The sequence below is a fragment of the Euprymna scolopes genome, chromosome 31, assembly GCF_053919585.1.
Source record: "Euprymna scolopes isolate OS-2025 chromosome 31, ASM5391958v1, whole genome shotgun sequence".
Taxonomy (NCBI): domain Eukaryota; kingdom Metazoa; phylum Mollusca; class Cephalopoda; order Sepiida; family Sepiolidae; genus Euprymna; species Euprymna scolopes.
The window spans coordinates 90,067,488-90,139,576 of NC_136512.1; positions in this window are offsets into that span (position 1 = coordinate 90,067,488).

A 72,089-nucleotide genomic window follows, 5' to 3' on the forward strand; every position below is an offset into this window, starting at 1 on the left:
TGTTTGGGGTGAAAATGTAATAAAAAAACAAAAAAAAAAAAAACAAAAAAAAACTATAAGGTGAAAAACGTGTGGTGGTCCAATATATCTGCAGAGGTTCAATCTGCTTACAACCGATACCAAAGGAAGTTTTTGGCCCCAGAACCTGCTCCTTTTGTACCTTTACTGACGACGTCAAGATAAGCCAACTCTCATCGAAGATTCAGATAAAATCAGAGAGCGATGGAAAGAGCACTTTGCTGATATTTTTTCAACCCATCCCCCGATTCTTCCGTTCAGTCTTGAAAGACAAAGGATACCCCTTAGGGGCAGTAGCGCGTGTAATTGTGAGGCAAGGGTTGCGCAATCTCTAACCACACCTCTCCTGAATCGGCTTTGTTTGAGTTCAGAAAACCAGGACGACTGGAAACAATGCTGAGATAAGCAGAGAGCACATACAGCACCTGAAAGTCCCAAATGGTCACCCATTTAGTACTGACCAGGTTCAACGTTGCTTAACTTCGGTGATCCAACGGGAATCGGTGTGTCAACGTGATTATGCCATCAGTTGTTTATGAAAATGTCATCAATAACTTACCTCATCTTGACATTCTTCATCACATGTTGATGAGGTGGTCTTGGCTATCAAATCGATGAAGGCAGAGAAAGCACCATTCAGCATTCCTATTAAGCTGCTCAAACACAGGTAAGCAAGATTGTGGATAAATGGTATATAAATATATCTATATATCTATAAAAGTGAAAGTGTCTGTCTGTGTGTGTCTGTGTGTGTACATTTCCCTACGCAATAACTCTCTCAATTTTTAGTCTATAGACTCGAAATTTGAAATACCGGGTACTGAGATTTGGGAAAATCGATGTGACGGGTGTCAGCCAGAAATTTGGCTGTTAACGGGTCAAATTTCAACGATTTGACCTTTAAGAACTCTACCAAACTCCTCTGACAATTTTGGGTCTAGACACTTGAAATTTTAGATATAGGTTCCTTGAACCTGGATCTAATTTAATAAAGTGATTTGAGCCCGAAACTATAAATTTTAAGGGGTCATAATAGGGGTCAAATTAAAAAAAAATTTACTCTTTTTTTTTTTTTTGCTCAGCATACACCTCCAAACACCCGGGCAACGCCGGGCTGAAATGCTAGTATATCTATAAAAGTGAAAGTGTCTGTCTGTCCGTGTGTGTCTGTGTGTGTACATTTCCCTACGCAATAACTCTCTCAATTTTTAGTCTACAGACTCGAAATTTGATATACAGGGTACTGACATTTGGAAAAATCGATGTGATCGGTTTTTGGCCAGAAATTAAGCGATTAAGGGGTCAAAGTTCAACGATTTGACATTTGAGAACTCTACGAAATTCCTCCAACAATTTTCGGTCTAAACACGTGAAATCTTAGATATAGATTCCTTGGACATGGATCTAACTTAATAACTTGATTTGAGCCCTAAACAATAAATTTTAAGGGGCCATAATAAGGGTCAAAGTTAAAAAAAACTTGACCGCTTTTTTTTTTTGCTCAACATACACCTCCAAATACCTGGGCAACGCCGGGCACCCATGCTTGTATATATACAAAGGTAAAGGAACAAAATCTGATTGTGATCACCACGATGGGATAACGTTTCTTAAATCAGCATGGAAGGTGCTGGCGAGAGTTTTGTTGGATAAGCTCATCGAAAATATTTGTTCGTTAATTATTCTCAAGAAGCAATGCGGATTCACTGAGGGTAGGGGCACTGTGGACCTTATATTTAAGGCAATTGCAAGAAAAATGTATTGGACAACATATGCCATTTTATTAAGTATTTTAACAAAGGCGTTTGATACCGTAAACGGAGACGCCTTGTGAGTAATTTTTGGGAGGATTGGATGTCTTCCTACTTTTGTCAAAGTTCTCTCTGATTCTCTCTCCTCTGATCTTGAGCGCGTGGTACAGTGGGGGAAGAGGTGGCTGGTTACTTTTAATGCATCTAAAACCAATCTCCTATCTTTATATCATCGCTCTGATTCCCATCTGGCATCAATTGAAATGGATGGCTCTCATCTTTGGGAGGCTCCATGTTTTGACAAGCTCCTGGGTTTGACCTTTACTCCTGATCTGAAAGGAAACATGTACATCAAGTCTGTTGCCAAGGTCGCTGGAAAAATGGTGGGATCCTTCTACCGTTCCAGAATATATCTCACTACTGACGTAATTCTCTATCTGTATAAAAGCCAAGTACGTCCAAAGATAGAGTACTGCTGCAACATCTGGGCAGGAGCTGCTAAAAACAACCTACCTGCCTTAACAGAATACAAAATAGACTTCGTGGCTTAGTAGGGGATGCCCTTTTCTCTTCCCTGTAACCTGTCTCCCACAGAAGAGACGTTGCGAGCCTGTCTTTGTTTTATCGTTATTTCCATGGCAAGTACTCGTCCGAACTCCAATCTCTGGCCCCCCTTGCCAATCTTTCACGATAAACGCCCGTCTAACTGAAACCACTGTCAGTAATTTCCCCCACTCTTTATCTGTGCCTAAATCAAAACGTAGATTCCATGAACAAAGCTTCTTTCTTAGAAGTACACGCCTAGGGAACTCTGTTCCGTTTGCCTGTTTCCCACCTGACCACAACTTGGATATCTTCAAGTCCAACATAAACAAATTTCTGATTAGCCTCCCCCTTAAGTAAGGCACTTTATCAAATCTCCAATACTAACGATTACTACAATACTATCCCATTGATTACTGTACACGCAATAACCCTTATCCCCGAGTGGCTTCTGGGCCTTGATAAGTGGTGACTTCCATGTAAAAAAAAAGATGTTTCAAGAACTCCACAGAAACATGACGGCTCGTGTTGCATTTAACGGGAAATTATCTGGGGAGTCAACTGCTAGCCTGAAAAGTCACCTTTGGGCCCACGGACGTGGTTTGGGTGTCATTGACGATTTACCCAGCAACTACGATTAGGGTGATGATGAACATTCAGATGGCTAGCGTCTGTTTAAGCGAAGGAATTGCCCTGTGTGAATGTATCTATCCATGTATCCATGTATCAATCTATTTAACTATCTACATCAGTATGTTTACATCTGTGTGCCAGCCTCTCTGTCGATAGGCATCCGCGTGATTCTGTATGTATATGCGTGTGTGCATGTGCGTACTTGGGCACGCACCCCGTATCTCTGTGAAGAAAAAAAAAAGCCGCTTTTCTCGTCGTCGGCGATAAGAACATTCGCTCAGACTTTTTTGCTGCAAAAAAGATAAACGAAAAAAATGTTACGTCATCAGACGTGATGCGTTCTCCATTCTCAGTTCGATGACGTCATACGGTCAGATAAGTTAGAAAAAAAAGTCGACCGAGGCGAAAACATTTGATTACGTTGAAGGACAAGGTTACGCGGCATCGGCATCGGCATCGGCATCGGCATCGGCATCGGCATCGGCGGCGGCGGCGGCGGCGGCGGCATCATCATCATCATCATCATCATCATCATCATCATCATCATCATCATCATCATCATCATCATCATCATCATCATCATCAACAACAACTCAATCAATCAAGTGTAGTCATCAACGAACAGATGCTCCGCCGTATCACGGTTTTTCAATGGGGTTAGAAGTGGTTAGTTTTTTAAGTCGAGATTAGAAACACCACGGCAGTCACAATTCTTTGGTTACTTTATTATCAGTGTCCTGAAAATTTGGAAAAATAATTATAATGCTTCAATATATAATTGTTTCAATTCGCATAGTCAGCTTCCTACAGAGCTCAATTCTTTCACGGCGCTTCTTCCTTGACGTAGCATGTGTTTAAAGGAAAAGAGAAAGAGAGGGAGAGAGAAAGGGGGTTGGAGGCGTTTTTTGTATAATTAACTAAACTTTGATAAGTTCACGCTTAGCAATTTATATATGATATATATATATGCACGTAGGTGACTTTTTAATCCAGCTTTAATCCAACATGAAAGTACACATATGTAAAAAAAAACTTTTCTTCTTGTAAAAATGATCGCATGATAATATTGTGAATCTTTGAAATGTCGTGTCAGGCCACTTTTAGATCTGCAGATTAGACCACAAATATGGCAACTTAGCTTTGCCGGATGTGCTGTAAAAGCCTCCTCATAAGACTGTTGTTCCTGTCTTTGATCACGTGATTTCGGATGATTTACAAAACCAGCTTTTGACAAAAATTATCTGCCACATACAGTGCACTTCAGGTTCTGTTGCAATTTCTCTGAAATATTTTCGTCCTGCTTTCTTAAAACACGTTTTAAGATAGCACCATCTACATGCTGCTCTTCTAAAAACTTACAACTTAATTTGATGGTTTTTCTTCACAGTGATCGATCTTTCACTTGGGTTTCCCAGACATTTACATCCATCTCAAGTATTTTCAAGTTGTTTTTCAGAGAATCCTTAAACCGTTTTCTTGGTTTATGTTGTGGTCTTTTACCCCCATCTATCTCGCCATAAAACAGTTGTTTAGGGAATCTTTTGTCCTTCATCCTATCTAAGTGTCCAGTCTAACTTTCATCTGATTTTGAATGATTTTCATCTCTATACTAATACTATCTGATCCTCCAAGAAATACAGTGTTAGTTGTAAGAGTCTTCCAGTTAATATTAAGTATTCTCCGATTACAAGTTTGACGTAACCTTTCCAATAACTTGAGATGCCTTCTCTATGTTGTCCAAGTCTCTAACCCATATAGCAGCATAGTGATGACACATGATTTGTAAACACTTAACTTTGTTTTTGATTTGATTCCCCGATTTGATCACACACACGTTTCTCCAGTTTATCAAAAGCAGAACTGGCTTTGGCTATTCTTCTATTTATCTCAGCATCAAGCGTACAGTCCTTACCCGACGTACTTCTCAGACATACAAAATTGTCCGTGACATTAAACTTCTTACCATCAACCAAAATGTTTCGTCCAACATTTCTATAGAAGGGGAATACATAACATGTTTTCTTGAGGCTGATGATAAGTCCACAAGCTTTACAAACATCTGATAACTTGTCCATAATCATCAGTGTGTCCGCTTCTAAATATGGGACAACGTCTGCATCATCTGCATCATCTGCATCATAAAAGTTCAAGAACAAGGTTCTGAAAAGTTTTCGACTTTGCGTAGAAACGTCTAAGGTTAAAAAGTTTACCTGGTGTGCGAAACCGAAACTTCATTCCAATATCGCAATTGCTAAAAGCACCAGCGAAACATAGAAAATAATATATCACCTTGTTTTACACCGTTTTCGACTGAAATTGGATCAGACAGAGATGCATTAAAGTTCACACGGGCTTTCATATTATGGTGTAACTGCTGTTACACCATAATAAAACTACTAGGACAGTCCAGTTTCCTAAGAATCTTCCAGAGTGCATTGCGATTAATGGAATCAAAAGCTTTTGTCAAATCGACAAAAACTTGATACATAGGCATTCGCTGCTGCATATATTTTTTCTATTAGCTGTCGCTCAAAGAATATCATGTCCATTGTTTCGCGACAGATCTAAAACCACATTGATTGTCTTGGATGATAGAGGGACAAATCCATTTCAGCAAACGATTCAAAAACATCTTTGCTGAAACCTTTCTCACTGCATCAATGCCTCTATAATCACCCCACTCAGATTTTGACCTCTTTCATTTATAAATTGGGTTCATTATTGCATCAATCCAATCTTGAGGGATAGCATTACCATGCCAAACAGCAAGGATGGGGTAATGGACTGCGTGAATAACGCTATCTTTGAAACAAATTTTTTTTTTTTAATTACATTTTCACCCCAAACAAGGCACATTGCCACTTTGATGTAGGGGGCTACTATCAGAGGCAGCAACTATTGGGGCACTATGTAGGGATTTGGGTAGCAAGATGTCGATTCACGTTGCACTTGAACTTCTGCATGTCAGTACAGTTAGGGAAGCAGGAACCTGGAATGGAATTCCAGAGTCTAGCGGTTCTGGGGAAGAAACTACTGGAGTAGAAAGATCTTTTACATCTAGGGATCGCTACTGTGTGAGGATGGGATTTAGCTGCCTGTCGGGTTTGTCGAGGGTGTTTACGTCGTGGAGGCACAAGTGTCTGCAGTTCGTCAGAGCATTTACCATTAAAATACTTGTAGAACAAGCAGAGGGATGCAACGTTTCATCGATGGGACAGAGGCTGAAGCTTAGATGCCAGTTCAGGGCCTATCAGATTTGCGACTCTTTTTTGAACCTTGTCTAGGAGCGAGAGACTAGTAGCAGATGCACCAGCCCAAATGTGACAACAATACTCCATACATGGGCGAATGGTGGCCTTATAGAGGTACAGGATACTTTCAGGTGTCAGTAGTGTTCTAGCACGGTAGAGAGAGCCTACCTGCAAATAGCAATAATTCAGCAGGTATCTCATCAAGTCCGGAAACTTTTCCCTTATTAATCTCTGTTAATGTTCTTTTAGTCTAATCAATGCTGGAATCAGTCATTATCTCGTCAACGACCTCCTTTTGAAGGAGACAATCAATAACTATGTTATTTACTTCAGATGGATTATCAAAAAGATCTCGAAAATGGTCTGTCCATCGTTCCATGATTCACTCTACATTGGTGAAAACGGCAGAACCATCTTTGGATTTCAGATGTACCAGTATGGAAGGCTGTGGCCCAAAAGCTTCTCTGAATTTGTAAAACATATCTTTTGAAGTTTTGCGGTCATAATCTGAATGTCTGCTAACATTTTGGCCCACCATTTGATTTTCATTCGAAGTGTCTGTAGAATCATTTTCATCAAACCAATCCCTATGTTTGGTTTTCTTAAAGTCAAGAATTTCAGCCCCTTTGTTGTATACTTGTGACTTGAATCGTTCCAAAGTTCTGTCCAATGAAATATTAATAAATGAATCTTGAGAGTTTCCTTATTTTGTAACTTGGAGCACTTTTACTTTATTGGTTCTGACCCTTTTTTCGTTATACACAACTTAAGTTTAGCACGAATAAGTTTGTGATCGGTGTCACAGTCTGCGCCCCGTATAACCCTTACAGAACAGATATCCTGATGATCACGCTTGTACATGATCAAGAATATGACCATGTTTTGATCTTGGGTATATTGAAGATACCTTCTGAATGGGTTTTTGTTGATAGGTGTTACATACTGCAAGATTATGCTCAGTGCACAACTGCAAAAGAAGGATCCCATTATCATTTGCCATATTTTACGAAAATACCCCAGGTGTTGTGATCACTTCCAACCCGAGCATTAAAGTCTCCAAGCAACAAAATCTTATCTGCTTTTCATAGAACTCTTTTATACAATTCATTAGATCTTGATAAAACCCCATTTGACCTCCTACTCACTAGTCAAAGAAGAGGCATATTCTGAGATAACTGACACGTAACGATCACAAGGTAAATATACACTCAGTAACATGATTCGATCACTAATTCTACAAGGTTGTTCTGAGATGCGATTTTTGTCCTGATAGCAAAAGCAACTCCTCCTTCCATTTTTACCCCCTTTTTATCTTCATCACTAAAACGGGTTTCAGATAGAGCAGCAATATCCACGTTGCATCTAACTAATTCTATGGCAACAATAGTTGATCTTCGCTCCGGAGTAACCGACTTTTTCGTCTCAAAAAGTGACTTTACGTTCCAGTTTAATTTTCTCGTTTTTTTTTGTTTTATTTTCCCCTGCAGAAAAAAACCGTCAGCCGCAGCTGAACCAGCTGAAAAATAGGAACAGACGATTTTAAGTCACCTTTTCTAGACCTCTTCCATGATCTGGGGAAGCAGCGCTGTTTCTTAAAAGGGCTGCTCAATCGCAAAAAGCCTCACCGAAACTAGTTTGTGTCCCTTAAAACTAACAGCGATGTCATAATAAGCTTTAAGCCGCATATCTGCATATTTGTGACATCATACTTCTAACTTGTTGGGTGTGTACACGTCGTCTCACCTTTATCGCCTCAGGACTTGTAAAGAAGATATATCTGTACAAAATGATCTCACAAAAGCGCTGACTTATCGAAAGATACTTTCAGACACAGAGGTCAAGCTACCATTAGCTGCCAGATGCTCGGCGGACGCATCAATGGATTTGGAAATAAAATTGTAATGTAACCTTTCATTTATGCTGATGTAATATATAATACTCTGACTGGGTGACATTCCTTCCGTTGCCAATCAAACACGATGTGTATGATCGCCAGAAAACGGCCAGAAGCATATGTTTTTTCCCTTTCAGAAAATAATGAAAATAAACTTGTCCAATTGAAGTAATCTTTCACGAAATAATGAAAAATATACTTTCGTTTTTTTGTTGCACCATCAGAATCAACACACATTTGCCAACGCAAAACAAGTCTATTTATACCAGTAACAATTTTGCCTTCTGGTTTCGATGACGTCGCTGAAGTCGTTTTTGATATAGTTGAGGTTTTTGAAGCATTATTTAAGCAGAAAGTTATCGAGATGCTTGAAAAAGTGGTAGTCCGAAAGTGAGGGATCTTGAGATTATGGCGGATGAGGTAGAGTTTCGTAGCCCAATTCCTTGAACTTCTATAGGGTCAGTTTAGCAACATGCGGCCAAGCATTGTTGTGGAGGAGATTTGGGCATATTAGTTGACTAATGCCGGGTGTTATTGTCGAGGATGCATTTCATCCATTTGTTGACAGTACTTCTCTGCCGTCATGGTTTCGCCTGCATTAAAAACTGTAATAGACAAGACCGGTTGCAAACCACCAAACAGTCAGCTTGTTTTGATGAAACTCTGGCTTCAAGACGTATCGTGGAGTTTCGTCGGCGTCTAACCACTGAGCTAAGCGTCGCCAGTTGTTGTAAAGAACACATTGTTCATTGCAAGTCACATCCCGTTTGAGAAACAGATCGATCTTGTTGAGTAAAAGAAGGGAAGATGACACTTCATAACAGCGTTTCTTTTAGTTGTTGTTCAATTCATGAGGCACCCATTTATCAAGATTTTTTTGTCTTTTCAATCTCTCTCAAGTCGTTGGAAATCATCATATAGATTACGTCTACGCCAGAAGCAAGTTTTTAAAGAGTTCTGCGTAGATTTGTTTCAAATAATGTACTTAATTGGTCGTTGTCAACATCCGATGGCCGACCACTACGCTCATCATCTTCAAGACTTCCGTCGTTGCCACGAAATTTCTTAAACCACCATTGTGTTGTGCGTTCAGTAGTGGTTCTTGGGCCAAACGCTTTGTTAATATCGAGAGTTGTTTCGGCAGCTTTTCGGCTTGGCTTGAATTGAAATAAGAAAACTGTGCGAATTTGTTTTTTTCTATCTTGTATTCAATGTTCTGAAAAGAAGACATAATTGTTTGAAAACGATTGTAATTTAAACGATTAGATAGAGCGTAACCCGCGCTTTAAAATGATATATAAAGTAAAGGTAATATAACGAACACTTGTTTAAAATACATCATTTGTAATCAAAATTAAAAATTCCGCAAAATCTTTCTTGTCAACCTAGTATTATACCATTATATATATATATATATATATATATATATATATATATATATATATATATATATATATATATATATATATATATACTAGCAGGGGGTACCCGGCGTTGCCCGGATGTTTGGAGGTGTGTGTGCTAAAAGAAAAGACGTTGGCCGGGTGTTTGGAGATGTAAAAGAAAAAAGTTTTAGTAGGAAAGTAGGATTGAACCCCGAAGCCTTGAGACGAAAGTGGAAACGAAAGGGAATAATGCCAGCCACCTAACCATCTCGGCCACGGGGGGGGGGAAGAGGAATTGATAAGCGTGTTAAGTTAAGAGTTATAAACTGAAATATACAGGTGCGAGTGCAAGCCAGTTATGTTTCCCCCGCTTTTCGCTTTTCGAAGACGCGTTGAGCTGGTAAAAGTCGGGCAAATTAAATAGAAAGGCGACCCCCTTTGTTAGTCATAGATATTATCATTTCGACGTGATATAAAAAGTTGTAAGAAAGAGCGACGCGCCCGAGAAGGCCTCGGATAAAAGCCTTTTGCAGACATAAATCAAAAGCGAACATACATACATACATACATACATACATACATACATACATACATACATACATATATACATACATACACACACATTTTGCCTTATATATATATAAATATATATATATATATATATATATATATAAATAAATAAATATATATATATATATTATATGCATCTCCGTATTATTTATCTGCCTTTTCTCTATCCCTCTTTCTATATTTTTTTACAATTGTCTTTTTTTCTCTCCTTCCTTTTTTCTCTTCTTTTCTTTCATTTTTAATGATCGCCATATTTTTTTAATGATCTCCATTATCAATTTTGGTTTCGGTTTTGATTCTTGCTGATGGCACTCAAATAATATATATATATATATATATATATATATATATATATATATATATATATATATATATATATGTGTGTGTGTGTGTGTGTGTGTGTGTGTGTGTGTGTGTGTGTGTGTGTATGTATATTACTTTTGAACTCATTTGGGTGCAAATCAATAAAGAATTTACTCTATAATAATGAATACGAAATCCGCATAAATTAAAATATTATATTTAAACGTATTTGATGGTCGCGCAATTGTGGGCGCCCCTGGTAGTATATTATATTATGATATATATTTTTTAATTTCTTATCAATCTACACATGTGTTTCGTCCATTTTCAGGATCATCAGTGTGGAGAGTAATTTGTCCGATTCGAACCTCAAACCAAAATCAACATTTTATCTTCTGTCTGAATTCCTAGAACCATGCAGCCCCCCCCAAAAAAAAACAGCGAAAGGAAGCGAATTAACATCTATTTATGTCTTTACAAGCAGATATACCTTAAAGGCCGTCATATTCAACAACGCGGTCGGCCAGAACTTTGCATTACGCATTCAGATTAGCAGCCTAATTATAAGTTCCATAAAGCGGCAATAAACACACGAATTGGGTTTTATTATAAGGTGAAAAGGGTATTCTTTCATATATCATTGTCATCAATTTTTTTTCTCTCGTAACGGCGAAAAAAGTTTACGGAGCAAATCAAAACAAACGAAGTACGGAATAGCCGGAAATGTCCTTTCGATCATCTTTTTTGCTAGATTTATCATAGTAAGTATCCATAGGCGGAAGCCCAAAGCTCACAGTTTAAGACTAGTTTGCAGTAACGATCTGACTTCAAACATAACGATTACTGTACACGCAATAACCCTTATCCCCGAGTGGCCTTCAGGCCTTGATAAGTGGTGACTTACATGTAAAAAAAAATTAAAAAACCATCTATCCAACTCTCTTTCTGAACTTTATCAATAATCTTCCAAATCACATTCTTAGATCATTCTGTAGACGTTTATGCAGACGACACTACCATCTATGGCAACACTTCAAATACCAGCGACGATCTGATCCTCTCTTCCCTTCTTATCCATTTATGCTTAAAAGTAAACGTGATTTCCATGAACAAAGTTACTTTGCTAAAACAAAACCACCTGACTGGTTTCCAGCTGATTATAACATGATCGTTTTCATGTCTGGCTGTCGTCGTAAATAATCAAACATTACCCAAGTTACATTATTTCCGATAATCATGGTGTTGCCTCACCGGCAAACTGACACTCATTAACTCTTATTCTCGAGTGGCCCTCGGGTCTTGATAAGTGATGACCCTCGCTGTAAAAAAAAAAAAAAGGTTCAGAGTAGAAACCAAAATCGCAACGGGAAGTCATTCATTCAGTCAAGTATGACTGATTATATTGGTCATGCGCGATTATTCGGTGCGCTGTTGAAAACCTGCTCTTCAAGGATGCAGCCAATTGTTTATTCACCTGCAACGCACCCAGCTTAGTTGATACCGCAGTTGGTTCATGTGATTGTGTAGGAAACCACATAGCTTACTCGGTAAGAGTTAAGTGTAATTTATAAGTCTTTTTACCTCGCTACTTGACGCCGGCGCAAGCCAGTATTTACTCGCTCCTGTGTTTTCGCGTTTACCTTCCTCTAGACGCACTCTGCTTCTCTCTCGTCTACGTGGAGTGTTTTTGTCTACATTTCTTGCGACGCAAGATGGCGCACACTTGCTAATTTTCATAGTTCTAATATTTTCGCTAATTTTCATAGTTCTAATATTTTCCCTAATGTTAGAACTATGAAAATTAGCGAAAATATTACATCTATAAAAATTAGCGAAAATATTAGAACTATAAAAATTAGCGAAAATATTAGAACTATAAAAATTAGCGAAAATATTAGAACTATGAAAATTAGCGAAAATATTAGAACTATGAAAATTAGCGAAAATATAGCTTAGTTGATACCGCAGTTGATACCGCAGTTGGTTCATGTGATTGTGTAGGAAACCACATAGCTTACTCGGTAAGAGTTAAGAAGGTCGAAACCGCACGGATGGGATTCACTAAGTGATTAAAAATATTGGTGTAGAACGCTGACTTGCACAGACAAACGAACTCTGCGATTTACGCTTGACGTACGAGCATTCCGCGACCTTTGTGACGTGGTAATGTGAAAATGAAGGCGTGATGAATGAAACCAGTGAAGTAAAACTGATTTTTACTCGACATCTACATCTTCGATACAAAATAGTAGATCCTTACGTTCGTTGGGATTGGGAGAAGCGATGCAACGGCCGGACTAAAAAGTGGACAGAACGGTTAAGCAACGAACGATTGTGGGTCCAACAATCTACGTTGTTTGCTGTTGAAACTGTGACTGGTTGGCGATGGTGTCTGCGTTGGCAATGGATCGTCACCTTCATATTCGACATTTGCCTATAATTTTCACTTCCGACATTTGCCTATAATTTTCACTTTCGACATTTGCCTATAATTTTCACTTCCGACATTTGCCTATAATTTTCATTTCTGACATTTGGTTATAATTTTCACTTCTGACATTTGCCTATAATTTTCACTTCCGACATTTGCCTATAATTTTCACTTCCAACATTTGCCTATAATTTTCATTTCTGACATTTGCCTATAATTTTCACTTCTGACATTTGCCTATAATTTTCACTTCCAACATTTGCCTATAATTTTCATTTCTGACATTTGCCTATAATTTTCACTTCTGACATTTGCCTATAATTTTCACTTTCGACATTTGCCTATAATTTTCACTTCCGACATTTGCCTATAATTTTCATTTCTGACATTTGGTTATAATTTTCACTTCTGACATTTGCCTATAATTTTCACTTCCAACATTTGCCTATAATTTTCACTTCCAACATTTGCCTATAATTTTCATTTCCAACATTTGCCTATAATTTTCACTTCCGACATTTGCCTTTAATTAATGAATGAAATGAGCCGAAAATACAAAACAAAATTCAATAAAACTCAAATATTGCTTTTCGGGGGAAATTATCTCCCTCAATATTTTCATTGAATAAATTGTTGTTTATTTAAGGTTTGTATGAGGAGTAAAATGGCCAACGAATATTTTTTTGGATGAATTCAAACTTATCTCACTTGTTGGAAAATTTGTTGTTCTTGGATTGAAACATAACAAAACTGGTTCCTTGTTTATTTAGGTGAGCCCCGAGTTTTGACGGTCAATATTTTCATTTCGAAAAAAGCAGAGGCGTCAGAATGTTTTTTTCCGCTCGTTTTAATCAGTTTTGCATTTCAATAAAAATATGAATCGCGCATAGGCCAAGCGCCAAGTAAAGTCGCATGAATAAGAATAAGAATATATATATATATATATATATATATATATATATATATATATATAATTTAAAGGAGATTAGAATAATAGTCTAAAGAGCTAAGTGTACTTTAATGTAATAGTGAAATTACTAGTTTAATTAAAATACAGGAAATGCTCGTTGTAATTTAGATATATAATAAGCTCGATAGTTAAATGTCCTAGAGCTAATTCAATATTAAGTAATGTGATTTATAATTTAAAATTTTTTAAAATTTTTAAAATTTAAAAATCAAAATTTAATTAAATTAAAAATCAGTTTCATAAGAAGGAACAACAACAAAGTCAATTATCTGTACGATCGTTTCGGAAATCCGTGCTTTTTATTTGTGGTATACATGAAGTCACGTAGAACAATTATACATAGTTTTTTTGGTAAGCACAGTCTCCTCATCAGCAAATTTAGGAGGATTTCTATTGAATTGAAAAGACACCAAAAATAAACCTAGCATTAAAAGTAAGGCAGATGAATCTGAAAAATTGAAGTAAAAGGTTTGGATTTAAAATTTATAAGAAAATTAATAAGAAAATTGGTATAGGTTAGAGATAGAAATGAGTAGAAAAAAAAAATATTTTTTTTTGAATTTACATAATAAATTTGATTTAAAAATATATAGATATATAATTACCTTTTGGTTTTTCTTTTTTTGAAATCAGGAACTGTATTTAAAGTAGTCATTTAGATGTTTGCTATAGCTTTTTATTTTATTGAATGATGAATTTTAAAAGGGCGACGCTCGTGCAGTAAATTGTTTCCGTTAGCGTATTTTGATTTAAAGACGCTACAGTTAATATCTATAGAGAGAGAGTATTTATTTTGCAAGTTTTTAAGGGGAGATAATTGTCATGGCTTTATTTATTATTTGATTTACGAGTCTAAGGGCGGTAATTGGTTTAACTTAATTTATTTTTAAAAAAAATCTATTTTTACTAATGAGTAATTTTTAATGATTTAAGGTGGTTTATATTTATTAAATTTAAACCAACGTTTATGATTACATGATAGAAGTTCGTGTCTTGAATTTACTAGTTTGGTTGTGCTTTTTATATCTTCATATTTTAAAATTTTTAGGGTTTCTTTTGTACATAATGTACATTATGTACATTATGTACATTATGTACAAAAGAAACCCTAAAAATTTTAAAATATGAAGATATAAAAAGCACAACCAAACTAGTAAATTCAAGACACGAGCTTCTATCATGTAATCATAAACGTTGGTTTAAATTTAATAAATATAAACCACCTTAAATCATTAAAAATTACTCATTAGTAAAAATAGATTTTTTTAAAAAATAAATTAAGTTAAACCAATTACCGCCCTTAGACTCGTAAATCAAATAATAAATAAAGCCATGACAATTATCTCCCCTTAAAAACTTGCAAAATAAATACTCTCTCTCTATAGATATTAACTGTAGCGTCTTTAAATCAAAATACGCTAACGGAAACAATTTACTGCACGAGCGTCGCCCTTTTAAAATTCATCATTCAATAAAATAAAAAGCTATAGCAAACATCTAAATGACTACTTTAAATACAGTTCCTGATTTCAAAAAAAGAAAAACCAAAAGGTAATTATATATCTATATATTTTTAAATCAAATTTATTATGTAAATTCAAAAAAAATATATATTTTTTCTACTCATTTCTATCTCTAACCTATACCAATTTTCTTATTAATCTTCTTATAAATTTTAAATCCAAACCTTTTACTTCAATTTTTCAGATTCATCTGCCTTACTTTTAATGCTAGGTTTATTTTTGGTGTCTTTTCAATTCAATAGAAATCCTCCTAGATTTGCTGATGAGGAGACCGTGCTTACCAAAAAAACTATGTATAATTGTTCTACGTGACTTCATGTATACCACAAATAAAAAGCACGGATTTCCGAAACGATCGTACAGATAATTGACTTTGTTGTTGTTCCTTCTTATGAAACTGATTTTTAATTTAATTAAATTTTGATTTTTAAATTTTAAAAATTTAAAAAATTTTTAAATTATAAATCACATTACTTAATATATATATATATATATATATGTATATATATATATGCATATATATATATATATATATATATATCTATATCATTATTTACTATAATAATTATTAAATAACTGAAGGTAACCCAAAACTTTATCATGGATTCTCGATGCCATATTAGTGGGTAATTGTTACGGCTACAAAAATATTTCTTCGTTTCTTTTTTTTCCTTACTTTCCCTTTCTGCTCTGCTCGAAACAAGCCTGTCGACTTGTTGCACATACGATATTGTCCCATTGACTACTATACACTCATTTACCCTTAGCCTCGAGTGGCCTCCGGTACTTGACAAGTGGTGAATCCTTTGTAAAAAAAAAGAAAAGAAAGAAAGATGGATTAAAACTACCCCTACTGCGTCGAGTTTGAATAGATTGTCTTTCCTTGATTTTGCGTAAGCGTAATGTCAAAGTTGCAGTGGAAAAAGGCGCACATAATTCTTGGATAGATAATACATCAGTTTCTTTACAGTGATTGTCCTGATGGATAGGTTGGCTGGTTAGGTGTGGGTTGTGACGGATGGAGGCGAATCATATTGGGATGTCGTCAATCTGTTGTCGCACGCGGCAGAATGCAAGAACCAGTTATTTGTTTCGTCGAAACAAGATGAGATTGTTGGTGATTGCTAAGCCGTGAAGGTCTTGCGTCTGACCGAGAAAATACCGGGTGGATAGAGGCTGGATTGGGAGGCAATTTTTGTTTGGGCGAGGCAGGCTGAGGGCTAGTACGGGTAGAAGCTGGGATCGGGGGTTGAGAAGAAGCCGAAAGGGCGAGGATTAGCAGACAATGAGTTTCTTGTAAGATGAGAGAGAAAATGTTTCTGTTTGCGTCAGAGGAATTAAGTCAGAAAAGAGTTTTACGTTGGTTCTTCACTGGGTCAAAAGACGGAAGTGAAGAGCAGGAATTGTGGAAAGTAAAACAAATGAGAGAAATGGTCGGAGGATTAAAGGTTAGGGTTGCAGTGGAAGAGTTTCTTGAAGACAGATCCAGTTAACGAAAGATAAAAAGAGAAAAAGAGAGATTAAAGTGTACAGAGATGAAGACAGAAACTACAGAGAGAGAGAGAGAGAGAGAGAGAGAGAGAGAGAGAGAGAGAGAGAGAGAGAGAGAGAGAGGATGAGAGGGAAATAGATAAAACAAATCCAGAGATAGATAATGAAAAATCCATTGTGATTGCAACAGAGAGAAAGAAAGAAAGAAAAGAGAGAGAGAGAGAGAGAGAGAGGATGAGAGGGAAATAGATAAAACAAATACAGAGATAGATAATGAAAAATCCATTGTGATTGCAACAGAGAGAAAGAAAGAAAGAAAGAGAGAGAGAGAGAGAGAGAGAGAGGGAGGGGAAGGAAGGGGACAAGCGGACACAAATATCAGGTTGACAAGAAAGTTCTTGCGGTTTTTAAATTTCAAACGAACTCACCCTGGCTCAAACGAAAATTTATTGATCGAAATAAGCACCATCAGAATCTACGCACTTTTGCCAACGCAAAACGAGTCTATTTATGCCATTAACATAAAAATCTTGTGTTCTGATGGCGATGAAGTTACTGAAGGCGTTTTCGATATCGCTTAGATTTTTTAAGCATTTCTCACGCAGAAAGTTGTCGAAATGTGGTAGTCGGTAGGTGAGAGGTCTGGGGTATGGCGGATGAGGCAGTGCTTCGTAGCCCAATTCGTTCAACTTCTGCAGGGTTGATTGAGGAACATGCGGTCGGGCATTGTTGTAGAAGAGAATTGAGCGTTTTCTCTGGACTAATGCTAGGCGTTGTTATCGAAGTTGCTGATGCATTTCATCCATTTGTTGACAGTACTTCTCCGTCGTCATGGTTTCGCCTGCATTAAAAAAATGTAATGGATGAGACCAGTCGCAGACCACTAAGTGTTACATGAAAGGTCTGCCCTCTTCTCATGTAAGTAAGAAGACATACTAGATAAGTGCAAATGATATTAGGATAAAGTTAGAATCGAACCATGTACGCAAGTGTTAAAGATAATGGAAAAATAGAATGTTAGAAATTAAGTCTATTGTTAATTCTATTAGAAATAGTAAAACATTATTTATGTCGGGAAAAGAGTCGATTGTCCATTCTTTTAGAAATCTGAATATTAAATATGCCAGTTAAAGGAATGGACAATGCGAATTAAAATATATTGTTTAAAAATAGGTTAGAATTAGAATTGAGGATTCTTTTGTTTGCAAAAAGTGTGTTTGGACAAACATATGTTAAGCCACGTGAAAAATAGTCATGTTTGAAAAACACACTTCTGACATCATAAACAAAGGAGATTTCTCAATATAGGAATCTAAGGGTTCGAAGTTAGTCAGTTGAAAGTCAAGTATTGATGAGAGAGTTGGAGAGTGGGAGCCCCTTAGAAGTGAAGGGAGAAGAGTAGACAAATGTAGCCATACAAGCTGAATTCCTTACGTCATCGAACTGCCGATCAGATGAATAAATCAATCAATTTGTAACTGTTTCGTGTCGTTATTCATCACAACCAGAAAGGTAAATGTGCTTATCATTATCTTGCAACGAATATTGTACAACCTTTCCAAGTATTATGTGTCCCCATCCTCCATCATAAGTGAAGTATCCTCTCCTCTGTGTTAAGAACTTGCATCACACATATCTGCAGTCCGTATTAATGAAACCCCCATGAATTGTCACAGTTGTCGTCATGATGTAATATATATATAAAATGTCTCCCTAATTATCATCGCCATCTGTTCTGAGTCCCCGTTAAATTAGTTCTCCGTTAATGTGTCCCCAATATGTACCCCTACACAACACGAGCAGAATGTCGCCAGTTGTCGTAAAGAAGCCACTTTTCATCGCAAGACACAACCCAGTCAAAAAAAATAAGCTGTTGTTGTGTAAAAGAACGGAAGATGACGTTTTTCTTGGTTGATGTTCAATTCGTGAGACACTCATTTACCTAGTTTTTTTGGTCTTTACAATCTCTCTCAAGAGGTTGGAAATCGTCGTATACGTTAATCTAATTCAGAACAAGTTCTAGAACAGTTGTGTGTGGAATGGCTTGGACTAAGGCTCTTAATTGATCATTGTCAGCATCCGATGGCCGACTACTACTTTCCTAAACCACCATTTTGTGCGTTCAACGTTGGTTCCGGAACCAAACGGTTTATTGATACCAAGAGCTGTTTCAACAGCTTTTTGGCCTAGCTTGAATTGAAATAAGAAAATTCTGCGAATTTGCTTTTTTTTCCATTTTGTATTCAACGTTCTGAAAAGAAGGCATAATTGTTTTAAAACGATTGTAATTTAAATGATTAGACAGAGCGAAAAACGCTCTTAAAATTATATATAAAGTAAAGGTATTTCAACGAAAACTTATTTGAAAATATATTATTTTAAATGAAAATGAAAATTCTGAAGGATTTTCTTCTCAACTTAATAAATAGATGGATAGATGGAGAGACAGATAGAAGATGGAAAAGATGGAAAGGGATGAAAAGGAGGCTAGGTAAGAAAGCCTTTCAAAAATCCTATATACAAATATGATAGGATGATGAGTCCACGGGTTTCCCTGTTATGTTAAGACACTGTTTGGTGTTTAACGAGAAAAACAAAGAGAAGTCGCATTCAAGAGAAAGAGAGGGAGAGAGTGAGAAAGAAAAAGAAAGAGAAAGAGAGAGAGAGAGATAGAGAGGGGAGGGGAAAAATGAACAAAGTTTTCAGAAAGAGAGTTTGCTCATATATAACAGAAGAAGAAAAGAAGAAATGGATGAGAAGGCAGATGGAGGGGAAGGTGGAGTGGAATAATAATAATAATAATAATAATAATAATAATAATAATAATAATAATAAAATAATGGGAGGAAAAAGAAGAGAAGGAAGATAGAAAAGAAGAAGCAGATGTACAAGATGCAGAATGGAAGGAAGATAGAGGAAGATAAAAAGGATGAAGACGGGAGGAATTACAAAGGAGAAATATGAGAAAGAAAAAGAAGGAAGAGGAGGAGGAGAAAAAGAAGTAGAAAGAAGGAAAAATAGGGGATGAAAATGTAGAAGTAGTAAAAGGAGAGAGGACGAAGGAGAAAAAAAAAGAGGAAAAGAAGAGGAAGAAGAAGTAAATGAGAAACAAGAAAGTGAACAAAATAAAGAAGAAGAAGAAGAATAAAGAAAGAAAGAAAGAACGGAAGGAAGAAAGAAAATAAGAAGAATTGAAGGAAGATGGAGGAGGTACAAGAGAAGGAGAAGAAGAAGAAGAAATAAAAGAAAATGAGGCAAGACGACGGAGAAGAGGAGAAAGAAGTAAATAAAGAAGAAGAAGAAGAAGAAGAAGAAGAACTGGTTTTGAAAATCCGACATGTACTACAATAAAATGGTAAATTCCACGGGTTTCCCTGTTAAATTAAATCGTGTGATGACGTCAAAGCAAAATAATGCTTCATGCGCTGACATTTAACATGAAAAGACAAAAATATGGCGGACAAAACAAACGTATGGAAGAAAAGAAATTTGGAACAAAAAAAAATAATAAATTAAAAAATACGAAAACAAAGAAAGAATAAGCAAAAAGAAGGAAAACAAACAAAAACACAAGAAATCTTCTACTTTAGAAGAAAGAACAACATATATATATATATATATATATATATATATATATATATATATATATATATATATACTTGGCAGGCCCCATTTATCAAGTCTCCAAGACCACTCGAGGATAAAGGCTTATTTTATTAAATTTAAATAAATAGAATTACTATTCGTCGGAACAATAAATTTACTGGCTACATCGAGGCCAGTCGTTTAAAAGATGTAGACTGGATGCTTCTGATAGAGGTATGTTTTTAGATTGAAACAGTAAATTTATTGTCGCGACAAATAGTAATTCTGTTTAACAAAATAAAACAATATATATATATATATATATATATATATATATATATATATATATATACATATATATATATATATATGTTGAAATATGTTTGTTCAACTATATTTCACCTTTTATTTATATCAATCCGAAATTTATGAAGCTCAATGCAATTACAGAGCATATCACAAATGAAGTTTCTTCCCCAGAACCGCTAGACTTTGGAATTCCCTTCCAAGTTCCTGCTTCCCCAACTGTATTGATATGCAGAAGTTCAATTGTAACGTGAACCGACATCTTGCTGCCCAACTCCCCACACACTACCCCTGATGCTTATGTCCCTGATAGTAGCCCCATACAACAAAGTGGCAATGTGCCTTGTTTGGGGTGAAAATGTAAAAAAAAGAAAAAAGGACAAATGTCTATATTCCAAATTACATGATGTTGACCATCTTACAATTTATTCTATTAAATATGTTGGTATTCACAATTCTTATAGATATATGATGAGAATAATGGAAATAGTATTTCAACAAAATAGAGAAATAAAAAAGAACAAGCCAAATTATGTGTTCATCAACGTTTCGTCTTTATTTCATCTAGAGGAAGTCTAGAAAAAGACGAAACATTGATGAACACATAATTCGGTTTGTTCCTTTTTATTTCACTCTCTCTATCTCTCTCTTTCTCTCTCTCTCTCTCTCTCTCTCTCTCTCTCTCTCTCTCTCTATATATATATATATATATATATATATATATATATATATATATATATATATATATACACACAAAATTCAAACTTTAACAGTTTTAAGACCAAAACAAATGCAGACACTTTTTAAAAAACAAATAAACATATTTATTAAAATAAATTCTAATCATAACAAATTCTTCATTAGGACAATCCATTGTTTTTTCTCCTTTCTGTTTACAGTGATTACCAATCCTTCGCCTTCGGATCAAGATCAAAGTGTAGTATCTGTTCTTCAGATGCTGCACTTCAATTTCTTGTTCTCTGTCAGTGGAGGAGAAATCCTTCACGACTGAGACAATTTTAATTTTTGTTCCTTTTCTCCACATTAAAAAACTACCCTGGTGTCTAACTCTGTCCCGTCGGGAGGCATTATAAATCGGAACATTCAAGCTTCGAGGATTATTATCGCCATGCGACGTAAGCACTCCTCCCCCTCAAACAAAAAGGAACTGAATTTTTCTGATGAAGATTTGATTATAATTCGAAATATGGAATTTGTTTTAATAAATAAATATATTTATTTATTAATATATGAACAAATGATTAATAAAACATGTTAAAAGACATCTTGAAAAAGAGTTAAAAACATATTTAATTTTAAAAAAGGAAACACAAGATAAGTGGATAGTCCTTAATCCGCGGAGTTTCGAAGAAATACTCTCCTTCTCATCAGAGGGCAGGAATTAGCAAAATGCAGGATCGGATTTTGCATATAAAAGTATTTAATGAAACTACAAGTAAGTCACAGATCTTACTTGGTTAAAAAAAAAGGGTGAGGTAAGGGGAACAGAGAGCTGAAAGGAATATGGAAGATAAAAGTTAGGATAGCACCAATAATAGTAGGGGCACTAGGAACAATCCTGAAAAACTTTGAAAAAAGAATGGAGAAATTGGAATCAGGGAGATAAATGGGAAGATACAACGGATAACAATAAAACCGGATGAAAAAAGTTAAGGAAAACTTTTGAATGCAGAGAGAAACATGTATGAACTAAAATGCTTACTGGACAAATAGAAACTGCAAGAAAATTAAAAAAAAAAGAAAGAGACAAAGGAACACCACATGAAATCAGGAAAGCTGAAAGCGCACAATTATAAGTTAATCCCCCCCCCTAAAATTGTAGTGCTGGGATCAACTTGTATCACACTAAATATTAGAGAAGGGTCAACATGGATAGAAAGACTGAGGAGAGAAAACACTAACTAGACCTCCACTCAATGAGTGCGAAGAGGACTGGGATCTTGGAGAGGCTTATTGCCATCCAAATTCTAGTGAAGGCCAATGGGCGTTGCCAGCAAGAAATCAATATTAAACGGCTGTTGCAATAACGCAAATTAGTTTGAAAAAGTTATGCAAAGAGGTCGAAAGTACTGGAAATGTGGGAGGACTTGTAATCACGTAGACTGCAGGGAACATCACAAGTTTTTGTTAACAGAGAGAAATCTTTGAAGACAGCCTGTGTTAGAACTCCTAGTGATTATTATTATTATTATTATTATTATTATTATTATTATTATTATTATTATTATTATTATTAATAATAATAATAATAACGGGCACCACACCAAATAATGAGGGTCAAGGTGGATGGAAAGGCCGAGGGGGAAAAGCACTAGCCAGACCTCCGCTGGATGACAGCAAAGAGGACTAGGACCTTGAGGACACAGCAAGTTGTTTTCAAAGAGCAATCTTAGATGATGTGACTACTCCTAGTTAGTAATAATAATGCTACTACTACTATTGATAATAATAATAATAATAATAATAATAATAATAATAATAATAATAATAATAATAATAATAATAATAATAAATAGCGCAGTGTTAGCACCACACCAGATTATAGAGAAGGATCAAGAATGATGGAAAAACCGAGGAGAAAAAGCACTAACCAGACCATCACCAGATGTGTGCGAAGAGAACTGGAATCTTGAGAGGCTGATTGACACCGAAATTCCAATGAAGACTGATAGTTATTGCCAACGAGAAGTAAATGTCAAACGGTTATAGAAAGAGCTGGAGACTACTGGAGATCTAAGGAGACTAGCCACCCAGATCCCAGGGAACACTACCGGTTGTTGTTAGCGAGTAAGCTTTGATGATGATATGCATGAGACGTCCTAGTGATTGAATAATAATAATAATAATAATATGGTAAACGGCAGTTGTGATTACGCAAAGCCATTTGTAAAGGTTATCGAAAGAGGCGAAAAGTACTGCAATGCGCGTCTGAGCTCTAGTCTATTGTCCCCACCATTCCAAACTTTCACTAAAAACACTCGACAAACTACAACAACTATAAACGATTCCCCTCACTCTCTATCTGTGCGTAAATCTAAATGCAGATTCCATGAACAAAGCTTCTTTCCTAGAACTGCCCGCCCGTGGAACTCTGTTCCGTTGGCCTGCTTCTCAGCCAACTACAGCATGGTAGCGTTCAAATATAATGCAAACAAGTTCTTATTGAGCTTTCCCCATAAATAATCAAATTCTACATAACTTACACCATTAACGATTACTAAACTAGCACCTTACATTCATTAACCCTTATCCTCGAGTGGCCTTCGGGCCTTGATAAGTGGTGACTTCAGGGAACACGACCGGTTATTGTCAGCAAGTAAGGTATTATAATGATCTGTGTGAGAACTAATAAATACTTATAATAGTAACGATGATGATGATGATGATGATGATGATGATGATGATGATGATGATGATGATGCCGATGATGACAATGATGACAATGATGATGATGATGCCGATGACGATGACGATGATGATGACGATGATGATGATGATGATGATGACGACGATGATGACGATGATGATGATGATGACGGTGATGATGACGATGATGATGATGCTGATTATGATGATGATGATGATGATAATTATGATGATGATGATGACGATGATGATGATAATGATGATGATGATGATGATGATGATAATTATGATGATGATGATGATGATGACGATGATGCTGACGACGATGATGCTGATAATTATGATGATGATGATAATTATGATGATGACGACGATGATGATAATGATGATGATGATAATTATGATGATGATGATGATGATGATGACGATGATGATGATGACGATGATGATGATAATTATGATGATGATGATGATGACGATGATGATGACGACGATGATGATAATGATGATAATGATGATGACGACGACGACGACGACGATGATGATGATGATGATGATTACGACGATGACGATTGTGATGATGACGATGATGATGATAATGATGATTATAGCGATGTTGACGATGGTGACGATGATGATGATTTAAGTAAATATTCTCAGTTGTGTGCTAAATTTGCACAAAAACATAAACTCGCCGTCGATTTGGAGCGCAAATGTGTTGAATGGAATCAGCTGTGATGAGTCATTTGTCTGGTCGGGCGCAATCCCCCTACGCAGGACTTTCCCGGATTTGAAGGCAGACCTCTTCAAGATTGCTGACAAAAGACGCCCCCGCAACAAGCGTGCGTGCGTGCGTGTGTATGGGAGCGGGGACTATTATTTGTATAGAGTCCATCTGGTGGTTAGGGGGTGCCGTGGTCTTACTTCAATTATTTTTGGTTTAAAAATATTTTTTTAGGGAGAACTTTTTTGGCTTTCTTTCAACTGGCGAATCTAGAACATATCGGTTTGCACAAAACAAAATTTGTCCATTTTGCCAGGATCATTGTGTAATATCTGTTCTGATACCACACTGTTCTCGGTCAGTGAAGGAGAGATCTTTGAGACTGAGACAATTTAAATTTTTGTTTCAACTCAGAGTGTCCCGTTTTGGGGATCTAGTTTCCCCTTCACATTAAAAATTAACCTCGTGGTGAGACACGTAATTAGAGACAATATATACATTAAATGCCTACTAGACACTATCCTCGAATAGGGGGTTGTCAGAACAACCTGGCATGAGGATACTTTTTCCCTAGAAGTAAACCCTGACCAAATATTCAAAATCACATTTCGTATTCGCTGCTCAAATAAGATCTTCTCACTATGGCTAACCCATTAGCTTTTACAAGGAATGGTGCACCTTCTCCAAGTGATGTTACCTCAAGTAACTGCACTAAGCTGGATACTCCACCAGACTAGATAAATTATAATCCTGGAATCCAGTAAGACCAAGAGACCAAATCAAAAGATATACTACAACATATGAAAATGGTTAATTGGGGAGAGGAAACCATGTTCTCAATTTCTTTACTAACTCAGTGCTTGAAAGATAAAGAAATTTAATGAAACATTCGAATATCTATGTATTTCATATAGAGTTTAAGTGTTGGCTCCAGGTTGTGGCCCCCTTGATTTCTGAGAATTTCGACTGAAGTAAAAAAATAAAAAAAAGTCTTATCATAATGTGTTTAACATATACTCACCAGATACTGGAGAGAACTTAGAGTACTACTAAACAACATCCCTAAGGACAACTGATAAGTATACTCTTCTCTATAAATAAACTTTGATCAGATGTTCAAAATAACATATGGCTAACCCATACCTGCTTGTACTTTTTCTAAGTGATGCTGTCTATAGTAACAGCAAAAAGCTAGATACTCCACCAGACTACAGGGTGGTCAAAAAGTCAGGTAACATTTTAAAGAAAAAGGATATTAGCAATACACGTATATTTAAGTACCATACATTGAAATATAAAATGAAACAAACATGAAATATGTTTATTTTGTTAATTGTCGTCCATTTCTCTCTATCAATCGCTGGAAGCGATTAACCACTGATTGTGTAACACGTGTAATCATGTCAGCTGATATCCGCGCAATCTCCTCTTCAATAAATAACTTTAAAGACGCTATTGTATCAGGCTTCTTGCCATAAACGCTATCCTTTACATAGCCCCAAAGCCAGAAATCAGGAGGGGTAGTTTATATATTACACTCAAATATTTAAACAAATAATATTAAACGAATAGAGATTATAATGGATCATATTGTTTTTTCTACCTTTAACATGTTACCTGACTTTTTGACCACCCTGTAGATAAATTCTAATCTTGGAATCCAGTAAAACCAAGAGACCAAAATGAAAGATATATTACAATGTATTAAAATGGTTTATTGGGGAGAGGAAATTATGTTCTCAATTTCTTTACTAATTCAGTGCTTGAGAGATAAAGAAATTTAATGGAACATTCGAATATCTATGTATCTTATATAAAGTTTTAGTGTTAGCTCCACGTAGTGAGTCCCTTGCTTTCTGAGAACTTCGACTGAAGTAAAATAAAACAAAAAATATAAAACTAAAACATAACAAAATCTAATTTTTGAAACTCAAGTTCTTTAGGAATTCAGTATTTGGAAATCTCATTCTAAGATATCTCCAGACAGAAAATCTTATTCAAGGAAATCTGGTTTTTAGGAATGTCGTTTTCGAAAATCTCGTATTTAGAAATTTCTTTCTTGAAAATTTCGCTTGTAGAAATTTCGTTTTCGAAAATCTCTTTCTGCGGAATTTTTTTTATTCTAAATCTCCCTTGGAAGTTTCGTTCTAGGAAATTTCCCTTTTAAAATCTCAATCTACAAAAATTCGTTTTCAGAAATTTGCTTTCAGCAATCTTGTTACTGGTAATATCTTTGTTTAGAGTGCCATTCTTAAAAATACCCGTTTCAAAGAATTTCGATCTTGAAACTCCTCTTTTCGGGGATTTTACTTCTGGAAATATCGTTCATAGAATTCTCATTTTAAGGAATGTCGTTCTTAAAGTTCACATTTATCGTTACGACAGTTTTGGAAATTTTCTTTTGGAAATCTTTTTAGGAATTTTGTCTTCCAAATCTTGTTTTAGAGTTTCCCGTATTGAGATATCTCTTTTTTCAGAATCTCGTCCTCAGGTATTTTTGGAAATGACATTCTTTGAAATCGTGTCCTTCGAAGTTTCCATTTTGAAATAATTGTTATTCTTAATATATTAGATCGGGGTTCTACGGTAACGAGAATCGAGTAGGTTAACGAGATAAATATGCAGTTTGTATAACTAAGCTTAAAGAATGTTAGAATAAAGTTTTAGAAACAAATAAATAAATATATTTGATAGAAAGGAATTTATGAAACAACAACAATCGAAACAAAAACAAACATCGGCTGATTTCAACATCAAAGGATGACGCAATTACTAGCATCGAAAAAGGTAAGTTTAATGAAGGAAGAAAAGACATTATTATATAGTAAAGGGAATCGAATGAGTTCTTCAGTCAGAGTCGCAGGAGTGAAGGACGAACTCTTAACATGCAGATCACAAAATAATCAGAAAAACTGGCGATTTGTATCAGACCCAATAATGAAGTAGAATAAAGTAAGCTATATTAAAAAAAAGACTCAAGAAGACTTGCGTTATTTAATTGGAATTCATTATTGAGATGAGTATTATTTATTAGTTATTTATTGCGGGTTATTATCCATATCTTTCTTGCTGTTTTATATGTTGAGTTTGTTGAGTTCCTATCCCGTCGCGGTTATCACCTGACGAAGGTCAGAGGAATAGTTGGCCGAAACGTCGTGAAACAACAACTAAGAAAGATGAGGATGATAGTCCGCAATAAATGAATTAATAAAACTCATCTCAATAATGAATTCCAATTAAATAATATATATACCATTTCGGTACTGACCCGACCATAGAAGATCAAAATACAAATACATGTGGATTTATAAGACCAAAAAATCCAACCTTGATGCGACCTTCGAGACCCGTGGCGCAGTGGATAGAGATGTTGAATCTCTACGGTTCCAGATAAGTATTGTCTGAAGATAGCGGTTTCAATCCTAACCCAAAGCCGGTCAGAGGCTTACTTGGCCAAAACGTGGTGAGACGACAACTACGGATGACAATAATTGCTGAGAATGCAGTTAGGAGATTCGGAGTTCCTATCCCGTCGCAGTTACCACCTGACGAAGGCCAGAGGAATAGTTGTTAATATTCCGCAATAAATAAACGAAGTCTTGCGTTATTATTGCTATGTTACAAAAGACTTTCATTTATAAAGTGCGGAGAACAATGCTAGGTCGCAGGTCAACACGAGACACACGGCCGTAAGAAAACAATCACAAGATACACGGCACACACTCGTTACAGTTGATTAATACGGTCCACATAATGTAGAATCACATCCTTACTTAAGAACGTTTTTGTAAACCTCAAATGGATTGATGTGCAGTAACGAAACCGAAATAAGTAACAAGATATAAACAGTAACTCATCCAGAGCGGACGCAGCCGAGATTGAACTCACTACACAAGTTTGTAGTATAATCCAAATCTTGTCGGTAGCTCAATATTTGATGCTTCATCAGGGTTATTAAGGGTAATTTTTTTATTTGACGCCATCACTAGATGGGTTGCCTGTCATGGCTTAAGAGAGTCCTATTCATCATCGAGAGAAGGATAGACCGCGCCAGTTTCTCAACCTGGTATTTTACCTTATGGTACATACAGCGCCTCGCCTTACCAAATGGTCACCTGTCTAGTACTGGCCAGGCTCAACGTTGCTTAACTTCGGAGATCTGACGAAAACCGGTGTCAACGTGATTGTGCAGTATACAAACAGTAATTGCAGTACATAACAATAGAATTGTCGTATCTGGAAATCCTGATTTTGAAAATCTACACAGTTAGAAGTAAAAAAAAAAAAGGTGGAAAGAAAGTAAAAAAAAAAAGGTGGAAAGAAAGTAAAAAAAAAAAAAAAAGGTGGAAAGAAAGTAAAAAAAAAAAGGTGGAAAGAAAGTAAAAAAAAAAAAGGTGGAAAGAAAGTAAAAAAAAAGGTGGAAAGAAAGTAAAAAAAAAAAAAGGTGGAAAGAAAGTAAAAAAAAAAGGTGGAAAGAAAGTAAAAAAAAAAAATGGAAAGAAAGTAAAAAAAAAAAAAGGTGGAAAGAAAGTATAAAAAAAGTTGAAAAGAAAGTAAAAACAAAAAGGTGGAAAGAAAGTAAAAAAAAAAAATGGAAAGAAAGTATAAAAAAAAAAGGTGGAAAGAAAGTAAAAAAAAAAAATGGAAAGAAAGTAAAAAAAAAAGGTGGAAAGAAAGTAAAAAAAAAAAATGGAAAGAAAGTAAAAAAAAAAAAGGTGAAAAGAAGTAAAAAAACAAAAAAGGTGGAAAGAAGTAAAAAAAAAAAAAGGTGGCAAGAAAGTAAAAAAAAAAAGGTGGAAAGAAGTAAAAAAAAAAGGTGGAAAGAAGTAAAAAAAAAAAAAGGTGGAAAGAAGTAAAAAAAAAAAAGGTGGCAAGAAGTAAAAAAAAAAAGGTGGCAAGAAGTAAAAAAAAAAATGTGGAAAGAAGTAAAAAAAAAAGGTGGAAAGAAGTAAAAAAAAAAAAAAAAGGTGGAAAGAAGTAAAAAAAAAAAGGTGCAAAGAAGTAAAAAAAAAAAAAGGTGGAAAGAAAGTAAAAAAAAAAAAGGTGGAAAGAAAGTAAAAAAAAAAAAAAGGTGGAAAGAAGTAAAAAAAAAAAAAAAAGGTGGAAAGAAAGTAAAAAAAAAAAAAGGTGGAAAGAAAGTAAGAAAAAAAAAAGGTGGAAAGAAAGTAAAAAAAAAAAAGGTGGAAAGAAGTAAAAAAAAAAAAAAAAGGTGGAAAGAAAGTAAAAAAAAAAAAGGTGGAAAGAAAGTAAAAAAAAAAAAGGTGGAAAGAAAGTAAAAAAAAAAAAGGTGGAAAGAAAATAAAAAAAAGGTGGAAAGAAGTAAAAAAAAAAAAGGTGGAAAGAAAGTAAAAAAAAAAAGGTGGAAAGAAAATAAAAAAAAAGGTGGAAAGAAGTAAAAAAAAAAAAGGTGGAAAGAAAGTAAAAAAAAAAAGGTGGAAAGAAAATAAAAAAAAGGTGGAAAGAAGTAAAAAAAAAAGATGGAAAGAAAGTAAAAAAAAAAGGTGGAAAGAAGTAAAAAAAAAGGTGGAAAGAAAGTAAAAAAAAAGGTGGAAAGAAGTAAAAAAAAAAGGTGGAAAGAAAGTAAAAAAAAAAAAAGGTGGAAAGAAAGTAAAAAAAAAAAGGTGGAAAAAAAGTACAAAAAAAAAAAGGTGGAAAGAAAGTAAAAAAAAAAGGTGGAAAGAAAGTAAAAAAAAAAAGGTGGAAAGAAGTAAAAAAAAAAAAAGATGGAAAGAAAGTAAAAAAAAAAGGTGGAAAGAAAGTAAAAAAAAAAAAAGGTGGAAAGAAAGTAAAAAAAAAAAAGGTGGAAAGAAAGTAAAAAAAAAAAGGTGGAAAGAAAGTAAAAAAAAAAGGTGGAAAGAAAGTAAAAAAAAAAAGGTGGAAAGAAGTAAAAAAAAAAAAAAGATGGAAAGAAAGTAAAAAAAAAAGGTGGAAAGAAGTAAAAAAAAAAAGGTGGAAAGAAGTAAAAAAAAAAAGGTGGAAAGAAGTAAAAAAAAAAAAGGTGGAAAGAAAGTAAAAAAAAAAAAGGTGGAAAGAAAATAAAAAAAAAGGTGGAAAGAAAGTAAAAAAAAAAAAAGGTGGAAAGAAAGTAAAAAAAAAAAAGGTGGAAAGAAAGTAAAAAAAAAAGGTGGAAAGAAAGTAAAAAAAAAAAGGTGGAAGGAAGTAAAAAAAAAAAAAAGGTGGAAAGGAGTAAAACAAAAAAAGGTGGAAAGAGTAAAAAAAAAAAAAGGTGGAAAGAAGTAAAAAAAAAAGGTGGCAAGAAAGTAAAAAAAAAAGGTGGAAAGAAGTAAAAAAAAAAGGTGGAAAGAAGTAAAAAAAAAAGGTGGAAAGAAAGTAAAAAAAAAAGGTGGAAAGAAAGTAAAAAAAAAGGTGGAAAGAAAGTAAACAAAAAAAGGTGGAAAGAAAGTAAAAAAAAAAAAGGTGGAAAGAAAGTAAAAAAAAAAGGTGGAAAGAAAATAAAAAAAAAAAGGTGGAAAGAAGTAAAAAAAAAAAAAGGTGGAAAGAAAGTAAAAAAAAGAAGGTGGAAAGAAAGTAAAAAAAAGATGTGGAAAGAAGTAAAAAAAAAAAAAAAGGTGGAAAGAAAGTAAAAAAAAAGGTGGAAAGAAAGTAAAAAAAAAAAGGTGGAAAGAAGGTAAAAAAAAAAGGTGGAAAGAAAGTAAAAAAAAAAAAGGTGGAAAGAAAGTAAAAAAAAAGGTGGAAAGAAAGTAAAAAAAAAAGGTGGAAAGAAAGTAAAAAAAGAAGGTGGAAAGAAGTAAAAAAAAGGTGGAAAGAAAGTAAAAAAAAAAAAGGTGGAAAAAAAATAAAAAAAAAAGGTGGAAAGAAGTAAAAAAAAAAAGGTGGAAAGAAAGTAAAAAAAAAAAGGTGGAAAGAAAGTAAAAAAAAAAGGTGGAAAGAAAGTAAAAAAAAAAGGTGGAAAGAAAGTAAAAAAAAAGGTGGAAAGAAGAAAAAAAAAGGTGGAAAGAAAGTAAAAAAAAAGGTGGAAAGAAAATAAAAAAAAGGTGGAAAGAAGTAAAAAAAAAAAAAGGTGGAAAGAAAGTAAAAAAAAAAAGGTGGAAAGAAAATAAAAAAAAGGTGAAAAGAAGTAAAAAAAAAAAGGTGGAAAGAAAGTAAAAAAAAAAAAGGTGGAAAGAAAGTAAAAAAAAAAAGGTGGAAAGAAAATAAAAAAAAGGTGGAAAGAAGTAAAAAAGAAAGGTGGAAAGAAAGTAAAAAAAAAAAAGGTGGAAAGAAAGTAAAAAAAAAAGGTGGAAAGAAAGTAAAAAAAAGGTGGAAAGAAAGTAAAAAAAAAGGTGGAAAGAAAGTAAAAAAAAAATAAGGTGGAAAGAAAGTAAAAAAAAAAGGTGGCAAGAAAGTAAAAAAAAAAGGTGGAAAGAAAGTAAAAAAAAAAGGTGGAAAGAAGTAAAAAAAAAAAAGGTGGAAAGAAAGTAAAAAAAAAAGGTGGAAAGAAAGTAAAAAAAAGGTGGAAAGAAGTAAAAAAAAAAAAAGGTGGAAAGAAAGTAAAAAAAAAAAGGTGGAAAGAAAATAAAAAAAAGGTGGAAAGAAGTAAAAAAAAAAAAGGTGGAAAGAAGTAAAAAAAAAAAAGTTGGAAAGAAAATAAAAAAAAGGTGGAAAGAAAGTAAAAAAAAAGGTGGAAAGAAAGTAAAAAAAAAGGTGGAAAGAAAGTAAAAAAAAAATAAGGTGGAAAAAAAGTAAAAAAAAAAAGGTGGCAAGAAAGTAAAAAAAAAAGGTGGAAAGAAAGTAAAAAAAAAAGGTGGAAAGAAGTAAAAAAAAAAGGTGGAAAGAAAGTAAAAAAAAAAGGTGGAAAGAAAGTAAAAAAAAAAAAGGTGGAAAGAAGTAAAAAAAAAAAAAAGGTGGAAAGAAAGTAAAAAAAAAAGGTGGAAAGAAAGTAAAAAAAAAAGGTGGAAAGAAAGTAAAAAAAAAAAAGGTGGAAAGAAAGTAAAAAAAAAAGGTGGAAAGAAGTAAAAAAAAAAAGGTGGAAAGAAGTAAAAAAAAAAAGGTGGAAAGAAGTAAAAAAAAAAAAGGTGGAAAGAAAGTAAAAAAAAAAAAAAGGTGGAAAGAAAATAAAAAAAAAAGGTGGAAAGAAAGTAAAAAAAAAAAAAAGGTGGAAAGAAAGTAAAAAAAAAAAAGGTGGAAAGAAAGTAAAAAAAAAAGGTGGAAAGAAAGTAAAAAAAAAAAGGTGGAAGGAAGTAAAAAAAAAAAAAGGTGGAAAGGAGTAAAACAAAAAAAGATGGAAAGAGTAAAAAAAAAAAAGGTGGAAAGAAGTAAAAAAAAAGGTGGCAAGAAAGTAAAAAAAAAAGGTGGAAAGAAGTAAAAAAAAAAAGGTGGAAAGAAGTAAAAAAAAAGGGTGGAAAGAAAGTAAAAAAAAAAGGTGGAAAGAAAGTAAAAAAAAGGTGGAAAGAAAGTAAAAAAAAAAGGTGGAAAGAAAGTAAAAAAAAAAGGTGGAAAGAAAGTAAAAAAAAAGGTGGAAAGAAAATAAAAAAAAAAGGTGGAAAGAAGTAAAAAAAAAAAGGTGGAAAGAAAGTAAAAAAAAGAAGGTGGAAAGAAAGTAAAAAAAAGATGTGGAAAGAAGTAAAAAAAAAAAAAAAGGTGGAAAGAAAGTAAAAAAAAAGGTGGAAAGAAAGTAAAAAAAAAAAGGTGGAAAGAAGGTAAAAAAAAAAGGTGGAAAGAAAGTAAAAAAAAAAGGTGGAAAGAAAATAAAAAAAAGGTGGAAAGAAGTAAAAAAGAAAGGTGGAAAGAAAGTAAAAAAAAAAAAGGTGGAAAGAAAGTAAAAAAAAAAGGTGGAAAGAAAGTAAAAAAAAAGGTGGAAAGAAAGTAAAAAAAAAGGTGGAAAGAAAGTAAAAAAAAAATAAGGTGGAAAGAAAGTAAAAAAAAAAAGGTGGCAAGAAAGTAAAAAAAAAAGGTGGAAAGAAAGTAAAAAAAAAAGGTGGAAAGAAGTAAAAAAAAAAAGGTGGAAAGAAAGTAAAAAAAAAAGGTGGAAAGAAAATAAAAAAAAGGTGGAAAGAAGTAAAAAAAAAAAAAGGTGGAAAGAAAGTAAAAAAAAAAGGTGGAAAGAAAATAAAAAAAGGTGGAAAGAAGTAAAAAAAAAAAAGGTGGAAAGAAAGTAAAAAAAAAAAAGTTGGAAAGAAAATAAAAAAAAAGGTGGAAAGAAAGTAAAAAAAAAAGGTGGAAAGAAAGTAAAAAAAAAGGTGGAAAGAAAGTAAAAAAAAAATAAGGTGGAAAAAAAGTAAAAAAAAAAGGTGGCAAGAAAGTAAAAAAAAAAGGTGGAAAGAAAGTAAAAAAAAAAGGTGGAAAGAAGTAAAAAAAAAAGGTGGAAAGAAAGTAAAAAAAAAAGGTGGAAAGAAAGTAAAAAAAAAAAAAGGTGGAAAGAAGTAAAAAAAAAAAAAAGGTGGAAAGAAAGTAAAAAAAAAGGTGGAAAGAAAGTAAAAAAAAAAAGGTGGAAAGAAGTAAAAAAAAAAAAGATGGAAAGAAAGTAAAAAAAAAAGGTGGAAAGAAGTAAAAAAAAAAAGGTGGAAAGAAGTAAAAAAAAAAAGGTGGAAAGAAGTAAAAAAAAAAAAGGTGGAAAGAAAGTAAAAAAAAAAAAAAGGTGGAAAGAAAATAAAAAAAAAGGTGGAAAGAAAGTAAAAAAAAAAAAAAAGGTGGAAAGAAAGTAAAAAAAAAGGTGGAAAGAAAGTAAAAAAAAAAAGGTGGAAAGAAAGTAAAAAAAAGAAGGTGGAAAGAAAGTAAAAAAAAGATGTGGAAAGAAGTAAAAAAAAAAAAAAAGGTGGAAAGAAAGTAAAAAAAAAGGTGGAAAGAAAGTAAAAAAAAAAAGGTGGCAAGAAAGTAAAAAAAAAAGGTGGAAAGAAAGTAAAAAAAAAAAAGGTGGAAAGAAAATAAAAAAAAGGTGGAAAGAAGTAAAAAAGAAAGGTGGAAAGAAAGTAAAAAAAAAAAAGGTGGAAAGAAAGTAAAAAAAAAAGGTGGAAAGAAAGTAAAAAAAAAGGTGGAAAGAAAGTAAAAAAAAAGGTGGAAAGAAAGTAAAAAAAAAATAAGGTGGAAAGAAAGTAAAAAAAAAAAGGTGGCAAGAAAGTAAAAAAAAAAGGTGGAAAGAAAGTAAAAAAAAAAGGTGGAAAGAAGTAAAAAAAAAAAAGGTGGAAAGAAAGTAAAAAAAAAAGGTGGAAAGAAAATAAAAAAAAGGTGGAAAGAAGTAAAAAAAAAAAAAGGTGGAAAGAAAGTAAAAAAAAAAAGGTGGAAAGAAAATAAAAAAAGGTGGAAAGAAGTAAAAAAAAAAAGGTGGAAAGAAAGTAAAAAAAAAAAAGTTGGAAAGAAAATAAAAAAAAAGGTGGAAAGAAAGTAAAAAAAAAAGGTGGAAAGAAAGTAAAAAAAAAGGTGGAAAGAAAGTAAAAAAAAAATAAGGTGGAAAAAAAGTAAAAAAAAAAGGTGGCAAGAAAGTAAAAAAAAAAGGTGGAAAGAAAGTAAAAAAAAAAGGTGGAAAGAAGTAAAAAAAAAAGGTGGAAAGAAAGTAAAAAAAAAAAGGTGGAAAGAAAGTAAAAAAAAAAAAAGGTGGAAAGAAGTAAAAAAAAAAAAAGGTGGAAAGAAAGTAAAAAAAAAAGGTGGAAAGAAAGTAAAAAAAAAAAGGTGGAAAGAAGTAAAAAAAAAAAGGTGGAAAGAAGTAAAAAAAAAAAAGGTGGAAAGAAAGTAAAAAAAAAAAAAGGTGGAAAGAAAATAAAAAAAAAAGGTGGAAAGAAAGTAAAAAAAAAAAAAAAAGGTGGAAAGAAAGTAAAAAAAAAAAGGTGGAAAGAAAGTAAAAAAAAAAGGTGGAAAGAAAGTAAAAAAAAAAAGGTGGAAGGAAGTAAAAAAAAAAAAAAGGTGGAAAGGAGTAAAACAAAAAAAGGTGGAAAGAGTAAAAAAAAAAAGGTGGAAAGAAGTAAAAAAAAAAGGTGGCAAGAAAGTAAAAAAAAAAGGTGGAAAGAAGTAAAAAAAAAAAGGTGGAAAGAAGTAAAAAAAAAAGGTGGAAAGAAAGTAAAAAAAAAAGGTGGAAAGAAAGTAAAAAAAAGGTGGAAAGAAAGTAAAAAAAAAAAGGTGGAAAGAAAGTAAAAAAAAAAAGGTGGAAAGAAAGTAAAAAAAAAGGTGGAAAGAAAATAAAAAAAAAAAGGTGGAAAGAAGTAAAAAAAAAAAAGGTGGAAAGAAAGTAAAAAAAAGAAGGTGGAAAGAAAGTAAAAAAAAGATGTGGAAAGAAGTAAAAAAAAAAAAAAAGGTGGAAAGAAAGTAAAAAAAAAGGTGGAAAGAAAGTAAAAAAAAAAGGTGGAAAGAAGGTAAAAAAAAAAGGTGGAAAGAAAGTAAAAAAAAAAAAGGTGGAAAGAAAATAAAAAAAAGGTGGAAAGAAGTAAAAAAGAAAGGTGGAAAGAAAATAAAAAAAAAAAGGTGGAAAGAAGTAAAAAAAAAAAAGGTGGAAAGAAAGTAAAAAAAAGAAGGTGGAAAGAAAGTAAAAAAAAGATGTGGAAAGAAGTAAAAAAAAAAAAAAGGTGGAAAGAAAGTAAAAAAAAGGTGGAAAGAAAGTAAAAAAAAAAGGTGGAAAGAAGGTAAAAAAAAAAGGTGGAAAGAAAGTAAAAAAAAAAAGGTGGAAAGAAAGTAAAAAAAAAGGTGGAAAGAAGTAAAAAAAAAGGTGGAAAGAAAGTAAAAAAATAAAAGGTGGAAAGAAAGTAAAAAAAGAAGGTGGAAAGAAGTAAAAAAAAAAGGTGGAAAGAAAGTAAAAAAAAAAAAGGTGGAAAAAAAAAAAAAAAGGTGGAAAGAAGTAAAAAAAAAAGGTGGAAAGAAAGTAAAAAAAAAAAAGGTGGAAAGAAAGTAAAAAAAAAAGGTGGAAAGAAAGTAAAAAAAAAAGGTGGAAAGAAAGTAAAAAAAAGGTGGAAAGAAGAAAAAAAAAGGTGGAAAGAAAGTAAAAAAAAAAAGGTGGAAAGAAAATAAAAAAAAGGTGGAAAGAAGTAAAAAAAAAAAAAGGTGGAAAGAAAGTAAAAAAAAAAGGTGGAAAGAAAATAAAAAAAAGGTGGAAAGAAGTAAAAAAAAAAAGGTGGAAAGAAAGTAAAAAAAAAAAGGTGGAAAGAAAGTAAAAAAAAAAGGTGGAAAGAAAATAAAAAAAAGGTGGAAAGAAGTAAAAAAGAAAGGTGGAAAGAAAGTAAAAAAAAAAAAAGGTGGAAAGAAAGTAAAAAAAAAAAGGTGGAAAGAAAGTAAAAAAAAAGGTGGAAAGAAAGTAAAAAAAAAAGTGGAAAGAAAGTAAAAAAAAAATAAGGTGGAAAGAAAGTAAAAAAAAAAAGGTGGCAAGAAAGTAAAAAAAAAAGGTGGAAAGAAAGTAAAAAAAAAAGGTGGAAAGAAGTAAAAAAAAAGGTGGAAAGAAAGTAAAAAAAAAAGGTGGAAAGAAAGTAAAAAAAAGGTGGAAAGAAGTAAAAAAAAAAGGTGGAAAGAAAGTAAAAAAAAAAAGGTGGAAAGAAAATAAAAAAAAGGTGGAAAGAAGTAAAAAAAAAAAAAGGTGGAAAGAAAGTAAAAAAAAAAAAGTTGGAAAGAAAATAAAAAAAAAGGTGGAAAGAAAGTAAAAAAAAAGGTGGAAAGAAAGTAAAAAAAAAGGTGGAAAGAAAGTAAAAAAAAAATAAGGTGGAAAAAAAGTAAAAAAAAAAAGGTGGCAAGAAAGTAAAAAAAAAAGGTGGAAAGAAAGTAAAAAAAAAAGGTGGAAAGAAGTAAAAAAAAAGGTGGAAAGAAAGTAAAAAAAAAAGGTGGAAAGAAAGTAAAAAAAAAATAAGGTGGAAAGAAAGTAAAAAAAAAAAAGGTGGAAAGAAGTAAAAAAAAAAAGATGGAAAGAAAGTAAAAAAAAAAGCTGGAAAGAAAGTAAAAAAAAAAGGTGGAAAGAAAGTAAAAAAAAAAAAAGGTGGAAAGAAAGTAAAAAAAAAAAAGGTGGCAAGAAAGTAAAAAAAAAAGGTGGAAAGAAAGTAAAAAAAAAGGTGGAAAGAAGTAAAAAAAAAAGGTGGAAAGAAAGTAAAAAAAAAGGTGGAAAGAAGTAAAAAAAAAAAAGGTGGAAAGAAAGTAAAAAAAAAAAAGGTGGAAAGAAAGTAAAAAACAAAAAGGTGGAAAAAAAGTACAAAAAAAAAAGGTGGAAAGAAGGTAAAAAAAAAAAGGTGGAAAGAAAGTAAAAAAAAAAAGATGGAAAGAAGTAAAAAAAAAAAAAAAGATGGAAAGAAAGTAAAAAAAAAAGGTGGAAAGAAAGTAAAAAAAAAAAAAAGGTGGAAAGAAAGTAAAAAAAAAAAAGGTTGAAAGAAAGTAAAAAAAAAAGGTGGAAAGAAAGTAAAAAAAAAAGGTGGAAAGAAAGTAAAAAAAAAAAGGTTGAAAGAAGTAAAAAAAAAAAAAAGATGGAAAGAAAGTAAAAAAAAAAGGTTGAAAGAAGTAAAAAAAAAAGGTGGACAGAAGTAAAAAAAAAAAAAAGGTGGAAAGAAAGTAAAAAAAAAAAAAAGGTGGAAAGAAAATAAAAAAAAAGGTGGAAAGAAAGTAAAAAAAAAAAAAGGTGGAAAGAAAGTAAAAAAAAAGGTGGAAAGAAAGTAAAAAAAAAAAGGTGGAAAGAAAGTAAAAAAAAAAAAAGGTGGAAGGAAGTAAAAAAAAAAAAAAGGTGGAAAGGAGTAAAAAAAAAAAGGTGGAAAGAGTAAAAAAAAAAAAAGGTGGAAAGAAGTAAAAAAAAAAAAAGGTGGAAAGAAAGTAAAAAAAAAAAAAAGGTGGAAAGAAAGTAAAAAAAAAAAGGTGGAAAGAAAGTAAAAAAAAAAAAGGTGGAAAGAAGTAAAAAAAAAAAAGGTGGAAAGAAGTAAAAAAAAAAAAGGTGGCAAGAAAGTAAAAAAAAAAAGGTGGAAAGAAGTAAAAAAAAAAAAAATGGAAAGAAGTAAAAAAAAAAAAAATGGAAAGAAGTAAAAAAAAAAAAAGGTGGAAAGAAAGTAAAAAAAAAAAAAGGTGGAAAGAAAGTAAAAAAAAAAAAAGGTTGAAAGAAAGTAAAATAAAAAAAAAGGTGGAAAGAAAGTAAAATAAAAAAAAAGGTGGAAAGAAAGTAAAAAAAAAAAGGTGGAAAGAAAGTAAAAAAAAAAAGGTGGAAAGAAAGTAAAAAAAAAAGGTGGAAAGAAAGTAAAAAAAAAAGGTGGAAAGAAAGTAAAAAAAAAAAAAGGTGAAAGGAAGTAAAAAAAAAAAAAAGGTGGAAAGGAGTAAAAAAAAAAAAGGTGGAAAGAGTAAAAAAAAAAAAGGTGGAAAGAAGTAAAAAAAAAAAAAAAGGTGGAAAGAAAGTAAAAAAAAAAAGGTGGAAAGAAAGTAAAAAAAAAAAAAGGTGAAAGGAAGTAAAAAAAAAAAAAAGGTGGAAAGGAGTAAAAAAAAAAAAGGTGGAAAGAGTAAAAAAAAAAAAAGGTGGAAAGAAGTAAAAAAAAAAAAAAAGGTGGAAAGAAAGTAAAAAAAAAAAGGTGGAAAGAAAGTAAAAAAAAAAAAGGTGGAAAGAAGTAAAAAAAAAAAAGGTGGAAAGAAGTAAAAAAAAAAAAGGTGGAAAGAAGTAAAAAAAAAAAGGTGGAAAGAAGTAAAAAAAAAAAAATGGAAAGAAGTAAAAAAAAAAAAATGGAAAGAAGTAAAAAAAAAAAAGGTGGAAAGAAAGTAAAAAAAAAAAAAGGTGGAAAGAAAGTAAAAAAAAAAAAGGTGGAAAGAAAGTAAAATAAAAAAAAAGGTGGAAAGAAAGTAAAATAAAAAAAAAAGGTGTAAAGAAAGTAAAAAAAAAAAAAGGTGGAAAGAAAGTAAAAAAAAAAAGGTGGAAAGAAAGTAAAAAAAAAAGGTGGAAAGAAAGTAAAAAAAAAAGGTGGAAAGAAAGTAAAAAAAAAGGTGGAAAGAAAGTAAAAAAAAAAAGGTGGAAAGAAAGTAAAAAAAAAGGTGGAAAGAAGTAAAAAAAAAAAAAAAGGTGGAAAGAAAGTAAAAAAAAAAAAAAAGGTGGAAAGAAAGTAAAAAAAAAAAGGTGGAAAGAAAGTAAAAAAAAAAAAAGGTGGAAAGGAGTAAAAAAAAAAAAGGTGGAAAGAGTAAAAAAAAAAAAGGTGGAAAGAAGTAAAAAAAAAAAGGTGGAAAGAAAGTAAAAAAAAAAGGTGGAAAGAAAGTAAAAAAACGGTGGAAAGAAAGTAAAAAAAAAAAAGGTGGAAAGAAAGTAAAAAAAAAAAAGGTGGAAAGAAAATAAAAAAAAAAGGTGGAAAGAAAGTAAAAAAAAAAGGTGGAAAGAAAGTAAAAAAAAAAAGGTGGAAAGAAAGTAAAAAAAAAAAAAAAAGGTGGAAAGAAAGTAAAAAAAAAAAGGTGGAAAGAAAGTAAAAAAAAAAAAGGTGGAAAGAAAGTAAAAAAAAAAAGGTGGAAAGAAAATAAAAAAAAAAGGTGGAAAGAAAGTAAAAAAAAAAATGGAAAGAAAGTAAAAAAAAAAAAAGGTGGAAAGAAAATAAAAAAAAGGTGGAAAGAAAGTAAAAAAAAAAAAAAAGGTGGAAAGAAAATAAAAAAAAGGTGGAAAGAAAATAAAAAAAAAAGGTGGAAAGAAAATAAAAAAAAAAGGTGGAAAGAAAGTAAAAAAAAAAAAGGTGGAAAGAAAGTAAAAAAAAAAAAAGGTGGAAAGAAAGTAAAAAAAAAAAAAGGTGGAAAGAAAGTAAAAAAAAAAAAAAGGTGGAAAGAAAGTAAAAAAAAAAAAGGTGGAAAGAAAGTAAAAAAAGAAAAAAATGGAAAGAAAGTAAAAAAAAAAGGTGGAAAGAAAGTAAAAAAAAAAAAAAGGGGGAAAGAAAATAAAAAAAAAGGTGGAAAGAAAGTAAAAAAAAAAAAAAAGGTGGAAAGAAAGTAAAATAAAAAAAAAGGTGGAAAGAAAGTAAAAAAAAAAAAAAGGTGGAAAGAAAGTAAAAAAAAAAGGTGGAAAGAAAATAAAAAAAAGGTGGAAAGAAAGTAAAAAAAAAAAAAATGGAAAGAAAGTAAAAAAAAAAAAAGGTGGAAAGAAAATAAAATAAAAAGGTGGAAAGAAGTAAAAAAAAAAATTTATTTTGGTGATTATTGACATTTATATTTAACTGATACACTCTTACACTACTTGCCACATGACATTGTAAATTACATGAAATAGCAATCATATACCAACTATTAACGAGTAAAATCTTTGGTTAGTTTTGTTTTACGGCATATCAACCCTTTTCAGGTTATTTCATGCTGAATCCAAAGATTTTGAAGAAAAATTTTAATAGAATATATTTGTTGTTTTCAAGCCGGTTTCTATTTAACCCATAGTTGGAACCCTAACAGGTACTACCACACCGGGTCAGAGTGGACCTGGGAGCAATGGCAATTAAAAAGTGGCTCCATACTCCCCAAAGCCCGCAAGCTGGGGCTTAACCACTCTATATAGTTTAAGGTCATATCCAGGACCAGTAAAATCTTTGTTTGGATGGATGAATAACGCATATGTTGGCAAGTTGAAATGTAAAATCTTCATTTCAACTTCCAACATATTTCTATTACTTTTGCGCATGCACAAATTCATTCATAGCTTGAAGTGGTTTAATTTTAAATTCATCTGTCAATAGCTCAAACGGAAGGAAACGCGACTAGAACGCTAAATGTTTTGGTTTCGATTCTAGCTGATGGTATCCATTAAATTTTTTTTTCACTTTTGATATCATTACTATATGTTAGGTACAATATAATATTCAATAGAGAATTGGCTCTGCAATTATAGACACGAAATCTGCATGAATTAAAATATTTTTAATCGTATCTAATTTCACGATGATTTGCATTTCTGTTGTAAAAAATTGTTATGAGAAATTTTGTTATCAACCTTGATGAAACGCTTTTGTTCTTTTTATCTCATTTTGTTGTAATTTCATTCTTCCTCGCATCAATATAAGACGTTTCTTTAAAAGCCACTCTTTGCTTTAAAAGTAAATACACCTGAACCCAATCAAAAGACACAAATTAATATTAGTTTAATCCGTATAATAACTTCACGCAGTCCACTTTTTTTTCTTACAAGAGAGTTACTGTTTATCAAGACCTAAATATAAGGTTTCACCACGTTTCGGCCAACTCATCCTCTGGCCTTCTTCAGATGACTAACCGCGACGGGATAGGAATGTCGAGTCTCTTAACTGTATCCTCAGTAATTACTATGGCTAGGACAACAGCATATTCTTTTCATTGTTTTGACTCTCGAGTGTGTATCTGTTGATATCTTATATGCTTTTATATAGACTGATGTGGTTCTCGGTTAATTGACCGTGTTGAACTGTGTCGGATATAAACTCGAGAGCCAAAATAATGAAAAGAATATGCTGTCGTCATAGATCTAGTAATTACTGCCTTCCATAGAGGTGTTGAATCTCTACAGTTCCAAATGAGCATTGTCTGAAGATAGCGGTTTCAATCCTACCTAAAGCTGGTCAGAGAATTAGTTTCCCAAAACGTGGTGAGACAACGACAACTATGGAAGGCAGTAATTATTGAAGATACAGTTACAAGACTCAGCATTCCTATCCCGTCATGGTTAATCACCTAAAGAAGGCCAGAGAAGTAATTGTCCGAAACGTGGCGAAACTACAATAACTATAAAGATGAGGATAACCCGCAAATAAATAAATAAATAAATAAATAAATAAACAAATTACTCATCTCAAATGATTCCAATAAAATAAAACGGAATGGTTAATATGTGCCCAGAGGTGAGGACACCGTAAATTCGGCAGTGAGGATTTACTCGAAGTCGATTATTTACTAAGACATCTCAACAAGAACTTATTTACATTGGACTTGAAAACGACCATGTTGTAGTAAGCCGGAAAGCAGTCCCGACATATAGAATTCTACAGGAGGGCAGTTCTATAAAATAAACTTTGTTTGTGGAATTGACGGTTTTAAGCATAGATAGAGAGTAGAGGAAATGTTTGACAGCGGTTGTAGGCTGACGAGTGTTTATTTTGAATATTTTGCAGGAGGACCGTATATTGAAGCTCAGACGAGCACTTGTCATGAAAATACGAATAAAGAAGAGATAGACTTTCAACAGTTGAGAAGAAAAGAACATCGTCTTTTAGATTTCGAAGCTGATTTTGTTTTCGTTAATAAAAAACAACTGAATTTTTATAAGGGATTTTTTTTTCATCAAGTCTTTTGTTCTTTATATTGCGTACACTTTGGTTTAATTTGTTTTTTCATAGCATTAATACAGGGTAATCCTCCGAAAAAACGGGATTTTTTTTAAAATGCGTATTGGCAGACATGAACAAATGGCAACACTGCGAGACAGTGACCTTGAGCAAGTAAACATTTCGCCATTTAAGTAACCATGGTTACCACAGGTTGCAACAGGGTGTGTTTTGTAACCGTTGTAAGCATTTATGAATGGCATCTATTTAATTGATGCTATTTAACGTAGTGATATATACAGTGTGTGATGTCTAGTGGTTAAAATGTACTTCTATTGTTGTATGTGTGTCTGTATGTGTGTACGTGTGTATGTGTGGGTGTATGTGTATGAGGGCTCCCGTAAGCCGTGGTGAAGGCAACCTTTCTAGGAGAAGCAAATCTCTGATTTAAAACACCATAAAGCGGAAGACCAGTACCCGCATTAAGCTTGTCTGCAGTTCAATTTGTTGCTGGCTATCTTGCTCTTGCTTGTTGCTGGATCTCAACATTTTGAACCGAGAGAGAGACTTAGCTGTCGTACAAAGCTAAGACTCTGTAACATCATATTTGTATAGATACTCCCTCAGACATTTGGGCTCATGGATTTTAAATGTCTGAGGGAGTGGCACTCGTCTGACAAGACGTTGCAATCATCATCATCATGTGTGCATATGTGTATGTGCGCATGTGTGCGTGTTTCATATATAATAAATAGGGCTAGGACAACAGCATATTCTTTTCATTGTTTTGACTCTCGATGGTATATCCGTTGATATCTTATATGCTTTTTATATAGAGTGATGTGGTTCTCGGTTGATTAACCGTGTCAGATTGTGTCGGATATATGCTCGAGAGTCAAAACAAGGAAAAGAATATGCTGTTGTCACATCCCTAATAATAAAACAGTTCAGTAACATTCAGTCTGTGTAGCGCACAGGTAAATAACATTTCTTTCTCTGTTGTGTCTTCGTCTGTTCTCATTGTTCAAGTTCATCTCCCTCTGAAGGAAACCAAACGACAATAGATTACATATTTGATATGACTTTATTCTTGACTTCATATAGGAGATGCAAGACGTTGTAAATTTCTACATTATGCTAAAGTCGTGTTTCTTTCAGCTACTAAAACACGGGGACGATATCTTTCGTGTTAACTTGTCAGACTTTTCCAATATCTCTCCAAACTCTAAGCTAAACAAATAACATTCATTACCAAGCTATCTCGTTACGTCATTAACTCCACGTGACCAAAGACACAAATCGGATGATCTACCTTCGACAAGTATTTTATATTCTAATATCCTTTTTCATCAAGTTAACATTTTTGGGAACTATTTTAACATCTGTAAATATTTATTTCGCTTTGATAACATTCTTTCTGGCATTCTGTTTTTACAAATGTCAATAACGATCAAAATAATAATTGTCTAGTTAACCTGGCGTTGCCCGGTCAGTATTTAACAGATGGAGCAGCAATGCACGACAATTATTGAAGGTTGTACGAGTTTTGTTCAGTAACCGTGCAATCTCAAGATTCATTAACGTTGCCTGCGCTTTAGATTTATCGATTGATGATTTATTCTCATGGGCTATCTCAAGAGTAACGTTTACTCAAGTCGACCAATAATTATGAACGAATAAAAACAGAAAATTCAAGATGTTGCACAATTAATGAGCAATTTCAACAGGAGCTTAAAATGATGCATTCATACAAGAAGACGCAATCTACAGAACGTAATTAAAAAAAAAATGAAAATTATATTATTGCTCCCTAAATGGCATGTTTTAAGGTTTTAATTACTATGAATAAAATATTTTTTCATCATTCTTGATTTTATAAGAATGCTAAAAAATTCCCATTTTTTGGGTCACCCTGTATAAAATTTTTTTTCCTAATTACAGCCTTTATTGTCTGCTTTTAAATGCGAATACGTCTAAATCAACGTGGCTCAACGTTTTGCCGATTCTATTGTTGGTGTTTTCATCCTGTGTTGCTTGCGAAACATGGATGTTTGCAGCAAAATTATTTTAAAAACGTTTTTAAAAGGTACAAAATTATTTTAATAACATTTTTAAAAGTTATAACATTATTTTAATAACATTTTTAAAAGGTATAACATTATTTTAATAACATTTTTAAAAGGTATAACATAATGCGAATAACATTTTTAAAAGGTATAACATTATTTTAATAACATTTTTAAATTGTATAACATTATTTTAATAGCATTTTTAAAAGGTGTAACATTATTTTAATAACATTTTAAAAGGTATAACATTATTTTAATAACATTTTTAAAAAGTATAACATAATGCGAATAACATTTTTAAAAGGTATAACATTATTTTAATAACATTTTTAAATTGTATAACATTATTTTAATAGCATTTTTAAAAGGTGTAACATTATTTTAATAACATTTTAAAAGGTATAACATTATTTTAATAACATTTTTAAAAAGTATAACATAATGTGAATAACATTTTTAAAAATTATAACATTATTTTAATAACATTTTTAAAAGGTATAACATTATTTTAATAACATTTTAAAAAAGTATAACATTATTTCAATAACATTTTTAAAAGGTATAACATTATTTTAATATCATTTTTTAAAAAAGTATAACATTATTTTAATAACATTTTGAAAAGGTATGATAACATTATTTTAATAATATTTTGAAAAGGTATGATAACATTATTTTTAAAAAGGTATAATAACATTATTTTTAAAAGGTATAACATTATTTTAATAGCATTTTTAAAAGGTATAATAACATTATTTTAAAAAAGTTATAACATTATTTTAATAACATTTTTTAAAGGTATAACATTATTTTCATAGCATTTTTAAATGGTATAACATTATATTAATAACATTTTTAAAAGGTATAACATTATTTCAATAACATTTTTAAATGGTATAACATTATTTTAATAACATTTTTAAAAGCTATAACATTATTTCAATTACATTTTAAAAGGTATAACATTATTTTAATAATATTTTTAAAAGGTATAACATTATTTTAATAACATTTTTAAAAGGATAACATTATTTTAATAACATTTTTAAAAAGTATAACATTATTTTAATAATATTTTTAAAAAGTATAACATTATGTTAATAGCATTTTTAAAAGATATAACATTATTTTAATAACATTTTAAAAAGTTATAACATTATTTTAATAACATTTTAAAAAGGTATAACATTATTTTAATAACATTTTAAAAAGTTATAACATTATTTTAATAACATTTTTAAAAGGTATAACATTATTTTAATAACATTTTAAAAAGTTATAACGTTATTTTAATAACATTTTAAAAAGTTATAACATTATTTTAATAACATTTTAAAAAGTTATAACATTATTTTAATAACATTTTAAAAAGTTATAACATTATTTTAATAACATTTTTAAAAGGTATAACATTATTTTAATAACATTGTTAAAAAGTATAACATTATTTTAATAACATTTTTAAAAAGTATAACATTATTTTAATAACATTGTTAAAAGGTATAACATTATTTCAATAACATTTTAAAAAGTTATAACATCGTACATTTTAAAATAAAGTAGTTTGATTTTTAAAATTTTTTCTACAAATCTGTGTTTTGATGCCGTTCGCAATCAATCAAGTAAACCATCATGTTATAATTAGTGCTTAACGTTTAGAAAATCGTTTGTTTACATCGGTGGAACCAGAAACGCCCTCCCCCTCCTGACAATCACGTAACTACTCACCAATAAACAGATGGCTTATATATATGCTCCCTTGCCATAACACGATCCTCCAAGGCATTACCTCCTCTTTTTTTTGAGAGGTAGTGTAGTATCTTTTATCCAACCATTGATTATTAGCCGGAATTTCAATGACAGCTGCAACACTGTTGAACATCATTTGGATGGACAAGCAACCAGGCTCAACTCAAAGATAAGTTCCTTTCTTCACTCAGTTTTCCTGTATGTTTGTGAAACATGGATGTTTACAACAGAATTAGAGAAGAGGATTTATGTCTCAGAAATGAGATTCTTCAGAATACTGCTTGGCATCTATTGCAAAGATTACGTAACGAATGAGGAAGTCAAAAACAGAATAAGGCAAAGCCATTGGTCCTTATGAAGATCTTCTCAGCACAACCAGGAGGTGCAAACTAAAATGGTTTAGCAACGTAACAAGAGATGAGAGGCTTGCCAAGATAGTGCTCCAGAGAACAGTCAGATGAAAGAAAAAAGAGAGGAAGACAGAAGAAGAGATGCGAAAACAACATCATAGAATAAACAGGATTGAAGCTGAACGAAGACAGAGAGAGATTAACAGGACTGGTTGACAAGTAATCTATAGCGCCCCAACGGCAAACTCCACGGGGCAGGTGAAGTTGGAGGCGAAGGATTGTGGGTGTCTGTTTCTTTTACCAATCATGTGTGCACAGGAAGAACCACTTGAAGGTTCTCAGGATTAATAGTCAATATGGTGATAGGGAAGTGACAGGATTTGAACCTGGCACACCAAGATCATCAGTTCACGTAGATATCCACTCCACCAACGCCACATCCCGGTCATGCTTCGAAATAAAATATTAATTCGGTAATCTTTTCGGCAATCGAACGTTCATGCTGACTTCATGCCCAAACCAACAGAGATAATGATCCTATAACCTAGCCTCAACATATATATATATATATATATATATATATATATATATATATATATATATATATATATATATATATATATTAAATTGTAATTCAATGAATTTCAAAAAACTCTCATTGAAATGAAATGAATTGGTTGAGTTTCATATCAAAGAATTTTTATTATTCTAAGCAAGACAAAGAATGTTTTAGAAAGTTTATCTCCTTAACCTATAGGGTTTCGATGTCTACCATCTCATCAGAGGAGTGAAAATATTAGCAGATAGCTATAAAGGTATGCACCCTATTTGCTAAAGTCAGTGAGACATGGAAAGTCAAAGTGAAAATAATACATTCATCAGAAGTCCTGTAGCAGGAGTATTTGTTTTTCAATGAGAGTTTTTTGAAATTCATTGAATTACAATTTAATTTATTTGCTCTATCTTGCATATCGAGCAATTCTTGTTTAGATTGGATAACTTATAGAATATTACTACCAGTAATATTTTGTAAACCTACAATCTCACGTTTACATAACCACTGATTGTTACATAAAAACTATTCCGAAGTATATATATATATATATATATATATATATATATATATATATATATATATATATATATATATATATATATATACGAGGGGCGTACAAAAAGTAATGCCCCTAACCCACTTCCAGCTGTCTGATCTAGCTGAAGGTTTGCATGTGCAATGATTTATATCTCTACGGGTTATGTGGCAAATTACAGCTCTGAACTAATTGTGGTTTCTGCTTTACAGGTGTTTGAACTGAGTCAGGTGTGAAATGGAGCCTGTTGAATGTCGAGCAGTGATCGGGATTTTGTATTTGAAAGGACGCACACCACAGAAGACACTTGATGAAATGAAAGAAACTTATGACCTTGTAAAACGCTGGCATCGTGAATTCAAACATGGCCGGAAGTCTGTGGAAACAGCTCCCAGACCTGGTCGCCCCCCCCCTTCTGCCATTGATGAGGCATCTGTCCGTCAAGTTGAGGCTTCCATTTTGGAAGATCGGCGCCTTACTATTCGCCAAATAGCCCAAGATGTCAAGATTAGTACAGCGTCTGTGGAAACTATCATTCATTACCATTTGCATATGCATAAGGTGTCTGCCAGATGGATTCCCAGGTTGCTAACACCATTCCAGAAGCGAGAACGCATCGAGTGTTCGAGGATGAATTTGGAAATGTGCCAAGAAGATGAGTCACAGTTTTTCAAAAGACTGATTACACAGGATGAAACCTGGATCAATCACTATGATCCAGAGACCAAATTCCGTGAAAGCACTTGGACTCACCACCTCCAAAGGAGGCAAGTGAGCAGCCCTCTACTGGCAAGGTCATGCTCACAGTCTCCTGGTACCAGGACGGAGTAGTGATGACAGATTTCCTGGCAAAGGGTACCAGAATTATAGGAGCCTATTATGCTTCACTTTTGAGGAAATTTAAGGAAGCTATCAAAATCAAGAGGCCGGGCAAGATCAGCAAAGGTATCCCCCTTCTGCAGGACAACGCTCCGGTTCACAACTCGCATGTCGCAAGATCAGAAGCACGGGCGTGTGGTTATGAAATCTATCCACATCCTCCCTACTCTCCTGAGCTTGCACCCTCTGGATTTCACCTCTTCCCAGCCTTGAAGTGGTTTTTGAAAGGAAAGTGTTTTCCCAGATGATGCAGCCTTGATTTCTGAAGTCACGTTGTGGTTGGAGGACCAACCTGGGGTGTTCTACAAAAACGGTCTCCAGAGCTGCATCAAACGAGGGAAGAAATGCATAACTCTGGGCGGTTCCTATGTAGAGAAAGACTAATAACTGTGCCAAGTTTCGTTGCTCTACTGCTATGGGAAGTGGGTCAGGGGTATTACTTATTGCATGCCCCTCGTATATATATATATATATATATATATATATATATATATATATATATATATATATGTATATATATGAAAGAGAGAGAGGAGAGAGAAAGAGAGAGAGACAGAGTAAATGACAAAAAGTTATATTCCAAAATTTGTGATGTTGACCATCTTATAATTTATTGCTTTAATATTGCTTAATGGAAAAATAGAAAGGTATTTGTTTCTTCCAATTTTCGGATTTTAATCGTTTAATCATGTCAAATCACACTTGATTTCCTTTTGATAGATTGATTGTTGCTATTTCTTCTGATGAGTTAAGGGCATAATAGATTCACAGATTGATATAATAATTAAGTGATTGATTTTGCGCTACGAAACAGATACTGTCAAGAATTGTATAAGTCAATTGAATTAAAGGAATAAATTATAAGATGGTCAACATCACGAATTTTGGAATATAACTTTTTGTCATTTATTCTCTATATTGCTCTGTAATTACATTGAGCTTTTTAAATAAGGATTGATATATATTATAAGAAAATATATTTCTACACAAATCTATTTTGTGGAACTCGGAATCTTTCTGTGGAACTCGGGAATCTATATGGAATTTTCCTAGAGCCCATGGCGTGACAAATAAACCGTTCGGTGAAATTCATTTCTAAATAACATTTTTGGAGGTTGAAGGAGAGCCGAAAAATACAATTGTGAATTACTTTTACCCAGTCACGGCTGACAGAACAAGAGCATACTACCGCTGCGAATTAGATAAAGGATTCCTTTCGAAATTCCATGTAGATTCCCGAGATCGAGAGAAAGATCCCCGAGCTCGACAAGATATAGCTGAAGAAGGTCGAAAGTTACATCGGCCGAATTGTGAAAATAACACTCAAGATGAGAACAATATTCAGAATAATGCGAAATTATCAATCCTCATCTCAAAAAACAAAACCAAAAAAAACAAAACCCCCCCAAAAAAAGGAAGTTAAAACGGACGGATTTTATATTAAACATTTCCAAACATATTTAGAAAAGATTTTATCAGCTGGAAGGGATGTCACGTGTGACTAAATTGGCATTTTGCTAATGAGTTACCATTTTAAGGCTAAAAGCAACTCGAGTGTAAGGGTTTATTAAATGGATCGATTTTCAGTTGATTGATGAAGGATTAAAAAAGGATTGAATAGAAAGAACAAGTTTATTGCTATTGTTTGGACTACTGTTCTCATCCTGGTTGTTATTTTCACAACGATTCGGCCGATGTAACATCCGATCTTCTTCAGGTGTATCACATCACACTTTTGTTGGTTTGCCAAGCTCAAGTTTCGCATGACACTTTCGTTGGTTTGTCAAGCTCAAGTTTCGCATGACACTGTTCTTGGTTTGTCAAGCTCAATTTTCGCATCACATTTTCCTTGGTCTGTTAAGCTTAAGTTTCGCATCACATTTTCGTTTGTTTGTAAAGCTTAAGTTTCACGTCACATTTTCGTTGGTTTGTCAAATTCAATTTTTGCATCACATTGTTATTTGTCTATTAAGCTTAAGTTTCACATCACACTTTCGTTGATTTGTAAAGCTCAAGTTTCACATCACACTTTCGTGGATTTTTCCCATGACATTTTCGTTAGTCTGTTAAGCTAAAGTTTCGCATCACATTTTCATTGGTTTGTTAAGCTTAAGTTTATTCTTTTTAAAACTGTCTTTAAGTTCATTCACTCACCTCATAAATAGTCAAGTCCGTCCATAAATTCGAAAAAAGACATTTCTATTTCCAGAGTATCAGATTGCAATGAGTCATTTAAAAAACTTCCCTAATCACAACTCTAACCTTTTCGCCTTTTTTTTTCTGAAAAGTATGGCTGGCGTTATTGATCCCCATTTTGGTTCGGTCTTAATCGCCTTTTTGTGCCATAAGTTGAAAGGAATTTCTACTAACACAAGTTTGGCCGTTATTTGCATCTTATTCAAGAGGCATCATCATCGTCTCGTTTACCGTTTGTATGTTTTTTAAAAAGGTTTGATTCCGGCAATCGAAAATTAATGCTGGCTACGTGCCTAAACCAACAGTGATAATAGTCATATAACCCAGTCTCAATTCGCGAGTACGTGCGAGTATATATATATATGTATATATATATATATATATATATATATATATATATATATATATATATATATATATATATATAGCTTAATTGCTATATATATTTTATAACTTACTATATATATATATATATATATATATATATATATATATATATGTCTTGGAATATTTTAACCTTTAGAATTATATAAAAAAAACTTACTTAAGTTTTCATTTTTTAACATTCGTTAGAAAACAATTTAATCAGTAAATCATTTAATCACCTGCAATCGATGCATCAACTTGATCTCTCGAATTCACTATAGTACTAATGGTAATGTAAGGGATCATCAGTTGTTTACCATGGAACACTGTTCCGGGGATTTAAATACAAAACAGTATATTAAATCATAGCTCCCCAGCAGTGTTGATCAAGCACTTCCTCCCTTAATCTCAAGAGTAAAAAATGTTACAGATATTATATCTAGTTTCCTACTCTTGATTATTTTGGCTAGCCTATTTATGTTATAAAAAGTATCTTCCTTACCTGTGAGATTCGTTTGTTTCTAAATTCAAAATGGATATATATTTTTTATTTAAATTAATGGCATTTTTTAAAATTATGTCCTGACACATCTTTAGGATATCATTATCTACGTGTCCTAAACTATTATATCTATTACTTTTAAATTTTTCAATAATTTGTACAGAAAAAGGCGACTGTCTACAGGTTACTTTAAAGTATATATATATATATATATATATATATATATATATATATATATATATATATATATATATATATATATATATATGATGAGAAGGAAAGTATTTCTTCGAAACTCCGCGGATTAAGGACTATCCACTTATTAAGTATTTCCTTTTCAGATTAAATATGTTTTTAACTCTTTTTCAAAGTGTTTTTTAACATGTTTTATTAACTATTTGCTCTTTATATATATATATATATATATATATATATATATATATATATATACATATATATATATATATATACATATATATATATATATATATATATATATATATATATATATATATATATATATATAGTAATTTATAAAATATATATGGCGATTAAGTTACACTGAATATTCTGCGTTTCATTCAACTATAGGATTCGTCATAACAGAATATTCAGTGTAGCTTAATCGCCATATATATTTTATAAATTACTAACTAGCTCTACCTACGTATTGAGCACTTTTGAAGTAAATACTTTAAGTTTACGCATAAATCTATACTTTCGTATACTCAATTTATGTGAATAAATAAAGTAGTTATATATATATATATATATATATATATATATATATATATATATATATATATGTTAGGTTGAAAAAGAAGTTTCTGCGAAATTCTTAGGTCGGTTGGTCAGTTGTTTTGTTTTACGGCATATCAACCCTTTTCAGATTATTTAATGCCGAATCCAGTGATTTTGAAGAAAATTCTTTTAATAGATCATATTTATTTTTTTCATATCGGTTTCTATTTAACCCATAGTAGGGACCCTAACAGGTACTACCACTCCGGGTCAGAGTGGACCTGGGATTAATCGCAAAAGGGATGTCCCACACTCTCCAAAGCCCGCAAGCTAGGGCCTCACCATCGGATATAGTTTAAGGTCATATCCAGGACGACGAAATTCTTAATTATGATTTCAAATGTGTATTTTCAAATAAGTTTTCGGTATAACACCTCGACTTTATATATCATTTTAAGGAGCGTTTTCGCTCTATCTAATCGTTTAAATTGCAATCGTTTTAAAACAATTATGTCTTGTTTTAAGAGCGTTAAATACAAGATGTCAAAAGAAAATTCGCACAATTTTCTTATTTCAATTCAAGCTAGGCCGAAAAGCTGCTGAAACAGCTCGCAATATGAAGCGTTTAGCCCAGGAACCACTACAGAACGCACAGCACAATGGTGGTTTAAGAAATTTCGTGGTGGCGACGACAATCTTGAAGATGATGAGCGTAGTGGTCGGCCATCGGATGTTGACAACGATCCATTAAGTGTCTTAGTCGAAACTAATCCACGCACAACTGTTCGAGATCTTGCTTTTGAATTAGATGCAACGTATACAATAATTTCCAACCCTTTGAAAGAGATTGATAAATGGCTGCCTCACGAATTAAACAACTAAAATAAACGCCGTTATGAAGTGTCATCTTCCCTTCTTTTACGCAACAATAACGACTCGTTTCTCGACCGCTACAGCAGTGAATTAGTAGATACAGTAGTCGTTGAAGCGACATGGTTGCTATGGAATCTAGTCACAAAACGCATCGTTCACTACTTTACATATTTTTACGATTTTGAACACCAGAAAATTCACCATAACTTTTGTTTTACTGAACGAACATTGAAAAATCTTTTTTACAATGTAGCTAAGAAAGTGATCTATAAACTGTAATAATTGTTTGCAATTTCGTCGAAAAATGAGTGAGCAGTGAAGCTTTAAAGCAGTTTTAAATGACTAAAACTGCCACTTTACCATATATTCAAATTCTAAATGTTGTAGTGTTTGAATGCAAGTCAGCCAATCAGATTTCTAGTTACTCACACAGACATTTATTATAGCTAAGGAGCGTGCGCATCTGTTTCTTTATTTATTTAGCGAGGATTTTGTTCTTTTCTTTTAATTTGGTTGTTTATTAACATTTTAACTTGCACTAAATTACTTTTTTAAGTATTTGGTTATTTATTAATTATTATGTAAATTATTATCATCATTTTCTTATTTGTATTATTATTATTATTATTATTATTATTATTAGTAGTAGTAGTAGTAGTTGTAGTTATTCATAATTTTTTTCCCTTTATCCTAAGGTAAAGTTTATTTTATCTATACATACGTTTGATATTTCACTTCTGCAGTTAAGTAAATTTAATAAAAAAAATTGAACTATTACTACTACTAATAAGAACAATAATAACAGTGTAACATTACAGGTAGTGTTGTAAAAGATACCCTATTCTATTTATTTTGTTTATTTCTGTATTGGTTACAATTTCTTACATTATTATTATTATTATTATTATTATTATTATTATTATTATTATTATTATTATTAGTAGTAGTAGTAGTAGTTATTCATCATTTTCCCTATATTTCCCTTTATCCTAAGATAAAGTTTATTTTATCTATACATACGTTTGATATTTCACTTCTGGAGTTTAATAAATTTTTTAAAAAGTAGAGGAATACTACTACTACTACTACTACTACTACTACTACTACTACTACTACTACTTATAATAATTATAATAATAATAATAATAATAATAATAATAATAATAATAATAATAACAATCTATATATTAATACGATAGCGTGTGTGTTATTTTGTGTGTCATGTTTACATCCGGGTCGTTTAATTGTTATGTTCTTTTATTTCTTGTCATAAATAATTTTACCAAGAATTCTTCATAAGTTTTGATTTCAGTTTCGATTATAGCTGAAAGAACTCGAGTTATATATATATATATATTTTTTCATAAGTTTTTATTTCGGTTTCGATTCGAGCTAATGCACCCAAGACATATGAATATATATATTTTTTTAGTTTTTGAAATAGCAACTTTATTTTATATATATATAAAAAAACGATAGAACATTAACTCTATAATAATATATACGAAATCTGCAAGAATTAAAATATCATATTCAAGCATACTTTACAACCAGGCTTTACCGGGCGTTCGTGCTAGCTTAGATGAATACTTTTGCAGTTTTAACAAAATAGCTACAATTAAAAAACGACCCTGGTGTCTAACTCTGTCCCGTGGGGAGGCATAGTAAATAGGTACAATAATATCAGAGCGTCTCCATTTACACTGGATACGTACAGAATGCAAATATCAATATATTACATATGAATGAGTCCCTTGTGGAATTTCCACAGGTCCCGCTAGTTATAATTAAAAGAATAATTAATAAATACACAAATAAATAACATACTCTGCAGGAGATACTACTACTACTACTACTACTACTACTACTACTAATAATAATAATAATATGAAAGAAACTACACTATATACCGAGAGAACTAAACCTGCCCCCCCCCCCAAATAAGTGATGACACCAGCCTCGGTTTATACGATATCAAATAGTCACGAAAGATCAGAAGACTAAATACATTAACGAGACCCCCACTGGGACGCTGTAGGGGAATACTGTGATCGTGAAGAGGCTTATTATCGCCCGGAAACGACCAATGGAAGCTTCCAGAGAGAGAAATCAATGATAAGCTGCTGTTTTGATAACGCAAAATCATTTACAATAGTGACCGAAACAGGCGGAGAGTGCTGGCATCTGAGAAGACATTGTCACTCAGATTCCAGGGAACACTACCCCTAATGTATATATATATATATATATATATATATATATATATATATATATATATATATATATATATATAGAGAGAGAGAGAGAGAGAGAGAGAGAGAGATAAGCCTGATGAATCCTAGCGTGGATGAAACGCGGAATATTCTGTGTAGCTTAATCGCCACATATGTTTTATAACTTACTATATATATATATATATATATATATATATATATATATATATATATATATGTGTATATATATACGTATATATATATATATATATATATATAAATTAACTCAAATTAACAGGAAATAATAATGAAACACTAACGTTGGTTTATAACCAGTAAAATCGTTTGGACGTAAGAATAATGCGCACTTGCCGACATTAATGCAATTCTGAATTTTTTAGATGAGATTTGAATGTTTGTATCATTTTGATTAATCGGACAATCATACCCATCTTGGGTGTTGGGCTGATGACACCCAAGATGAGAATAATTGTCCAATTAATCAAAATAATACAAACATATTTCTATTACTTTGACGCATGCGCAAATTCATTCACAGCTTGAAGTGGTTTAATTTTTAACATTTCTTATGTTTTCTTTTGTATTTTCTTTTACACAGGAATCACCACTTATCAAGACCCGGAGGCCACTCGAGGATAAAGGTTAATGGGTATACATTAGTCAGTATGATTATAGCGTAGTAAACATAGGTAGTGGCATTTTTGTAAGTTGGATTACTTAGGGAGACGATTCATCAAGAACTTGTTTACGTTGGACTTGAAGACAATCAGATTCTAGTTAGCTGGAAAGCAGGTCAACGTGCACAGAAGTGCAGTTCTAAGGAAGAAGCTTTGTTCATGGAATGTACCTTTAGGTTTTGGCGCAGATAAAGAGTGTGGGAAATTATTGATAGTGTCTTTCGTGAAAGTTTGGCGAAGTAGGGGACCATAGATTGAAGTTCAGACGAGCACTTGCCATGAATATAACGATAAAGCAGAGACAGGCGTGCAACGTCTCTTCTTTGGGAAAGAGCTTGCAGGGAAGAGAAAAGGGCACCCCCACTAAGCTACGTAGTCTATTTTGAACTCTGTCAAGGCAGGATAAGCTGCTTCTAGCAGCTCCAGCCCAGATGTGGAAACAATACTCCATCATTGGCCGTACCTGGTTTTTATATAGGTAGAGAACTGCATCAGGAGTGATATTTCTACTGGAGCGGTAGAAGGATCCTACTATTTTTCCAGCGATGTTGGCAACGAATTTGATGTACGTTCCATTTCAGATCGAGATGTATCTGTAGATAGCTCAAACAGTAAGGAACGTGGCTGGAGCGCTAAATATTTTGGTTTCTCTTATAACTTAGGGCACTAATTTTTTTCGAACTTTTGAAACCAGTAATATATATATATATATATATATATATATATATATATATATATATATATATATATATATATATATATATATATATATTCACACTGATACACATGCACATATACATATATATTCACACTCACACACACATATGCATATATATATATTCACGCTGACACACACACACACACACACACACACACACACACACACACACACGTACATACATTTACTATTTTATTTGTATAGATGTTTAATTGAAAGAATGAGTGCGATACGAACGGAAGGATACCGTTTAGATGTGTCGAATAGCCGCCTTCCGTCTCACGCCAGGTTTGATGAGAAAGAGGTTTTCAAAAGGCGTTTACTGCGAATGTGATGTAGGTGTTCAGATGAGGATGTTGTCTTCCTCAGAATTGGCGGAAAAAGGGGTCGGGAGTAGAAGGGGTTTATGGTTTAGGGGGGAAATGGAGCTTTCCAAAGAAAGAGAGATCGCATTTTGGTTGGGTGTGTCTAGTATTTGTTTTGGAACCGAATGTGTTTGGATTAGGATTTACTAATTTGCTCCCTCCTCGCCATTCTTTTTCTCATCCTTTTCTCTGTCTGCCTCTATCGGTCTGTCTGTCTGTCTGTCTCTCTCTCTCGCTTTCCTTATCCGTCGCTATTCTCTGGTGTTTCTCATTTTCATCTTTTATTCTCTCTTTTCTTTTCAGAGTCTTCAATGTTTAGCAATTAATCTCCAAAACTCGGATCGTATTATTCTTATATAATTCCTCCTCATGCAACGCATGTCCTCAACTATCATTACCCGATAGAATTTTCACTTGGTCAACAGAAGCAATACTCTGCTGATCAGCACTCAGCGAAGTTCTTGGAATTTACTACATTTAATCCTGGCTTTTCTAACAGCTGTATCCTGTGCAGAACAGGAGACTTCGATGATATGGTCACATTGAAAGAGTGAATCAAAGTTCCTGTGTCCATAGATTTAGAAAGGTTAACAGGGGAAGACCAAAGTAAAACATTGTGGAGAGAAGTAATATCGATTGACTTGAGAGAAAGAAGGATAAATTATGGTTTCTGAATTTTTGAGATGAAGATTGATAATTTGGATTATTCTACTGTTCTCATCTTGGATGTTATTTTCACAAAGTTTCGGGCGATATTGCCCTCCCGACCTTCTTTACTTATACTTTATTATACTCGGGAATCTTTCTGTAGAACTCGAGAACTTGTACAGAGTTTCGAACCTGTTAGGGATTTAGGTTAGGATTTACTAATTTACTCCCCCCTCTTCTTTTCCTCACCTCCCCTTCACTCTTTCTGGCTTACTTCATCCGTTTCTATATATATATATATATATATATATATATATATATATATATATATATATATATATTTGTTTAGTGTTTTTTTGAAAGAATTCAAGCAAAGTGCTCGATTACAAAGAAAAACTTTTTCGATATAAGAGCTTAATATTTATTTAACTGTACAGAAGGTCAGAAAAAACATTGATACCGTCGGTTTCAAGCCCAACATAAAGGGGACCAGTTAATGGTAAAACGTAAATGACGTTAGGCTCTCGTCAGACAGAAACAACATGGCTGACGGGAGCCTAACATCATTTACGTTTAACAATTAACTGGTCCCCTTTATGTTGGGCTTGAAACCGACGGTACCAATGTTTTTCTGAACTTCTGTACAATTATATATATATATATATATATATATATATATATATATATATATATATATATATATCCCTATTTACATTTTACTTCCCTCTTCCCTTTCCTTTTCAATGTTTTACAATTAATTTTCAAAACTGGAATCGTCAGAAATTTGCCAATTTCTGAAAATAGATAATATTTGGATTATTTGGACCACTGTTCTCGAGTATAATTCTCATACATTTCGACCGATGTGACGTATGACCTTCTTCAGGTGCATTTTGTCGAACTCATGAATGTTTCTGACGAACTCGGGAATCTATGAAACTACAAACAGAACTTTTTTTTTAAGTTAATCACAGGTTTAGCATGTTCTCGTTCCGTCTGCCACGACCAATTAGAAGTATTAAGTTCGGTAAAAAAGGATCCCTGACGTAACAGATAAAGTATAAAGCAACGTTTAGTGACAACTCTTTGGAGATTAAAGGTTCAATCCTCAGTAAGGGCGATACTAAGATTAGAATTGCGACTTCTACCGGATCATAGCTGACGGAACGAGAGCATGCTACTGTGACGTGACCATCCTAGGGAGCGATTGGGCTTCCCACAGGTAGGGGGAAGCTTAGGCTCCCGAAACACAGGAGAATGCCGGGCAGATATGGTTGTTTTATTGTTAAGTATTGTTGTATGCCGGGCGACAGCAACCGACCCTGCTGAAAGGAAGAGTTAAGGTATAACTTTTATTATTTTAATGAAATCGACATATAAATCTGATTGTTTGGTGAAAGTGACAATGTGATGTCACTTTGAGAGACATACGAAATATAATTTCGTTTCCTGTACCAGCAAGCCCTGACTCAGGGTCGTCTGGCCTCTGAGTACAGTACCAGACCGAAAAGTCACGGGGTTAACCTTTTTTAATCGGGAGAAACAGGCCTGAGAGAGTTTGCAGATTCACAGGAAGCAGCGGCCTAATAACCCGAAGGACGAACACAGGGCACATTAGGGTCCGTGAGTAAGGATTGACGCGTATGTGACAAGGAGATCCCTATTAGGGATCGCCGAGGGTTCACACTACTCATGTAGATTAAATATTTCCTACAATGACATCTAACTACAGGAGTTTGCGTGGACAAGCATGAGAATATCTGATTTGTCTGGTTTTTAAATGGCAATCCACTTCAACTACGGTTTTTACTTGACCATTGTCTGTAACGTAGTCTGCAGACCCAACACACGTTGTGTCCAGTTTCTGTCGCAAAGGAGACCAAGATAAAGAATAGGAAATAACTCCAACTCGCTTATTCTTTAATTGTAAAGCGATCATAGATTAGAAATTCTCATTATTTTTCTGACAAACCATGTATTTTAATGCAACCCACACTTTTTAAAGATATCTGTCTGTGCAAGCCGAAAAAAGTTTGCAATAAGCTGCATGCGACACGCGGGCCTTTAATCAATGCACATTTACGAGTTCCTATTTTCTGCGATTCTATGTGTTCCCTAGTTATTTCAGCATTCCTTCTTTTGGCTGTTCTTATTTCACTTTTACAATTTTTAACTTATGATGTACAAACCGGCAGAATTCATGGTGTATTTGTGCACTGGCAGTTGCACAATCTATAGTGAGCCGAGTGGGTGAATGGGCGTAATAAAATATTTTCGTGCAGGGACATGTGTTTCAATGCCCGCTTTGTACAATTCGGTTATCTCATTAGCACACTGTTCAGCAAGAAGAGAAAAGATATTGGTCCATGGGACAGCTCTGATGTGTTCTGATTGCTCCCTAGTCAGCCCTTTTGTAATACCTGTAATACAATGGATTGTGGGTATTAGTCACACAATCATCGGGTATTGTGGGAAGGATTGGTTTAAAAATGAAGCCTGCTGATGGTTAAGATCTGGGAGGTGGGTTGGGAACATGACTGTCTGTGTAAGGGTATGGGCTATAGAAAAGCTATAAGCAGAGCATCCAGCTGCATCTGTGCAATCTGAGTAAACCAAACCAATTTTTATGGCGAAAATTAAAGTCACCAAACACATGTATTTGGCCATCACTGTCTAAGGAAAGTGTTGCATCTGTAATATCAGATTCGTGATCGATTAGAGTATCGTCCTGAATTAAGGAAGGACGGTAGAGAAAAAATAAATAAGAGTGCATTGTTATCCGTAAGGTGGACACCACAACACTAATTTATCACTTGACGTTTTAGTATCAATTTTCCTTGTTTGGGTTGAAAGGTTAGTTGAAAACACAAAGGCCTGGTCATCCGATTCAAGACGTTGCATTCTAGTTAAGAAGAGGGTGCTACAGATATAGACGCCAAATCCGTGCATATAGCTATCCGAGTTCTTACGACAAAGACGGATGTATCCTATCATGTTAAAGTAGTTAGAAGGGGTTGAGTAGCGTAGGGTTGTTTCAATTAATGCTAATATATCCGGAGAGTTTACTAAGAGGTAAGACTACATCATCTAGATTACTTCTAAACCAACGAATATTTGTGTATGCGAGCCTCAAAGGAGGAGGAGGAGGAGGAGGAGGAGGAGGAGGATGCGAATTGGTTTTCTTTGGATGGTTGCCTGGTTTGATCTTGATATTTGTTTGGGTTGTCATTTCATTACGTCTTTTTTTAAATTTCAGGTTGTGGAGGAGAGCGTTGGAAAAAAGTAGACCAGTCTTGACGCTAAGCATGGATACACAATTAGTCGGTTAGCCAACTCCTGCCTAGAGAGTTATGGCCCCGTTAAAGCTCACCGGAGATAACAATAGGATTCCTTTTCAAACGCAACATGGCACTACAACTATTCCGATATTATACAACCGATGACAGAGCAGCCGTTCTAAGCGCTACCAAAGAAGGGCTCTTGCGCTGTCAGTCGGAAACAGCAACCAGACAAACTGTCAATCAGGTACCCTCAACCTTCCAGACAAAAGCGGCCCGGGCCAACCGAGTGAGCACAAGTGGCATGCAAGCAAACCCAATTTGCTCAGTTTATGAGAGAAAGAAATTCGGGATTAGGGGATTTGCACATGTTTTATTTTTACGAAGCTACCGAAAATGGATCTTTCTTCAATGAAGCCGATTTATTTTTGTTAGGCATTAAGTCGTTTATATAACGAGAATACAAATGTCAGACGAATCTATATTTTAATTTTTTTTTGGTTTTATATGGTATTATATTTTTGTCGGGTTCAAAAGTTATATTTTTGTTTCGCTCTCCTTCAATAAAAATGTAAAAAAAATAAAAAATAAGAAAGCGAACCCCATATGCCAAGTCTTCCTAAAAATACCCAAGCCATTGGCGTTTTTAAACATTTTTTTTTATAGAAGCGAAATTCCATTCTTAGTTGAACGCAAAAACCTTCCACACAAAATCTTATCAGAAAACCAAAGATTTCGACTGCGAAGAGCGATAACCAGCTTTCCGAATGACAACGCCTTCTTTTCCGAGCTGCCCCTCCCCGCCATTCCTAAAAGAAATCCAAAACCAAAAACAAAAATGGAGACAGAACCTTAACGTCCTTCTAATTATAGACATCCATTTTTCTCGGTGAATGAAAGTTTCAAAGAAATAGCGGAAAAAAGGGGCGGGGGCGCTGGTCGACTCTGGCGCGTGTTTGCCTGTGTGGGTTCCTTAGTAACGTAGATGAAAGGAATTACACCAAGTCAGGTGTAAAAGAAGACACGGATAAACAAAAAACAAACAAAAAACAAACAAACAAACAAACAAAAAACAAACAAACAAACAAAAAACAAACAAAAAACAAATTTATCCCGAGTCATGCTTCGACATCTTTAAATGATGCAACGATAAGGCATTGAAAATAACGAGTGGAAGGAAAATATACGGTTTGTCGAATGTGTTCGTTATCACGTCGCCGTTTTGTACGAGAATATAATATTTATTTAAATATTATTTATACACATCTGTACATAGATGGCTGATGCAATCATATATACTTCTATAAAAAGCAGCAACGTCATGTGATAAACGACTGCTGTCACATATGACGCCACAATTTGAAGTATTGCTGCTACGTTGTACGTCATAAAATGGAGTATTGCTGTCTCATATGACCTCATATTGAAAGATCGATGACACACCTGGTGTATAAAATGTATTGCTGTCATATTTGGTGTATTAAGGTATATTGTTGTCACACCTGGCAATAAGATGCATTGCTATCAAAACTAGTTATTAAAACGTATTTCTGTTACATCTGGTGTATTAAAATGTATCGCTGTCACATCTAGTGTATTAATATGTATCGCTGTCACACCTGGTGTATGAAAATGGATTGCTGTCACACCTGGTGCATTAAAATGTATTGCTGTCACTTCTAGTGTATTAATATGTATGGCTGTCACACCTGGTGCATTAATATGTATCGCTGTAACACCTTGTTTATTAACATGTATTAATTTATGTATTTATTAATTTAACATGTATTGTAGCCGCACCTGGTGTATAAAAATGGATTGCAGCCACACCTGGTTTATTAAAATGTATTGCTGTCACATCTAGTTTATTAATATGTATCGTTGTCACACCTGGGGTATTAAAATGAATTGCTGTCACACCTGGTGTATGAAAATCTATTGCTGTCACACCTGGGGTATTAAAATGAATTGCTGTCACACCTGATGTATAAAAATCTATTGCTGTCGCACCTGGTTTATTAAAATGTATCGCTGTCACACTTGGTTTATTAAAATGTATTGCTGTCACACCTGGTGTATTAAAATGTATTGCTGTCACATCTAGTTTATTAATATGTATTGTTGTCACACCTGATGTATAAAAATGTATTTCTTTCACATCTAGTGTAGTAATATCTATCGCTGTCACACCTGGTGTATTAAAATGTATTTCTGTCATGCCTGGTGTATTAAAAGCTATTGCTGCCACCTGGTGTATTAAAAGCTATTGCTGTCACACCTGGTGTATTAAAATGTATTATCGTCATACCTGGTGTATTAAAATGTATTGCTGTCACACCTGGTGTATTAATATGTATTGCTGTAATATCTGGTGTATTAAGACGTATTACTGTCACATCTGGTGTATTAAAATGTATTACTTTCCTATCTAGTGTATTAAGATATATCGCCGTCACACCTGGTGTATTAAAATCTATTGCTGTCACACCTAATGTATCAAAATGTACTGCTTTCACATCTGCTGTATTAAGAAGTACTACTGTTACACCTGGTGTATTAAGATGTATTACTGTCACACCTGATGTATTAAGATGTATTGCTCGTTACAAACTGCCTACTAACTAACCTTCTAAGGTGTCTCTAATCTCGTTACGCCATTTATCTACGTCAACCAAAGATCCTTGCCTGGTATTTTATCACATATCTTTATTTATTAAAACCAAACATTCAAATCCTATTTTATTAAACGTCTCTCGGAACATTTTTATTGTTTCATATATTTCTGGCCTTATTATTTCTACATTACATTCCAGTCCAAAAACATTATTCCGTTATCAAAACACTTTATTTCCATAACATTTTCACCAGTTTCAAATATCGGTCACTCACTTCTCTACCCTGGACATCCGACGTTGCCCGGCCATAATATAATATCAATGTCTTCAATGTATTTGTTCCAATTCATGTTACCTGTGATTTTTAAGCCACGGAATTGCTATTCTTTCTCTAATCTATTTGTAGTTCCATGAGAGGCACTCACCTAAGCTCTTATCCTGGTACGACATTCACAGCATAAACTTATCCTGTTATCACATTGCAAGAAATCTATTCTCTCTGCCTGTATCTAACATCAAACAGAATTTCCATTTCTGTTAATAGTCTTTTTTTTACAAGGTCAATATTCGCCTATGTATGGAGTATTGTTGTTACATTTGGCCTGATAGTAGTTTCTTCCCCAGAACTACTAGACTTTGGAATTCCCTTCCAGGTTCCTGCTTCACCAACTGTACTGACATACAGAAGTTCAAGTGTAATGTGAATAGACATCTTGCTGCCTAACTCCCTATATATCTCTGAAACTACTGTCGCCGATAGTAGCCCCCTACATCAAAGTGGTACTGTGCCTTGTTTGGGGTGAAAATGGAAAAAAAAAACTAAAAAAAAACTTTCCAAAAATCGTCAGAACTAGGTTGTTCCCTTGTGGCAACAACATGGTCGTCTTTAAAATTGTCAACAAATTTTATTGATCCCATTCGTTATTTTATATCCCCATAAAATATTTTTCATATATGTACCTTGCTTTCCAGAAGTGGTTGATCATTTTATATTAAATTTAAATGCGAAGGTGATCCACTCTTTAAAGCCCTTAATATTTTATGTTTCTTTTAAATAATGTGAACACGATAGTCTCATAGATACCGGACTAACAGGGCTCTGGAGAAAATCATGCAAGAATCGGCATCAGAACTCGTCGTCGTCCAGTCGTCTCTGCATGTAGCTAGCAAAAGCGTGTCAGGTGCGATACTGCAAAGCGATGCAGTGAAAGTGACAAGGTTGCTTTTGCGACTCTTTTTTGCGAGGTCTGGACCAAACCTTCCTCGACTTCGCATGCAACCATTAGACCTCGCTACTCTTTATGTAAACCGGAAATAGGCGAGGCACAATTTTCGTAAGATCCTCCTCCTGCTCCTCCTCCTCCTCCTCCTCCTCCTCCTACTACTACTACTACTATAAATATAAACATCAATAAACATAGAATCTTCACTTGTGATATATTAATAGAATTCGGAACAGACGAAAGTGCACAACTTGAGATGGAGAAGGGAAACTCGAAACAACGGACGGCACATAGGCACTTAACCGAGGAGTCAAAGAACACTTATAAAACGCACGAATCATAAATATTTGGGAATTCTGGACCCTAACATCATAAAATCAGCCAAGATGATAAAATTTGTAGTGAACAGAGAATCGAAGAAAAAACAAAAAAATCGAAAATTATGCAGAATCATCATCATCATCATCATCATCATCATCATCATCATCATCAGCAGCAGCAGCAGCAGCAGCAGCAGCAGCAGCAGCAGCAGCAGCAGCAGCGGCGGCTCTGCCGTGTGACAGCGTTTTCAACCACGGTCCTGCAATGTGAGCGGCTACCCATAGCTCAAAACAGCTCAAATTTTGATGATAATCCCGTTCAATCGATCAAGTTGTTCATCAAAGTGCGTCTTGGTCGACCTTGCTTCTTCGATCCTGCCAATCAATACCAAATGTTCTGTGCCTCTTCGGCAGTAAATATGGCCGAAGATCATAATTTGTCATGATATTTTCCATCAGCAATCCTTTAGTGCATCCAGATCTAGTCCATATTTCCTCGTCAGAAAAGTGATCTTTCCAAACGACTCTTAACATTTGTCTCACAAACCAAATTTCTGCTCTATTAATCGGTTTCTGCATTTTAGGAAAGTCAGTCCAACTTTCACAACCACCTTACAAGACAGACCAAACATACGACTTAAGAATGCATTGTCTAGTGTTGTATGTAATGATGTTGGAACATAACACGGAGTTAAGATTGATAAATGCTTGTTTATTCTTAGTTATATGTGATCTTATATCATACCACGATCGTCCTGTTGATGTAATCCATGATCCAAGCTAATTGAATTCATCCACCTGAGTAATTCCAGTTTTTAGTCGGATGAGCCCAAAAATGGATGGTAGCATTTAATACTACCAAGCACAAAGATGATTTCTTTAAACAAATATAAAACGCTTTTCTGTTGTGGACGGATGAGTCCGGACGATACAACTCTATATTTAATGGAAACAAAATATATTGAAAAGAAAGACAAACGCAACAAATAAAGAGTTCTTATACGTCAGTCCGACTGCCAAGCGTGTATAAGTTGTGCGTAATGCCGAGAGGCATATTCTCCTGGTCTTTACAGAGGAAGAGTGCATTGTTATCCGTAAGGTGGACACCACAACACTAATTTATCACTTTACGTTTTAGTATCAATTTTCCTTGTTTGGGTTGAATACGATAAAAATAGATGTGATAACTAAATAAAAACAAAACAAAAAACAAAACTGTTACATCTTTCAATCACTGATTGTGATGGCTAATAGCAACCTTTCTGGTAGTCCAACATTCAAACTCTTTTGCGTGCCATTCAAAATATGAATTGGGATAATTACTTAGAAGATGCTGTCAAGTCTGCTGCAAAAGATATTCTGATACTTTTCAGTCACCTATAGTCTCCATCTCCCAAACTCACCAATGAAACTTAGGAGGAGGCACGGTCTGAAATGCCTCAAATAAATTCTGAAATAAAAAAAATTAAAAATACTATCAAATTTATGTTTTCATATTTTTGAGATTAGAATTGATGAATCGTATTGGATTTTTCGGACTATTATTCTCATCTCGAATGTTATTTTCATAACGTTTCGATCGATTAAACCTCAGACCTTTTTCAGGTGCGTCTTGTCACACTCCGGTATCTCTATGTTGAAATCGAGAATCTGTACAGAATTTCAAACAGTACACTGCATACTTTTATAAAGTAGCTTATTCTTGTTCCATCAGCCATGGCCGAGCAGAGATCTGAAGTAATTCGTAATTCTGTTTGTAGTATCGTATTTACTGAAGATTGAACTTTCATCCCCCAGAAAAATGTTATTTAAAACTGATTATCACTTCATTTATCTGTTGCATTATTGTTATGGTGTTACACTTATATACATGTATCTACATATATAATTGTTATGGTGTTAAATGGCAAGAACGAAGGAACACAGGCCTTTTAGGAAACGAAACATGTATTCACATATATTACAGGCAACATACATACATAGATATACACAAATACATATACATTTACGCATACACATCTATATATTTACACTGAACGTAAATACATATCCACACAATATATAAATACTTACACTCGTACATACACTTATATACATGTATCTACATATATAATTGTTATGGAGTTAAATGATAATAAACGAAGGGAACACAGTACTTTTAGGAAAACATGTATTCACATATATTACAGGCAAAGCGAGTTGAGCAATACCATTCCTCAACGGTGGGGCGCGTGCACCTGACCTGCTTGGTAGGCGTGCAAATCTCTGACTCCCGGGCACCGGTTCTCGATACCGGAAGTGATGCCACCAGAGGAAGTGACGTCATGAGATAGTCTATTCCATGGAGGGGCGTCTCCAACACCCCCCTCCCAAGCTTTTTGTATCTCAAGCTGTCAGTACCTATTCCTTTTAGGGTTTACCATCAATGGCTCGGTAACCTTTCTCTTACGGAACGACCGCCGTAGTTCAAGTGTTTGTTGAAGAGGTTCAAGATCAAAAGTTTCGAAGACAATGTCTATCGGCTCATCTTCCAATGGTGGACTGTCACTGGTTTCAACTGATCGACATCTTCTTAGTTGGTTCTGGTGACGTTTGTGAGTATATGTTGGTCCTTGGGTGATGTATACCATGTCACCAACTCTCTTAGTAATTGTACCCACCTCCCAAACTGATGTGTTGTTTTTATAACTGTTGAAAAACACTCTTTCATCTGATCTGAAACGTTTACTGGATACATAAGTGGTCACTAGTGGCCTTGATTGTTTGGGTAAGAGCTTGTCAAAAACGGATCTCATTTTCCGCGCAAATATCGTTTCTGTAGGTGAGACTGCTGTTGGTGTATTCGGGTTGGGTGTAATTCTATACACGTGTAGAAATTGTTGAAATGCTTCCCCTTTAATCTCCGGTAGAGACATCGGGCGTTCTTTGATTGTGTTGTCTATCATCGTTTTTATTTCCCCGTCCGTCTGAAGAGTGGCAATTATGGAATCTTCAAACGGATCGCTTTTCAATGGTAACAGCCTAGATAGGCTATCCGCATGGCTAATTTGTTTCTCATCAGTTTTGTCAGTCTCCTTAGGTTGCTTTGGCTTGGGGAATTCTTTCAGCGCGGGTTTTTTAGCTTCCGGCTTTGCAGTTTTAGTTTTTATGCCTCCTTTGACAGAATCCGTTGAAGCTTTCTTTTTCAATTTCTCTGTTTTTGCAAATGGGACGTTTCGTTTCTTCTTGAAAACAGGCAGAGTGTTTTCTTTTAGTTCGGATCTTGCTATAGCTTTTGTACATTTTCCTAGTCCAGGTGAGAATACTTCTGGGCACTCCACTTTTAACTCGTCCTTCAGTTGTTGCGCTTCCATAGAGTCTTCTACCCTATGACAGAATTTATTCGTAGGTTGGTCCCACAATTCGAATCGCTCCATCCAGTCAGTACCGAAGAGGTTTTCGGATGTCCTATGTACGTTCCATATTGTACTTTGGGACAAAGCAAAACTGTTGTCCCTGTGTTCCGTTCTATCAAATATTTTTAACAACAGCTCTTCTTGTCTCTGTTGTTGAAGTAGCATTCTCTCCTCCAATGCTTGTTGCCCCTCTTGAATTTGTAACTGGAGCTATTTATCTTTTAAATTTTCATCAGCTTTCTGTTTTAACCTGTAATGGCTTTTTTCAAGCGCACGAAAAAAGATTATTTCCGTTTTTGGCTGGAGAAGAGTGATAAAATAATAAAAAAAGAAAATATACTTTCTTTGAGTGTGTGTGTATGAGGCGGAAGCAATGTATCCCTTACTGCTCGGTAAAAACCTTAGAGATAACCCAATATGAGGGTGGACAAAAAATTTTTTTACATGCGAAACACAAACAAAAAATGTACTGTGATACACTACAGTTGCAAAAGAATAAAAGTAATTGTGGAATTGTCTGAAAGTTAATCAAAATTTCTATTTTTTCATGTGTGTGTGTGTGGGGGGGATTGTCCCCACGCGGAAGAAAAAAATTTAGAACCGACAGTTAAAAATAGAATATTTCAGAAAATTCTACTTAATGAAAAAGTATTTCTTTTAGTCCACGTAAAACGAAAATGGACAAAAACATTTCTCTCCCGTTAAAATATTTCATAAAGTAAACAGCAAAAAGAAAAAAACAACGGCAAAAAACTTTTCACTTCATTTGAAAAATATCCAAATTTGCATACAAATAAACAGTCAACAAGTTACAATAGAATTGTTCTCGCGGTGAAATTGGGTCAAAATTTCTCTCCTTTTTTTCTTTTCAATATGCAACCAAATTAACTTTTACGGCCTTAACCAAAATGCATTTAGCACAGTTCTTTTCAATTTAAATATAGAGACAAAAAGATTAACTTACAATTTGGTCTATAACTTTGCCATGTGTTCGTTTTCTTTTTTATTGCTTTTAGAACATAATTGTCAGCTGAATTCTTAGCTTGTAAATTCGAAGTTCTTTTAAAGTCAAATTCATTTCATTGTTTTCCTCTTTGTGGAGTTAACCCGTGTGAAAGTCGAATCCGATGCCGCCAGTTGTTATGGGGTTAAATGGTAATAAGAACGAAAGAACACAGGATCTTTAGGAAAACACATGTATTCACATATAATACAGGCAAAACGAGTTGAGCAATACCATTCCTCAACGGTAGGGCGTTTGCACACGACCTCCTTGGTCGAGTGGCAATCTCTGATCCCGAGCACCAGTACTCGATACTGGAGGTGACGTCACCAGAGGAAGTGACGTCATCAGATAGTTCATTAATCCCATCGAGGGGCGTCTCCAACAATTAGTTGTCTCGACACTTCGTTACAATAATGTTGATGTTATTGATGATGTTGATGATGATCATGATATGATATTGATAATAACGATAATCATGATGATGATATTGACGATGATGATGATAATGATGATGTTGATATTGATGATGATGATATGATGATGACGATGATGATGATAATGATGATGTTGATATTGATGATGATGATGATGACGATGACGACGACGACGACGATGATTGCATCATTTGCAAAAAAATGACCGTGGTCATGCCGTTGTTATGTGGGTCAAGAGATTGCTCGTCAGTTCATCCGAACTCTGAAGTATGTCCTGCATGTAAACGCTAAATGTATCCCACCTGTGAGATGATTCTGCAGCAAACGTGGGAATGCTCTATTTTTTTTCTAATAGTTCGTTTCTTCTCGCGTTTTTTTAATGTGTGCAGATTCAGCAATCGTGGCCTCTTTGTAGAACATCTATTTTGAACTAGGTTTTCCCACGAGTCGGAGTACAAGCGGAACTCTTTGAGGGACACCTTCATGCGTCCCTTGAAACGGTCCCCTACGGCTGCTTAGCCTTTTCAACACCTGGTAGTTATCGTGAAAATGCACGCGTAAATAATAAAAAAAATAAGACATAAAAGTTACTAGCAACAAAACCGTGGGAAATCCCATGAAACCTTGCGTGAAAAAACTATAATCAAGTCGTTTATTGTCATTTAGTTTTTTGTTAATATGAAAAAAAAGGAATTTTTTTTATGGCAGATGTGGACCTTCTGAAGATGAATCCATTTACGTTTTGCGTTTTACGCTGGAAATCCTTGATAGACCGACGGATTAATTGCGACAGACTGACAGATATTCTAGGAGCTATTTAAAATAAACATGATCTGTCAGGTTTAGACAGCTTATACACACACACGCACGCACACACACACACGCACACGCACACACACACACACACACGCACACACACACACACATATATATAGATAGATATATAAATGCCCGTTCACATACACCTTTCACGATAAAGCTAGAACACAGAATTAGATAGAATCGAACAATTGCATCGACAACGGACAACGCCAGACACAAAGTGGGTTTCGATGGACTGCATCTTATCAGTGACGTGCTCCGACATAGGGGCGAACCCGGGTTAAAAATAAAATGGGGGATGATATGTTAACAATAAAATGGGGGATGATACGTTAAAAATAAAATGAGAGATTATATGTTTAAATAAAATGGTAGATGATATGTTAAAAATAAAATGAGAGATTATATGTTTAAATAAAATGGTAGATGATACGTTAAAAATAAAATGAGAGATTATATGTTTAAATAAAATGGTAGATGATACGTTAAAAATAAAATGAGAGATTATATGTTTAAATAAAATGGTAGATGATACGTTAAAAATAAAATGAGAGATTATATGTTTAAATAAAATGGTAGATGATATGTTAAAAATAAAATGAGAGATTATATGTTTAAATAAAATGGTAGATGATACGTTAAAAATAAAATGAGAGA